At 39.7% G+C, this 72,089-nt stretch overlaps 1 pseudogene; it reads left to right on the top strand.

The window, feature by feature from the left end:
- The first annotated feature begins 36,947 nt into the window (after nucleotides 1–36,947).
- LOC129138926 (RNA-binding motif protein, Y chromosome, family 1 member B-like) lies at nucleotides 36,948–45,211 on the top strand (annotated as a pseudogene).
- Nucleotides 45,212–72,089: the final 26,878 nt, after the last annotated feature.

Here is a 72,089-nt window from a genome sequence, read left to right as displayed (position 1 = left end):
AAAACTTTGTTTCCCAACCACATTCAGACCTGACAGAAGAGATTTTAGGATTTTAAGGGAACAGCTTTTTCCTGACCCAAAAGTGCACAGTAGTGCAAAGGCCAATGTCACATAAGTACCTTTTCCCCATCTGTAAAATAACTTGCAGATACTATTCCCACAGCTGGAATCAGTACAATGTTTTGACTGAGGTATTGGAAACACCTATGAGCTCATTATCATTTGAACATATGAGTAAAATTTAGGCAGAATTTTATTTGAAATGAGTATTTATGCAATTTTTTATTGACTGATTTATTTTGTGGTTATTTCAAATGATAAAAATCAGTTAATTGTGTTGTAAGAAATATTTACAATAACACTTGGTCTTGATTATCTCACATGGTGAATTGAAGATTAAAGCAAAATAATTTATCTTAGGGAATTCTGTGACAGTTTCTCTTTCACTTTGCTTTAATAATGACTTCAAACTGTCGTACATATATAGAGAACTCCTGACTAAAGAGAATTATTTTGACTATTGTGCTATGTTTTTGTAACTTTTTAAGATCTAGAGGAACATACATTTAGTCTCAGTTGGCCAACTAAATGTTATGGAGTCAGCTTCTGTGTTATGTGCTGAGCATTGAAGGATTGGTGGAAACAAGGCTGCTGCTCTCACAGAGTCTGCAGAGAACACCTGATGGAGTGTGTCAGGGAACATGCTGGGAGCATCCCAGGATGCCAAAAGCACACACAGATGGAACACCTGCCTTAGAACAGGGGAGGGTCAGACAAGGAGAGGTGTCAGGAAAAACAAGGAAAGTTTAAAATGCAGGAATAGAAACACACTTGAGAAATCCATGGGGAATGAAAAGAGAATGGCTGAGCAGCAGCAGATCGTCAAAAAGGAAATCAAGAAGGAGCAGCCAAAGAGGTTGATGGAGAACCAGGAGAAAGAAGGTGACACTGATGCCAAGGGAAGGAAAATGTTTCAACAATTCTGGAAAAAATGACATGCTCTGTCTTAACCTTGCGTTTTATGAGTCATATAGCCACATTCCAGGTTCTGAGAAGTCCAGCACTAAAGATGTTTCTTTTAGTTTGCTTAACCCAGAATTTGCCAGAATAATCTGGGCTCAGTGTGAATGTGTGTGCATGTGTGTGCCTGTGTGTTCTACTAATAACTCACTGAGGCTAGTGCTGTATGCAACATAATTTTTAAACACTGGTTTTATCCATCTTTTTGTTCAGCTGCAGCAACACTTACAAAGGTCAACTTTGATCATGTCTGTTTGTTACTAAAGGAAACAAAACAAACTAATGAATAAAGCCCACCTGGCAGTGGCTCCTCACTACCTGTATGACGGAGCCCACCTGGCTTCTCCCTGTGCTGACCTGGCTGTGCTGTCTTCTGCCTGCTGCTTTGCCTCCCCTTTCCTCCTGGAGAAGGTAGAGATGCTCTGAGCTTTGGCCTATCTGGAGCATGTGTCCTTTCCCTCATGTGTCCCATGTTTTCCTGAGTCCACTTTAATCTTGTTTAAGGGTATAGAACTTTTCTTAAAGCTTTTGGTCAGGTCTTACTCTCTATGCTGTCTTCTGCCACTTCTACAATGTACATACTTTACTGATACATTAATTATGCTATACCAGCCCAGGTTTTTACTTCTATATCTTTTTATATCATCATCTTTTTTCTTAGAGCTTAGTTCACTTATTTATTCAGTCTTTCCACAATATAATTGTGTGTCATATAATTTCATATTCATTTTCATTGGTGTTTATATATCTTTTCTGTAAAAATGGAAGCTTTCTAAATAGATCTTCATTAATGTTGAAAGAACAAGGTTTTAAGTCTTGGTCTTAGCCAAAAGGAGTTCCCCACATTACCAGGAGGGAAAGAAACACTTGCATTGTTGCATTAGATATTCTTACAGAGAAAGAACCATGTGTAATGGAAAATTGCTAACTTTGCCTCAGGGAGACCAGGTTGATTCACTGAGAAAGTTTGAATTGGTTTAGAAGGCATAGTTCTGAGTTTTCTAGAATCACAAAAGTTAGAGTAGGGCATAAGAAGTAATGCCCATATCAAAAAATTAGAAATATCTCAAATTAACAACCTAACACCACAACTGAAAGAATTAGAGAAACAAGAAGAACTCAACCACAAAGCTTATAGAAGACAAGAAATAACTAAAATCAGAGCTGAATTGAAAGAAATTGAGACATGAAAAACTGTTCAAGAGATCACTTAATCAAGGTTTTTTGAAAAAATTAATAAGATAGATAGGGCACTAGCTAGACTAATAAAGAAGAAAAGAGAGAAGATTCAAATAAACAAAATTAGAAATGATGCAGGGAATGTTACCACTGACCCCAGGGAAATAAAAATAACAACCAGCAACTACTACGAGCACCTCTATACAAACAAACTAGAAACCCTAGAAGAGATTAATAAATTCCTGGACACATATACTCCTCAAGACTGAACCAGGAAGAAATTCAGTCTCTGAACAGACCAATTATGAGCTCCAAAAATTGAATCTGTAATAAATAGCCTACCAACCCCCCAAAAAATCCCAGGACCTGGTAGATTAACAAATTTTAACAGATGTACAAAGGAGAGCCAGAACCAGTCCTACTGATACTATTTCAAGAAATAGAGGAGGAGGGGGTCTTCCCCAACTTGTTCTATGAGGCCAGAATCATCCTGATACCAAAGTCTGGCAGTGACACAACAAAAAAAGAAAATTTCAGGCCAGTATCCTTCATGAATATCCATTCAATAATCCACAACAAAATACTTGCAAACTGAATCTAGCAACACATCAAAAGGCTAATTCACCATAGTGAAGTAAGCGTCTTCCCTGGAATGGAAGGTTGGTCCACCATGAGCAAATCAATAAAATGTGATTCATAACATAAATAAAACTAAAGATAAGAACCACGTGATTGTCTCAACGGATGCAGAAAAAGCTTTCAGTAAAATTCAATAAAACTTCATGTTAAAAATTCACAATAAATGAGATATCAAAGGAACATACCTCAAAATAATAAAGGCCACCTATGACAAATTCACAGCCAACATTATACTAAATGGGCAAAATGTGGAAGCATCCTCCTTGAAACCCGCACAAGACAACGATGCCCTCTCTCACCACTGCTATTCAACATAGTATTAGAAGTCCTTTCTGGAGCAATCAGACAAGAGAAAGAAATAAAGGGTATTTAAATAGAAAGAGAAGTCCAACTACCTCTGTTTGCAGACAATATAATTCTCCATCTAAACCCTATAGTTGTAACCCAAAACCTCCTTAAGCTGATAAACAACTTCCACAAAGTTTCAGGACACAAAATCAATGTACAAAACTTGCTAGCATTCCTATACACCAAGAAGAGCCAAGCTAAGAACCAAATCAGAGAGGCAATTTTATTCACAAATTCCACGAAAAGAATAAAGTACATACAAATACAGCTAACCAGGGTGGTGAAAAATCTCTACAATGAAAATTACAAAACACTGCTCAAAGAAGTCAGAGAAGACACAAATAAATGAAAAATCATTCCATGTTAATGGAGAGAAAGAATTAATATTTAAACGGTGTACTGCCCAAAGCTATTCCTATTAAACTACCAATGACATGCTTCACAGAAGTAGAAAAAAGCTATTTAAAAATTCATATAGAACCAAGAAAGAACCTAAGTAGCCAAGGCAATCATAAGCAAAAAGAACAAAGCTTGAGGCATCACATTACCTGACTTCAAAATATACTACAGCACTATAGTAACCAAAACATCATGGTAGTAGTACAAAAACAGACACATACACCAGAGGAACAGAATAGAGAGGTTGGAAGTAAGACCACATACCTACAACTATCTAAGCTTTGACAAAGCTGGCAAAAACAAGCAAAGGGGAAAAGATTCCCTATTCAATAAATGGTGCTGGGATAACTGGCTAGCCATATGCAGAAGATTGAAGTTGGACTTCTTCCTTATACCATACACAAAAATCAACTCAAGATGGATTAAATACTTAAATGTAAAACCCAAAACTATAAAAGCCCTGGAAGACAACCTAGACTATACCATCCTGGACATAGAAAGAGGCAAAGATTTCATGATAAAGACACCAAAAACAACAAATACAACTATTGACAAGTGGGATCTAATTAAACTTAAAAGCTTGTGCTCCACAAAAGAAATTATCAATAGAGTGAACAGACAACCTATAGAATGAGGAAAAAATATTTACAAACTATGTATCTGACAAAGATCTAATATTCAAGATAAGGAATTTAAATTTACGAGACAAAAACAAAAAACCCTATTAAAAAGTGGCCAAAGCCCTGACTTCTGAATGGCACTTCTGGACCCAGCCAGGGACTGAGGGATCTCACTGCCCTAAAGGAAACAACACAGGCCTGGCTGGCTTTGCCACCTGATAATTGTAGAGACCAAAGGCCTTGAGTGAACATAGTCAGTTGTCAGAGAGTGCACGCAGCAGGATTTGAGCAAGACCCATGCTGTGCTAGCTTTAGGTCTGATCCAGGGCAGTCATAGTTGTGGTGGCCACGGGTGCTTGTGTCTTTCTTCTCCCAGCTTTAGGTGGCTTAGAACAGAGAGAAATACTCTGTATCTTTGAGAGAAAATAAGGGTAGGGAAAAAGAGTCTCTGGCTAGTAATCCAGAAAATTATCCTGGATCTTGTTGAAGGCTGTCAAGGTGGTGCTTCTCTGATTCTGGAAGAATTACAGCATTATTAGGTATAAGGTGCCCCATAAAGCAGATATGGCTTAGATCACAACACCTAACTCTTTTCAAATATGTGAAAAGCCTTCCCATGAAAGACAGCTACAAATAAACCCTGACATTGAAGACTACAATAAATACTCACCTTTTCTCTCTTTAAATTTTATTTTTTAAACCTCTCATATGGTGCTGCATGCCCAAGATTTTAATGTCCCGACACTGAAGAACATCTACTAGCATCAACACCATCCAGGAAAACATGACCTCACCAAGTGAACTAAATAAGGCACTGGGGACAAATCCTGGAGAAAAAGTGATATGTGACATTTCAGACAGAGAATTCAAAATAGCTGTATTTTAAAAAAAAAACTGAAAGAAATTTAAGATAACAAAGTAAAGAAATTCCAAATTGTATCAGCTAAACTCAAGAAAGAGATTGAAATAGTTACAGCAAATTAAGCAGAAATTCTGAGCTGAAAAATGCAATTGGCATGCTGAAGAATGCATTAGAGCCATGTAATAGCAGAATGGATCAAGCAGAAGAAATAGTGAGCTTGAAGACAGGCTCTTTGAAAATACATAGAAGAGACAAAAGAGAAAGAATAAAAACAACAAGTCATGCCAACAGGATCCAGAATATAGCCTCACAAAGACAGATCTAAGAGTTATTTGTTATAAAGAAGATGTAGAGAAAGAGACAGGGGAGGATCTAGAAAAGAGCCTCACAAAGACAGATGTAAGAGTTATTGGCTTTAAAGAAGATGTAGAGAAAGAGGCAGGGGTAGAAAAATTTATTCAGAGGGATAATAACAGAGAACTTTCCAAACCTAGAGAAAGATAACAATATCCAACTACAAAAATGTTATAGAACATTAAGCAGATTTAACCCAAAAAAGACTACTTCAAAGCATTCAATAGATCTTCCAAAAGTCAAAGATAAAGAAAAGTTCTAAAGGAAGAAAGAGAAAAGAAACAAATGACATACTGGGGAGCTCCAACACGTCTGGCAGCAGACTTTACGGTGGAAACTCTACTGGTCAGGAGAGAGAAGCAATAAATATTTAAAGTACTAAAGGAAAAAAAAAAAAAAACTTTTACCTTAGAATAGAATATACAGTGAAAATATTCTTCAAATAAAAAGAAGAAATACTGACTTTTTCAGACAAACAAAAGATGAAGTATTTTATGAATACCATACCTGTCCTAAAGGAATGCTAAAGGGAGTACTTCAATCAGGAAGAAAAGGATATTAACGAGCAATAAATGATCGCCTAAACGTAAAAAAAAAAAAAAAAAAAAAAAAAAAAATCCTCACTGCTAATAGGATACACAACAAAACAGAATATTATAACACTATAACTGTGTGGTGTGCAAACTACTCTTATTCAAAGTAGGAATACTAAATAATATCCAAAAGTAATAACTACAACATTTCAAGACACAGCACAATAAAATATAAACAGAAACAACAAAAAGTTAAAAAGTTAAGGGATGAGCGCGACCCGTCCTGAGCCGGCAGATGTGGTGGAAGCTCCGGAGCTGGGGAGCTGGAGGAAGAACTGGAGCGTGGGCGGAAGGGAGGCCGCCCCGAGAGCTGGAAGCCTGGGCAGGGGACTGAGGCCTCTGGCGCCCCCCAGCAACAGCACGGCGGCGCCACATTGGTCCTGCGCCAGGTCTGGCCGCCGGTGACGGGGACCGGCGGTGCTCGGGTGTACAGGGAGACAGCTGCCCTGGGGCACAGGCTAGCGGCTCTGGGGTTCCCGGATCTGAGACCCGCTGCCCCGGGGTGGCGGTGACGCCTGGAGTCGTGCGGGCATGGCTGGGACGGGCTCTTGGGGCAGCCAGGCGCCGCTGCTAGCGTCTAGGCCACACCATCCTGAACGCACCCGCTTGCCTCTGATCTGTTGAAGCTAAGCAGGGTCGGGCCTGGTCAGTACTTGGATGGGATTCCGCCTGGTAATAGCAGGTACCTTGGGCTTTTGGCTTCCCGCTCCCTCCCTCTTTCCCCCTTTAGTCTCAGTGCTTCACAACCCCGCCCCCCCCCGCCCCCCCCCCCCCCACCGCCTCTGCTCCCCCTTGACAGCCCACGCTTCCCAGCTGAAGCCCGGGACCTCCTCCTGAAGATCCGCGACTGCAGCACAGCCAGGCAGCAGCATCCCACCTCTTCCGACTCGCAGCAGCCCACCAGGAGCCTGGCTACAACCCGGGCGGGACGGGACCGACCCCGAGGGCGCAGGCGCGGGTTCCCTGAGGTCGCAGGTGTCTTCAGGCTCCCTGGACTCCCAGGAAATTCTATTCATTCATCCAGCGCCGCTGCAATCGTCCAAGCCGGGGGAAGGGGCGGGCAGAGGCAGCGGGTCCCACAGACCCCAGCCAAGACCTCCGCTCCAGAACCCGTGGGCTGCTTTCCCCAGGGGAAGGACATTGTCTTCGCCAGCCACGAGGAAATCCGTCTCTGTGCACCTGGTTTCCCAAGGCCACCGACTTCGTGTAAACTCCAGTCCTGAGGACAGGAGAGAGACCCAGGCCTCACTGCGTGGACATTCTTGGCGCCGCGGCTCCCGCCAGAGGGACGAGCACACTCTACAAATCTCGGGGCCCACTGCACCAAGGAGATAGAAAGAAGCAAACAAAGGAAGGACCCTATGAAACGCTCCCCTGAAGCAACCAACCAATCCAAGGAAAAAAAAAAAGCACGTCTCAGGGCTCCTTTGGTTTTCCCGCGTGGGGGGCCCTGACCCCCTGTTCTAGCCCAGCCCAAGCACCTTCCACCCCACCCCGGCCTGCTCAAAGGTGCCCTGTCTACCTGAGTAGAGACTCCCTCTCCATGACTCTGTCCCTCTCCCTCTACAACTCCCTCACCCTCTCCCTTTCTCTACTTCCCCCTCCACCTGGCGCTCTACTGTTGAGCTCTCTTTCCCTCCCCCTCTCTCTCCTCCCCCCTTCTCTGTCTCTCTCTCTATCGCTGTCTCTCTCACTCTCCCTCTGGTTCTATTTCTCCATTCCTGCCTCCCTTGCTCTCCTTCTGTAGCAGGAGGAGCCGCAGACAAAACCCTTCAGACACCGAGTTGTAGAAGGAAGGCCTTTATTCAGCTGGGAGCATCAGCACTCTCACATCTCCAAAAACCGAGCTCTCTGAGTGAGCAATTCCTGTCCCTCTTAAGAGCTTACAACTCTAAGGTGGTCCGCGTGAGAAGGTCGTGATGGATTGAGGAAGCAGAGGGTATGTGACTGGTGGCTGTATGCACTGGTAATTATATCAGAACAAAACAGGACAGGGATTTTCACAGTGCTTTTCTATACGATGTCTGTAATCTATAGATAACATAACAGAGTAGGTCAGGGGTCGATCTTCAACTACCAGGCCCAGGGTGTGGTGCAGGGCTGTCTGGCTGTGGATTTCATTTCTGCCTTTTAGATTTTACTTCTTCTTTCTTTGGAGGCAGAAATTGGGCATAAGACAATATGAGGGGTGGTCTCCTCCCTTACTTCAAGCTATCTGTGTCTGTGTCTTTGTGTGTCCGTGTGTGTGTGTGCCCAGGTGTGGTGTGTGTGTCCATGTGTGTCTGTGCACGTGCACCCGTGTGTATCTGTGTGTGTTGGGGTGGGTTTGCTCGTGGTGGTGGTGGGGTGTGTCTTGGTGACCGTCAGCCCCTCTTTCTAGGGATCAGGCTGCTGGGGCTCTAGTGCCAACACGGGGAAAAGCAGAGCCTTCCCTCCCCATTGGCCAAGGTCAGGTCCTCGTCAGGACAAGCGACAATGGTGTGGGCGTTGTGGGATAAAGGGCCCGTGGGGCTGGGCTGGCTGTTAGCCCCTGGGCAGCACTGGCAGCTCTGGGTGTGTGGGGCAAGAGGGGGTCTTGCAGGAGGGGAGGAGAGGGATCCAAAACAATTTTTCCGCTGCAAGGAGGAGGACCGGAGGGGATCCCAGGACCATGGGCCCTTGGCCCTGACGCCTCAGAGCACGTGCCATCCTGAGCCAGCCCGATGTGTTGGAAGCTCTGGAGCTCCCCTGGAGCATCTGCAAAAAGGGAGGCCACGTGGTGTGCCTGGAACCTGGGCAGGGGACTGAGGCCTCTGGCTCTCCCATGCAGCAGCAGGGCAGCACCGTGGTGGTCCTGCACGTGGTCTGACCGCAGGCGAGGTAGGTGGCTCTGGAAGGCCGGCAGAAGGCGCAGCACGGCGGCCAGTGGTGCTGGGGCCTTGATGGGGAGAGCAGCCCGGCTGCGAGCGAGCAGCTCTGGGGCCCTGGATCTGAGCCCCTTGGCCCCGAGGGGGCGGTGACGCCTGGAGTGGAGCAGACATGACTGGGCTGGGCTCCTGTGGCAGCCAGGTGCCACTGTGGGTCTTTATGGCCATACCACCCTGAACACATGGGATCTCGACTGATCTTGGAAGCTAAGCAGAGTCGGGCCTGGTTAGTACTTGGATGCGAGACCCCCTGTGAATACTGAGTGTTGTAGGCTTTTGGCTCCCCGCTCCCTCTTTCCCCCTTTTGTCGCCATGCTTCCCAACCACCCCCTGACTCTACTCCCACTTTTCCACGCTCCACAACGCATAGGCTGCTTTCCACGGGGGAAGGACATTGCCTTCGTCAGCCACCAGGAAAACCATCCCTGTGCACTTGGATTTCCACTGCCACTGACTTCGTGTGAAATCCATTCTCAAGGACACAAGAGAGACCCAGGTCTTGTGCGCTGTGAGCATGCTCGGCGTTATGGCTCCCGAAAGATGGACAGGCACACTCTGCAAATCTCAGAGCCTACCGCATCAAGAAGACAGAAAGGAGCAAACAAAGGAAGGACGCTACCAAACACATCCCCAAAGCAACCAACCAATCCAAGAATAAACGTCTCAGGGTTCAGTTGGTCCTCTCTCTTGGACGGCCCCACCCCCCTGTTCTGGCCCAGCCCAAGCACCCTCCACCCTACCCTGGCCTGCTCAAAGGGGCCCTGTATATCTGGGGCAGAGCCTCCCTCTCCAAGGCTCAATCGCTCTTGTTCTCTGGCTCCCTCACCCTCTTTCTCTTCTTCCCCCTCCACCTCTCGCTCTTCTGTCACCTTCTCTCCCTGTCTCTCCACCCTCTCTGTCTCTATCTCTCTCTCTCTCCCTTTGTTTCTATCTCTCCATCCCTCTCTTCAAGCTGACTGTGTCTTTGTGTGTGTGTCCATGTGTGTCCGTGTGTGTGTGCCTGCGCGCATGCACCCCTGTGTATCTGTTTGTGTGTGAGAGGATGTGTTTTCTCCTGGTGGTGGTGGGGTGTTTCTGGGTGTCTGTCAGCCCCTCTTTCCTGGGATCAAGCTGCTGGGGCTCTAATGCCAGTGTGGGGCAAAGTAGGGCCTTCCTGTTCTGTTGGCCATGGGCCAGGTCTTCCTTGGGACAAGCGAAAATGGAGTGGGCATTGTGAGAAAAAGGGCCCGCGGGGCTGGGCCAGCTGTTCGACCCGGGCAGCCCTGGTGGTTCTGGGTGTGTGGGACAAGAGGGGGCCTTGCAGGAGGGGCAGCGAGGGATCCAAAACAATTTTTCCATGGCAAGGCAGAGGGCCAGAGGGGAACCCAGGACCCTGGGCCCTGGGCCCTGACACCTTGAAGCACATCTCGTCCTGAGTGGGCCCCAGGTATTGGAAGCTCGGGAGCTCAAGAGCCAGGGTAAGGCCTGGACTGTCAGTGAGAGTGTGGCCGCCTGGGGAGTCCAGAGCCCTGGCAGGGGATGGAGGCCTCTGGCACCTCTGCGGTCCCACGCATGGTCTAGCCGCCAGTGACAGTGGGACACTGTGGGAGGTCGGCGGAAAGTTCAGTGCGGCACCTAGTGGTGCTTGGGCGTAGAGGGGGAGAGCAGCCCGGCCACAGGCAAGCAGCTCTGGGGTACCTGATTCCAGCCTCAAAGCCCAGAGTTGATGGTGATGCCTGGAATCAGGTGGACATAGCTGGACCGGGCTTTTGGGCCAGCCACGTGCCACTGCCATTGTCTATGGCCATACCACCCAGAAAGTGAAAGAGACCCAAGCCGCGGCCCATGGGCAGGCTCAAAGCCACTGCTTCTGCCACAGGGCCGGTGCACTCTACAACTTTCAGGGCCCAAAGCACCAAGAGGACAGGGAGGAGCCAACAAAGGAATGACGCTACAAAATGCACCCCCAAAGCAACTAACCAATCCAAGTAAAAAGACGTCTCAGGGTTCCATTGGTTTTCCTGCGTGGGCGGCCCTGTCCCCCTGTTCTAGCCCGGCCCAGGCACCCTCCACCCTACCCTCGCCAAAGGGGCCCCTGTCTACCAGAGCAGAGTCTCCCTCTCCAAGTCTCTGTTTCTCTCCCACTCTAGCTCCCTCATCCTCTCCATTTCTCTACTTCCCACTCCAGCTTGCTTGCTCTCTGTCTCTCAATTTCCCCGATTCCTCTCTGTCTCTCTATCACTGTTTCTCACTCTCCTTCCTTTTCTATCTCTCCATCTCTCTGTCCCTTGTTCACCTTCAAGCTGTCTGTGTCTTTGTGTGTCTGTGTGTGTGCTTGTGTTCCCACGCGTTTGACCGTGTGTGTCTGAGTGTTTGGGAGTGGGTTTGCTAGTGACTGTGGTGGGGTGTGTCTGGATGACCATCAGTACCATTGTCCCAGGATCAGGCTGCCAAATCTTAGCCAGTGCGTGGGTGTCACAGTTGCCGTAATAGTCTCATACAGGCAGGTGTGTGGATCTTGTTTATTTTTGTGTAGACAAGGAGAGTGACACTACAGAGAAAAGAAATGTCCCATGCATCACATCTTGATGAAGGATTCCTGTTTCCTGCAAAATGGGGAGTCTCCAATATAGCCTGTTTGAAAACTGGAAAGGAGAACACCAACAAGATGCTGGTCTTCCACGCATTACTGGAAGTTTCTGGGGCATGACAGAGCTCAGGAAACAGTCAACACGGTCACTCTTTCGGGGGTGCAGAGACTTCTCCTCAGCCCACTGTCTGGCACTCCCTAGTGAGATGAACCCAGTACGTCACAGGGAAATGCAGAAATCAACCCTCTTCTGCATCACTCATGCTGGGAGCTGTACACCGGAGCTGTTTCTATTCAGCCATCATCCTGAGAAACTTCTTTGTGATGTGTGCATTCATCTCACGGAGTTGAAACTTTCTTTTGATTGAGCAGTTCTGCAACACTGTTTTTGTAGAATCTGCAAGAGGATATTAGGAGCATTTTGAGGCCTATTGTGGAAAAGGAAATATCTTCACATAAAAACTATATAGAAGCATTCTGAGAAACTTCTTTGTGATGTGTGCATTCAACTCACAGAGTTGAACCTATCTTTTGATTGAGCGGTTATGATACTCTCTTTTTATAGAATATGGAAGTGGGTATTTGGAGCCCTTTGAGGCCTATGGAGGAAAAGGCAATGACTTCACATAAAAACTACACAGAAGGATTCTGAGAAACTTCTTTGTGATGAATAAATTCATCACACAGAGTGGTAACTTTCTTTTGATTGAGCAGTTTTGAAACACTCTTTTTGTAGAATCTTCAAGTGGATATTTGGAGCGCTTTGAGGACTGTTGTGGAAAAGGAAATATTTTCACATAAAAACTACACAGAAGCATTCTGAAAAACTTCTTTGTGATGTGTGTATTTATCTCACAGATTTGAAACTTTCTTTTGATTGAGACTTTTTGAAACACTCATTTTGTACAATCTGCAAGTGGATATTTGGAGCCCTTTGAGGCCTATTGTGGAAAAGGGAATATCTTCACTTAAAAACTACACAGAAGGATTTTGAGAAACCACTTGGTGATGAATAAATTGATCACACAGAGTTGAACCTTTCTGTTGATTGAGCAGTTTTGAAACACTCTTTTTGTAGAATCTACAAGTGGATATTTGGAGCACTTTGAGGCCTATTGTGGAAAAGGAAATATTTTCACATAAAAACTACACAGAAGTATTCTGAGAAACTTCTCTGTGATGTGTGCATTCATCTCACAGTGTTGAAACTTTCATTTGATTGAGCAGTTTGGAAACACTCTTTTTATAGAATCTGCAAGTTGATATTTGGATCCCGTTGCAGCCTATGGTGGAAAGGGAAATATCTTCACATAAAAACTATACAAAATCATTCTGAGCAACTTCTTTGTGATGTGTGCACTCATCTCACAGAGTTGAACCTTGCTGTTGATTGAACCGTTTTGAAACACTCTTTTTGTAGGATCTTCAAGTGGATATTTGGAGCGCTTTCAGGCTTCTTGTGGAAAAGGAAATATCTTCACGTAAAAACTACACAGAAGCATTGTGAGACACTTTTTTGTGATGTGTGCATTCAAGTCACAGAGTTGAACTTATCTTTTGATTGAGGAGTTTTGAAACACCCTTTTTATATAATCTGCAAGTGGATATTTGGAGCACACTGAGGCCTATTGTGGAAAAGGAAATATCTTCACATAAAAACTGCATAGAAGCATTCTGAGAAACTTCTTTGTGATGTGTGCATTCATCTCACAGGGTTGAACCTATCTTATGACTGAGCAGTTTTGAAACACTCTTTTGGTAGAATCTGCAAGTGGTTATATGGAGTGCTTAGAGGCCTACTGTGGAAAAGCAAATATCTTCACATAAAACTACACAGAAGCATTCTGAGAAACTTCTTTGTGATGTGTGTATTTATCTCAGAGATTTGAAACTTTCTTTTGATTGAGACCTTTTGAAACACTCTTTTTGTACAATCTGCAAGTGGATATTTGGAGTCCTTTGAGGCCTATTGTGGAAAAGGAAATATCTTCACATAAAAACTACACAGAAGCATTCTGAGAAACTACTTTGTGATATGTGCATTCATCTCACAGAGTTTAACCTTTCTTTTGATTGAGCAGTTTTGAAACAGTCTTTTTGTAGAATCTGCAAGTAGATTTTTGGAGCGCTTTGGGACCTATTCTGGAAAAGGAAATATCTTCACATAAAAGCTACACAGAAGCATTTGGAGAAACTTCTTTGTGATGTGTGCATTCAACTCACAGAGGTGAACTTATCTTTTCATTGCGATGTTTTGAAACTCTCTTTTTCTGGAATCTAGAAGTGGATATTTAGAGCCCTTTGGGGCCTATGTTGGAAAAGGAAATATCTTCAATAAAAACTCTACAGAAACATTCTGAGAAACTTCTTTGTGATGTGTACATTCATCTCACAGAGTTGAACCTTTCTTTTGACTGAGCATTTTTAAAACACTCATTTTGTGGAATCTGCAAGTGGATATTTGGAATGCTTTGAGGCCTATGGTGGAAAAGGAAATATCTTCACATAAAAACTACACAGATGCGTTCTGAGAAACTTCTTTGCCTTGTGTGCGTTCATCTCACAGAGTTCAACCTGTCTTTCGATAGAGCAATTTGGAAACACTCTTTTTGTAGTATCTGCAAGTGGATATGTGGAGTGCTTTGAGGCCTAAAATGGTAAATGAAATGTCTTCACATAAAAACTACACAGAAGCATTCTGAGCAACTTCTTTGTGATGTGTGCATTCAACTCACAGGGTTCAACCTATGTTTTGATTGAGCAGTTTTGAATGTCCCTTTTTGTAGAATCTACAATTAGATATTTGGAGCCCTTTGTGGCCTATGGTGGAAAAGGAAATATCTTCACATAAAAGCTACACGGAAGCATTCTGAAAACCTTATTTGTGATGTGTGCATTCATCTCACAGTGTTGAAACTTTCTTTTCATTTAGCAGTTTAGAAGCACTCTTTTAGTAGAATCTGCAAGTGGATATTTGGAGCCCTTTGTGGCCTATTGCTGTAAAGGAAATATCTTCTCATAAAAACTACACAAAAGCATTCTGAGAAACTCCTTTTTGATGTGTGCATTCATCTCATGGAGTTGAACCTTTCTTTTCATTGAGGAGTTTTGAAATTCTTTGTGTAGAATCTGAAAGTGACTATTTGGAGGGCTTTGAGGCCTATGGTGGAAAAGGAAATATCTTCACATAAAAAATACACAGAAGCGTTCTCAGAAACTTCTTTGTGATGCTTGCATTCACCTCAAAGGGTTGAACCTATCTTATGACTGAGCAGTTTTGAAGCTCTCTTTTTGTGGAATCTGCAAGTGGATATTTGGAGTCCTTTGCAGCCTATCGTGGAAAAGGGGATATCTTCCCACAAAAACTACCCAGATGCATTCTGAGAAACTTCTTTGTGATGCGTGCATTTATCTCACAGAATTGAACCCTTCTTCTAATCGAGCAGTTTTCAAACACTATTTTTGTAGTGTCTGCAAGTAGATATTTGGAGCACTTTGAGGCCTATTGTGGAAAAGGAGTTATGTTCACATAAAAACTACACAGAAGCCTTCTGAGAAACTTCTTTGTGATGTGGGCATTCAGGTCACAGAGTTGAAACTTTCTTTTGATTGAGCAGTTTGGAAACACTCTTTTTGTAGAATCTGTAAGTGAATATTTTGAGCGCTTCGAGGCCTATTGTGGAAATGGAAATACCTTCACTTGAAAACTGCATAGAAGCATTCTGAGAAACTTCTTGTGATGTGTGCATTCAACTCACAGAGTTGAACTTATCTTTTGGTTGAGCAGTTTTGAAACTCTCTTTTTGTAGAATCTACAATTGGATATTTGGAGTCTTTTGTGTCCTATGGCGGAAAAGGAAATATCTTCATATAAAATCTACACAGAAGCATTCTAAGAAACTTCTTTGTGATGTGTGCATTCATCTCACAGAGTTGAAAATTTCTTTTGTTTGAGCAATTTAGAAGCACTCTTTCAGTAGAATCTGCAAGTGGATATTAGGAGCCCTTTGCAGCCTGTTGTGGAAAAGGAAATATCTTCACATAAAAACTACGCAAAAGCATTCTGAGAAATTCATTTTTGATGTGCGCATTCATCTCACAGATTTGAGCCCTTCTTTTGATTGAGCAGTTTTGAAACTCTCTTTTTGTAGACTCTGCAAGTGGCTATTTGGAGGGCTTTGAGGCCTATGGTGGAAAAGGACAAATCTTCACATAAAAACTACACATAAGTATTCTCAGAAACTTCTTTGTGATGTGTGCATTCAACTCACAGAGTTGAACCTGTCTTCTGATTGAGCAGTTTTCAACCACTCTTTTTGTAGGGCCTGCAATTAGATATTTGGAGTGCTTTTAGGCCTATTGTGGAAAAGGAGTTATCCTCACATAAAAACTACTCAGAAGCATTCTGAGAAACTTCTTTGTGATGTGTGCATTCATCTCACAGGGTTGAATCTTTCTTTTGATTGAGCAGTTTTGAAACACTGTTTTTGTAGAATGTGAAAGTGGATATTTTGAGTGCTTTGAAGCCTATTGTGGAGAAGGAAATATCTTCACATAAAAACTACACAGAACCATTCTGAGAAACTTCTTTGTGATATGTGCATTCATCTCACAGAGTTGAACCTTTCTTTTGGTTGAGCAGTTTGGAGACACTCTTTTTGTACAATCTACAAGTAGATATTTTGAGCACTTCAGGGCTTATTGTGGAAATGGAAATACCTTCATTAACAAACTGCACAGAAGCATTCTGAGAAACTTCTTTGTGATGTGGGCATTCAACTCACAGAATTGAACCCATCTGTTGATTGAGCAGTTTTGAAACTGTCTTTTTGTGGAATCTGCAAGTGGATATTTGGAGACATTTGCATCCTACGGTGGAAAAGGAAATATCGTCACTTAAAAACTACAAAGAAGCATTTTGAGAATCTTCTTTGTGATGTGTGCATTCATCTCACAGTGTCGAACCTTTCTTTTGATCGAGCAGTTTTGAATCTGTGTTTTTCCAAAATCTGCAAGTGGATATTTGGAGAGGTTTGAGGCCTATTGTTGAAAAGGAAATATCTTCACATAAAAACTACGCAGAAGCATTTGCAGAAACTTTTTGTGATGTGTGCATTCATCTCACAGAGTTGAACCTATCTTTTGATGGAGCAATTTTGAACCTCTCTTTTTGTAGAATCGGCAAGTAGATATTTGGAGCGCTCTGAGGATTTTGGTGGAAAAGGAAATACCTTCACATAAAATCTACACGGAATCATTCTGAGAAACTTCTATGTGATATTCCATTCAACTCACAAAGTTGAACCTATCTTTTGATGGAGCAATTTTGAACCTCTCTTTTTGTAGAATTGGCAAGTGGATATGTGGAGCCCTTTGTGGCCTATTTTGGAAAAGGAAATATCTTCACATCAAAACTACACGGAAGCATTCAAAGAAACTTCTTTGTGATGTGTGCATTCATCTCACAGAGTTGAATCTTTCTTTTGATAGAGGAGTTTTGAAACACTATCTTGTAGAATCTGCAAGTGGACCTTTGGAGTGTTTTGAGGGCTATTGTGGAAAAGTAAATATCTTCACATAAAACTACACAGAAACATTATGACAAACTTCTTTGTGATCTGTGCATTCATATCACAGATTTGAACCTTTCCTTTAATTGAGCAGTTTTGAAAAACTCTTTTTGTAGAATCTGCAATTGGATATGTGGAGAGCTTTGAGGCCTATGGTTGAAAAGGAAATATCTGCCCATAAAAATTACATGGAAGCATTATGGGAAACTTCACTGTGATGCATGCATTCATGTCACAGAGATGAAACTTTCTTTTGATTGAGCAGTTTTGAAACAATCTTTTTGTAGAATGTGGAAGTGGATATTTGGAGTTCTTTGGGGCCTATTGTGGAAAATGAAATATCTTCACTCAAAAATTGGACAGAAGCATTCCCAGAAACTTCTTTGTGATGTGTGCATTCAACTCGGAGAGTTGAATCTTTCTTTTGATTGAGCAATTTTGAAACACTCTTTTTGTGGAATCTGCCAGTGGATATTTGGAGAGCTTTTTGGCCGCTAGTGGAAAAGGAAACATCTTCAAATAAAAACTATACAGCAGCATTCTGAGAAACTTCTTTGTAATGTGTGCATTCATCTCAGAGAGGTGAACCTTTCTTTTGATTAAGCAGTTTTGAAAAACTCTTTTTGAAGAATCTGTAAGTGGATATTTGGAGTGATTTGGGGCCGATGTTGGAAAAGGGAGTATCTTCAAATAAAAACTAGACAGAAGCATTCTGAGAAACTTCTTTGGATGAGTGCATTCATTTGACAGAATTGAAACTTTCTTTTCATTCACCAGTTTTCAAACACTCTTTTTGTAGAATCTGCAAGAGGATATTTGGAGTGCTTTGAGGCCAATGGTGGAGAAGGAAGTATCTTCGCATAAGAACCACACAGAAGCATTCTGAGAAACTTTTTTGTGATGTGCGCATTCATCTCACAGAATTCAACATTACTTTTGGTTGAGCAGCTTTGACACACTCTTTTAGTAGAATCTCCAAGAGGATATTTGGAGCGCTTTGAGGCCTAAGGGGAAAAGTAAATATCTTCACATCAAAACTACACAAAAGCATTCTAAGAAACTGCTTCGTGATGTGTCCATTTATCCCACAGAGTTGTACCTTTTTCTTTGGATTGCACAATTTGGAATCCGTGTTTTTGTGGTGTCTGCAAATCGATATTTGGAGGGGTTTGAGGCCCACAGTGGAAAAAGTAATATCTTCATATAAAAACTAGACAGAAACATTTTGAGAAACTACTTTGTGATGTGTGTATTCAACTCACAGAGTTGAACATTTCTTTTAATGGAGCAGTTTTGAAACACTCTTTTTTTTAGAATCTGCAAGTGGATATTTTGATTGATTTGTAGCCTCTGGGGTAAAAGCAAATTTCTTCATATAAAAACTAGATAGTAGGATTCTGTGAAACTTCTTTGTGATGTGTGCATTCATCTCACCGAGTTGAACCTTTCTTTTGATTGAGCAGTTTTGAAACACTCTTTTTGTAGAATCTGCAAGTGGATATGTGAAGCGATTTGAAGTCTATGGTGGAAAAGGAAATATCTTCACATAAAAACTAGACAGAAGCATTCTCAGAAACTTCTTTGTGATGTGTGCATTCAACTCACAGAGTTGAACCTATATGTAGATTGAGCAGTTTAGAATCTCTCTTTCTGGAGAATCTGCATGTGGATATTTGGAGCCCTTCACACATTATGGTAGAAAAGGAAATATGTTCAAATAAAAACTATGCGGAAGCATTCAGAGAAACTTCTTTGGATGAGTGCATTCTTCAAACAGAGTTGAAACTTTCTTTGGATTTTGCAGTTTTGAAACATTCTTTTCATAGAATCTGGAAGTGGATATTTGGAGGGCTTTGATTGCTATCTTGGAGACGGAGATATCTTCACATAAAAACTACACAGAAGCATTCTTAGAAACTTCTTTGAGTGGTATGCATTCAACTCACAGAGTTGAACCTGTCTTTTGATTGAGCCGTTATGAATCTCTCTTTTTGCAGAATCTGCAAGTGGGTATTAGGAGTGCTTTGAGGCCTACTTGGGAAATCAAATATCTTCACATAAAAACTACAGACAGGCATTCTGAGAAACTTCTTTGTGATGTGTGCATTCAACTCACAGAGTCGAACCTATCTTATCATTAAGCAGTTTTAAATCTCTCTTTTTGCAGGATCTGAGAGTGGATATTTGTAGACATTTGAGGCCTATTTTGGAAAAGCAAATATCATCACATAAAAACTACACAAAAGCATTCTGAGAAACTTCTTTGTGATGCGTGCGTTCAACTCACTGAGTTGAACCTATCTTTTGATTGAGAGAAGCATTCTGAGAAACTCCCTTTGACGTGTGCATTCATCTCACAGGGTTGAATCTATCTTATGATTGAGCAGTTTTGAAACACTCTTTTTGTAGAATCTGCCAGTGGATATTTGGAGCGCTTTGAGTCCTACCGTGGAAAAGCAAATATCTTCACCTAAAATTCTGAGAGTAAATTCTGAGAAACTTCTTTGTGATGTGTGCATTCATTTCACAGAGTTGAACATTTCTTTTGATTAAGCCCTATTGAAACACTGTTTTTGTATGATCTGCAAGTGTATCTTTGGAGCTATTTGAGGCCTACAGTGGAAAAGGAAATATCTTCACATAAAAACTACACAGAAGTATTCTGAGAAACTTATTTGTGATGTGCACATTCAACTCACAGAGTTGAACCTATCTTTTGAATGAGCAGTTTAGCATCTCTCTTTTTGTAGAATCTGCAAGTGGGTATTTGGAGCCCTTTGCGCCCTATGGTGGAAAAGTAAATATCTTCAAATAAAAACTACACAGAAGTGTTCAGAGAAACTTCTTTGTGATGAGTGCATTCACCACACAGAGTGGAACCTTTCTTTGGATTGAGCAGTTTTGAAACAGTCTTTTCATAGAATCTGGAAGTGGCTATTTGGAGGGCTTTGAGGACTATTTTGGAGGAAAAGATATCTTCACATAAAAACTACAGTGAAGCATTTGAGAAACTTCTTTGTGAGGTGTGCATTCAACTCACAGAGTTGAAACTATCTTTTGATTGAGCTGTTTTGAATCTCTTTTTGCAGAATCTGCAAGTGGATATTAGGAGTGCTTTGAGGCCTACTGTGGAAAATCAAATAGCTTCACATAAAAACTACACAGAAGCATTCTGAGAGACTTCTTTGTGATGTGTGCATTTATTTCACAGTGTTGAACCTTTCTTTTCATTGAGCAGTTTTGAAACATTCTTTTTGTACAATCTGCTAGTGGATATTTGGAGCAATTTGAGGCCTATCGTGGAAAAGGAAATATCTTCACATAAAAACTACACAGAAGCATTCTCACAGAATTCTTTGCAGTGAGTGAATTCATCACACAAAGTGCAACCTTTCTTTCGATTGAGCAGTTCTGAAACACTCTTTTTGTAGAACTGGAAGTGGATATTTGGAGGGCTTTGGGGCTTATTTTGGAAAAGGAAATATCTTCCCATAAAAACTATACAGAAGCATTTTGAGAAACTTCTTTGTTATGTGTGCATTCAACCCACAGAGTGGAAACTATCTTTTGATTGAGCAGTTTTGAATCTCCATTTTTGCAGAATCTGCAAGTGGATATTTGGAGCACTTTGAGACATACAATGGAAAAGCAAATATCTTCACATAAAAACTACACAGAAGCATTCTGAGAAACTTCTTTGCCACGTGTGCATTCAACTTACACAAGGATGAACCTATCTTTTGATTGACCAGTTTTGAATCTCTCTTTTTGAAGAATCTGTAAGTGGATATTTGGAGAGCTTTTAGGCCTATTGTGGAAAAGGAAATATCTCCACATAAAAACTACATATAGAAATTCCTAGAAACTTCTTTGTGATGTGTGCATTCAACTCACAGAGTTGAACCTATCTTTTGATTGAGCAGTTTTGAATCTCTCTTTTTGTAGTTACTGCCATTGGATATTTGGGGCCCTTTGTAGCCTATGGTGGAAAAAGAAATATATTCAAATAAAAACTACACAGAAGCATTATGAGAAACTTATTTGTGATGTGTGCATTTATCTCACAGGGTTGAACCTATGTTATGATTCAGCAGTTCTCAAACACTCTTCTTGTAGAATCTGCAAGTGGATATTTGGTGCGCTTTGAGGCCTCTTGTGGAAAAGCAAATGTCTTCACATAAAAACTACACAGAAGCATTCAGAGAAATTTCTTTGTAATGGATTCATTTATCACACAGAGTTGAACCTTTCTTTTCAATGAGCTGTTTCGAGATGAATGTACACATCACAAGGAAGTTTCTCAGATTGCTTCTGTCTAGATTCTATATGAAGATATTTCCTTTTCTGCCTTAGGCCGCAAAGCGCTCCAAATGTCCACTTGCAGATTCTACAAAAAGAGTGTTTCCAAGCTGCTCAGTGAAAAGAAAGGTTCAACTCTGGGAGATGAACACACATGTCACAAAGAAGTTTCTCGGAATTATTCTGTCTAGTTTATATTGGAAAATACTACCTTTTCCACCATAGGCCTCAAAGTGCTCCAAGTGTCCACTTGCAGATTCTACAAAAAGAGAGTTTCAAAACTGCTCAATCAAAAGATCAGTCCAGCTCTCTGAGTTGAATGCACACATCACAAAGAAGTTTCTCAGAATTTCTCTGTGTAGTTTTTATGTGGAGACATTTCCTTTTCCACAATAGGCCTAAAAGCTCTGCAAATATCCACTTGTAGATTCTGCAAGAAGAGAGATTCAAAACTGGTCAATCAAAAGATAGGTTCGACCTTGTGAGTTGAATACACACGTGACAAAGAAGTTTCTCAGAATGTTTCTGTGTAGTTTTTAGGTGAAGATATTTGCTTTTCCATGGTAAGCCTCAAAATGCTCCAAATATCCGCTTGCAGATTCTGCAAAAAGAGAGATTTAAAAGTGCCCCATCAAAAGATAGTTTCCACCCTGTGAGTTGAATAGACGCATAACAAAGAAGTGTCTCATAATGCTTCTGTGTAGTTTTTATGTGAAGATAGTTCCTTTTCCAAAATAAGCCTCAAAGCCCTCCAAATATCCACTTCCAGATTCGACAAAAAGAGTATTTCAGAACTGATCAATCAAAAGAAAGGTTCCACTCTGTGTGATGAATTCACTCATAACAAAGAAGTTTGAGAGAATGCTTCTTTGTAGTTTTTATGTGAAGATATTTCCTTTTCCACAATAGGCCTCAAATCGCTCCATGTATCCACTAGCAGATACTACAAAAAGAGTGTTTCAAAGCTGCTCGATCAAAAGAAAGGTTCAACACTGTGAGATGAATGTACACATCACAAAGAAGTTTCTCAGAATGCTTCTGTGTACTTCTTATGTGAAGATATTTTCTTTTCCACCATAGGCTTTAAATCGCTCCAAATTTCCAACTGCACATTCTACAAAAAGAGAGTTTCAAAACTGCTCAATCAAAACAAATGTTTAACTCTGTGAGATGAATGCACACATCACAAAGAAGTTTCTCAGATTGCTGCTGTCTAGAATTTATGAGAAGATATTTCCTTTTCTAACATAGGCCACAAAGCGCTACAAATGTCCACATGCAGATCCTACAAAAAGAGTGTTTCAAAACTGCTGAATCAAAAGAACGGTTCAACTCTGTGAGATGAAAGCCCACATCACAAAGAAGTTTATCAGAATTATTCTGTCTGGTTTATATGTGAACATATTTCTTTTTCCACCATAGGCCTCAAAGCGCTCCAAATGTCCACTTGCAGATTCTACCAAAACAGAGTTTCAAAACGGGTTAATCAAAAGAATGGTTTAACTGTGAGATGAAAGCACTCATCACAAAGAAGTTTCTCAGATTGCTTCTGTCTAGATTTTATGTGAAGATATTTCCTTTTCTACCATCGGCCACAAAGCGCTCCAAAGGTCCACTTGCAGATTCTACAAAAAGAGACTTTCAGAACTGCTCAATCAAAAGAAATGTTTAACTCTGTGAGATGAATGCACATGTCATGAAGAAGTTTATCAGACTGCTTCTGTCTAGATTTTATGTGAAGATATTTCCTTTTCGAACTTAGGCCACAAATGGCTCCAAATATCCTCTTGCAGATTCTACAAAAAGAGTGTTTCCAAATTTCTCAATCAAAAGAAAGGTTCAACTCTGTGAGGTGAACATGCACATCACAAAGAAGTTTCTCAGAATTCTTCTCTCTAGCTTTTATGTGAAGATACTTCCTTTTCCACCATAGGCCTCATAGCGCTCTGAATGTCCACTTGCAGATTCTACAAAAAGAGAGTTTCAAAACTGACCAATCAGAAGAAAGATTTGACTCTGTGAGTTTAATGCACACATCAAAGAAGTTTCTCAGATTGCTTCTGTCTAGATTTTATGTGAAGATTTTTCCTCTCTATCATAGGCCGCAAAGCAATCCAAATCTCCACTTGCAGATTCTACAAATGGTTATTTCCAAACTAGTCATTCAAGAGAAAGGTTCAACTCTGAGAGATGAACTCACACATCGCAGAGAAGTTTCTCAGAATTATTTTGTCTAATGTTTATGGGAAGATATTACCTTTTCCAACTTAGGTCTCTAAGCGGCCAAATGTCCACTGGCAGATTCTACAAAAAGTTTCAAAACTGCTCAATCAAGGAAAAGTTTAACTCTGTGAGATGAATGCACACATCACAAGGAAGTTTCTCAGATTGCTTCTGTCTAGATTTTATATGAAGATACTTCCTTTTCTACCATGGGCCACAAAGCACTCCAAATCTCCACTTGCAGTTTCTACAAAAGGAATGTTTCCAAACTGCTCAATCAAAAGAAAGGTCCAACTCTGTGAGATGAACGTACACATCACAAAGAAGTTTCTCAGAATTCTTCTGACTAGTTTTTATGTGAAGACATTTCCTTTTCCACCATAGGCCTCAAAGTGATACCAATGTCCACTTTCAGATTCTACAAAAAGAGAGTTTCAAAACTGCTCAATCAAAAGAAAGTTTTAACTCTGTGAGATGAATGCACACATCACAAAGAAGTTTCTCAGATTGCTTATGTCTAGATATTATGTGAAGACATTTCCTTTTCTGCCATAGGCTGCAAAGCTCTCCAAATGTCCACTTGCAGATTCTACAAAAAGAGGGTTTCCAAAATGCTGAACCAAAAGAAATGTTCAACTCTGTGAGATGAACGCACACATCACAGAGAAGGTTCTCATAATTCTTCTGTGTAGTTTTTATGTGAAGATATTTCCTTTTCTATCATAGGCCTGAAAGCACTCCAAATGTCCACTTGCAGCTTCTACAAAAAGAGTGTTTCAAAGTGCTCAATCAAAAGAAAAGTTTAACTCTGTGATATGAATGTATACATCACAAAGAAGTTTCTCAGATTGCTTCTGTCTAGATTTTATGTGAATATAGTTCCTTTTCTACCATAGACCGCAAAGCGCTCCAAATCTCCACTTGCAGATTCTACAAAAAGAGTATTTCCAAACTTCTCAATCAAAAGATATTTTCAACTCTGTGAGATGTACCCACACATCGCAGAGAATTTACTCAGAATTCTTCTGTCTAGGTTTTGTGTGAAGATGTGTCCTTTTCTGCCACAGGCCTCAAAGTGTTCCAAATGTCCACTTGCAGATACTACAAAAAGAGAGTTTCAAAACTGCTCAATCAAAAGAAATGTTTAACTCAGTGAGATGAATGCACTCATTATAAAGAAGTTTCTCAGATTTCTTCTGTCTGGATTTTATTTGAAGATGTATCATTTTCCACCATAGGCCACACAGCGCTCGAAAAGTCCACTTGCAGATTCTACAAAAAGAGTATGTCAATACTCGTCCATCAAAAGAAAGGTTCAACTCTGGGAGATGAACGCACACCTCACAGAGAAGTTTCTCAAAATGCTTCTATCTATTTTTATGTGAAGATATTTCCTTTTCCACCACAGGCATCAAAGCGCTCCAAATGTCCACTTGCAGATACTACAACAAGAGAGTTTCCAAACTGCTCAATCAAAAGAAAAGGTTAACTCTGTGAGATGAATGCACCCTTCACAAAGAAGTTTCCCAGATTGCTATTGTCTAGATTTTATGTGAAGATATTACCTTTTCTACCATAGGCCACAAAGCGCTCTAAATGTCCACTTGCAGATTCTACAGATAGTTTCTAAACTGCTCTGTCAAAGGAAAGGTTTATCTCTGTGAGATAAATACATCACAAAGAAGCTTCTCAGATTACTTCTGTCTAGATAGCACGTGAAGATATTTCCTTCTGTACCATAAGCTGCAAAGCTCTCCAAACTTCCACTTGCAGATTCTACAAAAAGAATGTTTCCAAACTGCTCAATCAAAAGAAAAATTCAACTTTGTGAGATGAACGCACACATTTCAAAGGAGTTTCTCAGAATTCTTCAGTCTAGATTTGCTAAGAAGATATTTCCTTTTCCAAGATAGGCCTCAAAGCACTCCAAATGTCTACTTGCAGATTCTACAGAAAGAGAGTTTCAAAACTGCTCAACCAAAACAAATGTTTAACTCTGTGAGATGAATGCACACATCACAAAGAAGTTTCTCAGATTGCTTCTTTCTAGATATTATGTGAAGATATTTCCTTTTCTACCATAGGCTGCAAAGAGCTCCAAATGTCCACTTGCAGATTCTACAAAAACTATTTTTCCAAACTGCTCAATCAAAAGAAAGATTCAACTATGTGAGATGAACGCTCACATTACAAAGTATTTCTCAGAATTCTTCTGTCTAGTTTTTATGTGAAGATATTTCCTTTTCCACCATAAGCCTCAAAGCGCTCCAAATTTCCACTTGCAGATTCTACGAAAAGATAGTTTTGAAACTGCTCAATCAAAAGAACCATTTAACTCTGTAGGATGAATGCACACATCAGAAAGAAGTTTCTCAGATTGCTTCTGTCTAGATTTTATGTGAAGGTATTTCCTTTTCTACCATAGGCCTCAAAGTGCTCCAAATGTCCACTTGCAGATTCTACATAAACAGTGTTTCCAAACTGTTCAATCAAAAGAAAGGCTCAACTCTGTGAGATGAACACACACATCACAAAGAAGTTTGTCAGAATTCTTCTGTGTAATTTTTATGTGAGGATATTACCTTTTCCACCATAGCGCTCCAAATGTCCACTTGCAGATTCTACAAAAAGAGTTTCAAAACTGCTCTACAAAAAGGAAGCTTTAACTCTGTGTGATGAATGCATACAACACAAAGAAGTTTCTCAGATTGCTTCTGTCTGGATTTTATGTGAAGATATTTCCTTTTCTAACAGGCCGCAAAGTGCTCCAAATGTCCACTTGCAGATTCTATAAAGAGAGAGTTTCAAAACTGCTCAATCAAAGGAAAGGTTTAACTCTGTCATGTGAATGCACACATCACAAAGAAGTTTCTCAGATTGCTTCTGTCTAGATTTTATGTAAAGATATTTACTTTTCAACAATATGCTGCAAAGCAATCTAAATGTCCACTTGCAGATTCTACAAAAAGAGAGTTTCCAAACTGCTCAATCAAAAGAAAGGTTCAAATCCATGAGATGAATGCACACATCACAAAGAAGTTTCCCAGAATTCTTCTGTCTAGTATTTATGTGAAGATATTTCCTTTTCCACCATAGGCCTCAAAGCACTCCAAATGCCCACTTGCAGATTCTACAAAAAGAAAGTTTCAGAACTGCTCAATCAAAAGAAAGGTTTAACTCTGTGAGATAAATGCACACATCAGAAACAAGTTTCTCAGATTGTTTCTGTCTAGATTTTGTGTGAAGATATTTCCTTTTCTACCATAGGCTGCAAAGCACTTGAAATGACCAATTGCCAGATCCTACAAAAAGAGTGTTTCCAAACAGCTCAATCAAAAGAAAGGTTCAACTCCATGAGATGAATGCAAACATCACAAAGGAATTTCTCAGAATTATTCTGTCTAGTTTATATGTGAAGATATTTCCTTTACCACCATAGGCCTCAAAGCGCTCCAAACGTCCAATTGTAGAATCTACAAAAAGAGAATTTCAAAACTGCTCAATCAAAAGAAAGGTTTATCTCTAGGAGATGAATGCATACATCTCAAAGAAGTTTCTCAGATTGCTTTTGTCAAGATTTTATGTGAAGATATTTCCTTTTCTACTGCAGGGCACAAAGCTCTCCAAATGTCCACTTGCAGATTCTACGAAAAGAGAGTCTCAAAAATGCTCAATCAAAAGAAACATTTAATGCTGTGGGATGAATGCACACATCACAAAGAAGTTTCTCAGATTGCTTCTGTTGAGATTTTATGTGAAGGTGTTTCCTTTTCTACCATCAGCCACAAAGCGCTCAAAATATTAACTTGCAGATTCTACAAAAAGAGGTTTTCCAAACTGCTCAGTCAAAGGAAGGTTCAACTCTGTGAGATGAACTCACACATCATGAAGAAGTTTCTCATAATTCTTCTGTCTAATTTTTATGTGAAGATATATCATTTTCTACCATAGTCCTCAACGCGCTCGAAATGTCCACTTGCAGATTCTAAAAAAAAAAATATTTCAATACTGGTCCATCAAAAGAAAGGTTGAACTCTGGGAGATGAATGCACACATCACAAAGAAGTTTCTCAGATGTCTTTAGTCTAGTTTATATGTGAAGATATTTCCTTTTCCAACACAGGGCTCAAAGCGCTCCAAATGTCCACATGCAGATTCTGCAAAAAGAGAGTTTAAAAAACTACTCAATCAAAAGAAAAGTATAACTCTGTGAGATGAATGTACACATCACCAAGAAGTTTCTCAGATATCTTCTGTCTAGATTTCATGTGAAGATATTTCCTTTTTTACCATAGGCCGCAAAGCACTCAAAATGTCCACTTGCAGATTTCACAAAAAGAGTGTTTCCAAACTGCACAATCACAAGAAAGGTTCAACTCTGGGAGATGTATGCACACATCCAGATAAGTTTCTCAGAATGTTTCTGTCTAGTTTTTATATAAAGGTATTCCCTTTTCTACCATAGGCCACAAAGTGCTCCAAATGTCCACTTGCACGTTCTACAAAAAGAGTGTTTCCAAACTCCTCAATCAAAAGAAAGTTTCAATTCTGGGAGATGAATGCACACATCACAATGAAGTTTCTCAGATTTCGTCTGTCTAGATTTTATGTTAAGATATTTCCTTTTCTATGATAGGCCACAAAAAGCTTCAAATGTCCACCTGCAGATTCTACAAAAAGAGTGTTTCCAAACTGCTCAATCAAAAGAAATGCTCAACTCTGTGAGATGAACACACACATCGCAAAGTGGTTTCTCAGAATACTTCTGTCTAGTTTTTATGTGAAGGATTTCCTTTTCCACCATAGGCCTCAAAGAGCTCCAAATGTCCACTTGCAGATTAAACAAAAAGAGTATTTCAAAACTAGTACATCAAAAGAAATTTTCAACTCTGTGAGATGAATGCACACATCACAAAGAAGTTTCTCTGATTGCTTCTGTCTGTATTTTATGTGAAGATATCTCCTTTTTTACCACAGGCTGCAGAGTGCTCCAAATCCCAATTTGCAGATTCTACAAAAAAAAGTGTTTCCTAACTGCTCAATCAAAAGAAAGGTTCAACTATTTGAGATGCACGCACACATCACAAGTAAGTTTTGCAGAATTCTTCTGTCAAGTTTTAATCTGAAGATATTTCTTCTTCCACCATAAGCCTCAAAGCGCTTCAAATATCCACTTGCAGATTCTACAAAAAGAGCCTTTCAAAACTACACAATCAAAGGAAAGTTTTAACTCTGTGAGATGAATGCACACATCAAAAAGAAATTTTTCATATTGCTTTGGTCTAGATTTCATGTGAAGTTATTTCCTTTCCACTCTAGGGGTCAAAGCCTTCCAAAAGTCCACTCGCAAATTCTGCAAAAAGAGAATGTCAAAAGTGCCCAATCCAAAGAAAGGGTTAACTCTGGGAGATGAATTCACACATCCCACAGAAGTTTCTCAGATTGCTTCTGTCTAGATTTTATGTGAAGATATTTCCTTTCTACCATAGGCCGCATAACGCTCCAAATGTCCACTTGCAGATTCTACAAAAAGACTGTTTCCAAACTGCTCAACCAAAAGAAAAGTTCAGCTGTTTGAGATGAATGCACACGTCACAAAAAAGTTCCTCAGAATTCTTCTGTCTTTTTTGTGTGTGTGAAGATATTTTCTTTTCCACCATAAGCCTCAAGGCACTCGAAATGTCCACTTGCAGATTCTACAAAACGCATATTTCAAAACTGGTCCTTCAAAAGAAAGGTTCAACTCTGTGAGATGAATGCACACATCACAAAGAAGTTTATCAGAATGCTTCTGTCTAGATTTTATGTGAAGATATTTCCTTCTCTACCATAGGCTGCAAAGCACTCCAAATGCCCACTTGCAGATTCTATGAAAAGAGTGTTTCCAAACTGCTCACACAAAAGAAACGTTAAACTCTGTGAGATGAATGCACACATCTCAAAGATGTTTCCCAGAATTATTCTGTCTAGTATTTATCCGAAGATATTTCCTTTTCCACCATAGGCTTCAATTCGCTCCAATTGTCCACTTACGGATTCTTCAAAAAGAGAGTTTCAAAACTACTCAATCAAAACAAAGGTTTAAATTTGTGAGATCACTGCACACATCACAAAGAAGTTTATCAGAATGCTTCTGTCTAGATTTTATGTGAAGATATTTCCTTTTCTAACATAGACCGCAAAGCGCTCCAAATGTCCACTTGCAGATTCTCCAAAAAGCGTGTTTCCAAACTGCTCAATCAAAAGAAAGGTTCATCTCTCTGGGATGAACGCACACATCACAAATAAATTTCTCAGAAAGCTTCCATCTAGTTTTTACATGCAGATATTTCCTTTTCCACCATAGGCATCAAAGCTCCGCGAATGTCCACTTGCAGATTCTGAAAAAGAGAGCTCAAAAACTGCTGAGCCAAAAGAAAAGTTCAACTCTGTGAGAAGAATGCACACATCACAAAGAAGTTTCTCAGATTACTTCTGTCTAGATTTTATGTGAAGATGTTTCCTTTTATATCATAGACTGTATAGCGCTCTAAATATTCACTTGCACATTCTACACAAAGAGTGTTTCCAAACTGCTCAATCAAAAGAAAGCTTCAATTCTGTGAAATGAACCCACTCATCACTAAGAAGTTTCTCAGAATTCTTCTGTCTAGTTTTTATGTGAAGATATTTCCTTTTCCACCGTAGGCCTCAAGATGCTCAAAATGTCCACTTGCAGATTCTACAAAAAGTGTATTTCAAAACTCTTCCTTCAAAAGAAAAGTTCAACTTTGGGAGATGAATGTACACATCACAAAGAAGTTTCTCAGATTGCTTCTGTGTAGGTTTTATGTTAAGATATTTCCTTTTCTACCATAGGCCACCAAGCGCTCCAAATATCCACTTGCAGATTCTACAAAAAGAGTGTTTCCAAACTGCTCAATCAAAAGAATGACTGAACTCTGTGAGATGAATGCACACATCACAAAGAAGTTTCTCAGAATTCTTCTGTCTAGTTTTTATGTGAAGATATTTCCTTTTCCACCATAGGCCTGAAAGAGCTCCAAATATCCACTTGCAGATTCAACAAAAAGAGTATTTCAAAACTGGTCCATCAAAAGAAAGTTTCAAATCTGTGAGATGAATGCACACATCACAAAGAAGTTTCTCAGGTTGCTTCTATCTAGAATTTATGTGAAGATATTTCCTTTTCTACCATAGTCTGCAAAGTGCTCCAAATCTCCATTTGCAGATTATACAAGAAGAGTGTTTCCAAACTGCTCAATCAAAAGAAAAGTTCAACTCTGTGAGATGAACACACGCATCACAAATAAGTTTCTCAGAATTCTTCTGTCTGGTTTTAATCTGAAGATATTTCCTCTTCCACCACAGGCCTCAAAGTGCTCCAAGTGTCCACTTTCAGATTCTACAAAAAGAGAGTTTTAAAACTGCACCATCAAAGGAAAGGTTTAACTCTCTGAGATGAATGCAGACAACAAAAAGAAGTTTCTCAGATTGCTTCTGTCTAGATTTCATGTGAAGATATTTCCTTTTCTACCATAGGCTGCAAAGCGCTCCAAATGTCCACTTGCAGATTCTACAAAAAGAGTTTTTCCAAACTGCTCAATCAAAAGAAAAAGTTAACTCTGTGAGATGAACGCACACATGACAAAGAAGATTCTCAGAATTCTTCTGTCTAGTTTCTACGTGAAGGTATTTCCTTTTCCACCTTAGGCCTCAAAGCTCTCCAAATGTCCACTTGCAGATTCTAGAAAAAGAGAGGTTCAAAACTGCTCAATCAAAAGAAAGTTTCAACTCTGTAAAATGAACCCACTCTTCACTAAGAAGTTTCTCAGAATTCTTATATCTAGTTTTTATGTGAAGATATTTCCTTTTCCACCATAGGCATCAAAGCACTCCAAATGTCCACTTGCAGATTCTACAAAAAGAGAGTTTCAAAACTGCTCAATCAAAAGAAAGGTTTAACTCTGTGAGATGAATGCACACATCACAAAGAAGTTTCTCAGATTGCTTCCATGTAGATTTTATGTTAAGACATTTCCTTTTCTACCACAGGCCACCAAGCGCTCCAAATATCCACTTGCAGATTCTACAAAAAGAGTGCTTCCAAACTCCTCAATCAAAGAAAAGACTGAACTCTGTGAGATGAATGCATGCATCACAAAGAAGGTTCTCAGAATTCTTCTGTCTAGTTTTTATGTGAAGATATTTCCTTTTCCACCTTAGGCATTTAAGAGCTCCAAATGTCCACTTGCAGATTCAACAAAAAGAGTATTTCAAAACTGGCCCATCAAAAGAAAGTTTCATCTCTGTCAGGTGAATGCATACATCACAAAGAAGTTTCTCAGATTGCTTCTATCTAGATTTTATGTGAAGATATCTCCTTTTCTACCATAGGTCACAAAGCGCTCCAAATCTCCATTTGCAGATTATACAAAAAGAGTGTTTCCAAACTGCTCTATCAAAAGAAAGGTTCAACTCTGTGAGATGAACGCATGCATCACAAATCAGTTTCTCAGAATTCTTCTGTCTGGTTTTAATCTGAAGATATATCCTCTTTCACCATAGGCCTCAAAGTGCTCCAAATGTCCACTTTCAGATTCTACCTGGCATGGGTGTGCAGAGTCCCGTTCCTCCAGGGACTTTCCCAGGGAAAAATGCCCTTCAACTTTGTGCTGTGTGTGAAGGGTCCTTGGCGCCGCGATTCTCTCTTGTGAGTGCTGTGCTTGGCTCCCCATCCCTATCAACTGCTCCCAGGGCTCTGACAGCAATCTGCCCTCCTATCTGCAGGAACCTGGCCTCAGCTCCCACCCTGTCCCCCATCCCCTGCCTCCTGGCTGACCACATGTGCCTCCCTCCTGGCTCCTCCCCCCACCCATCCCGCACAAACCCCCAAGCCTGATGCCCAACGCCTGCTGCCAGCCATCCCAAATGGGCTGCTGCAAGGATATGGCTCTGGCCCAGAAGCCGGAGATGCCCTGTGGCCTGAGGCATTCATGGAGCCCAGCTCCAAGTGAAGACCTCCAGTGAGCTCATTGACGGCCTGGGCGTGCTGCCTCCAGGGGCAGGCTGTGACCACTGGTCCTCCTTCTGCCACTTCACATCGGTCTCCTCCTCAACCACCACCTCCACCTCAGCCATTAGGTCTTCCACCATAAGCACCTTCTCGTTTTCCAAGGCCGCCTCCTTGATCTGTACCCCGGCCGTCCTCTCCAGCAGAGCCTCCAGCCTGAACATGGTGCCCTCCTGGGTGCTCTGACAGACCCCGGCCTGCGCAGCCCAGCGCATCCCCAGCACCCCTAGGCTCTGGGGGCTGCTCCACAGGAGGGCTGCTCCAGAAGAGGCCTGCTCCCTGAAAGTCCCGTGGGCCTCACCCTGCTGAGAACCTAGTACCACACCTACATGGACCCAGGTTTCCTGAAGGGCCCCGCTGGGCCCGCAGATAGCCACTCTCGCCATGGGGCTCAGGTCCCCACCAGGGTCAACTGCGCACAGGAGTTCAGGATCCAGAGGCCCAGGTCCTGGGCTTTCAGAGCCCCGCCAGCAGGCACTGCAGACATTGCTGCACGTGCGGGAGCCTCTGGGTCGGCAAGGCAGTGCACAAGAGCAGGCACGCAGGCTGTCGGTAGCCAACCCTGGTGGCTGGCCTCCAGTGTGCCCGGGACATAGGACGCAAAGCCTTTTAGAATGCTCCTGGGAGTAAAGCATTCTCAAGGAGGAAGCATAGTACTCGGAGCCTGTATTTGCCTAGACCTGCAAGAGTTCTTGCCAGGGTTCCGACCTCTGGAGCAGACGAATTCCACCTCAGCACAACCAGGCGACTTTCCTCCCAAGAGCTGGCCCTGACCCACTTACCCCAGGCCACCCCCGCCACCCTCGCCTCAGCAGCTAGAGAGAGTTCTCCTCTGGATCTGCAATATTCTGTACCACCTACCTGGCCAGCCTAATGCAGTGAGATGTTTTCATGTGTTCCCTGTGGGTCAATAGCTTGCCATACTCAGGATACAAGTTAGGGCACTGGGCTTCCATGCCCACAATGCCAAAGGCCATGCAGCCCACTTGTGCCTGCACCTAGCGCTACCTGGCACAAGCTGCGAGGGCTTCTCAGAGGAGGCTTACCCCGGGGGGCTGGTGATGCCGGTCAGCCTGGGGAGGTGCCACCCAGGGAGACGCCCACCACCGTCGCACTGATTGGTCTTGCCTTGCCGGGAAGTGGGCAGTAGTGGCGCGGCTCCCAGCGCCCTTTGCGTGCAGTTCGTTAGGGGGCTCCTGGAAGCCCGGGGCATGCGCCCTGAGGGCCTACCCGCCCACAGGCTCCAGTAAGCACAGCAGCAGGGTGCCTGTGGTGTGGGTCCGGTGGCACAGGCTGTGGTCTGTGAGAGTCCCAAAGAGAGCACCATTTTCAGGATAGAGTCTCTGCAGGAGGAGGCATCCGGGGCTCAGAGCAAGGCGGCGGCCTTCGGGGAGGAGGTGGTGCTAGTGCTGGATGACATAATGGTGGAGGTGGAGGTGGACGTGGAGGTGGACGTGGAGGTGGAGGTGGAGGTGGAGGTGGAGGTGGAGGTGGAGGCCCAGGAGGAGGCCCTCGTGGAGCGGTAGGAGGAGGCCCAGCGGGCACAGCCTGGCCCTGGGCCCATGACCCCAGAGTCTGCACTGGAGGAGCTGCTGGCCATTCAGGTGGAGCTGGAGCCAGTTAATGCCTGAGCCAGGAAGGCCTTTTCTCAGCAGTGGGAAAAGCTGGAGAGGAGGCGCAAGCCGCACCTGTACTGCACAGGCGCCATCATCCAGAACATCCCTGGCTTCTGGGCCAATGTTGCAACCTTTTCAGTATTTCTTCTGTCTTTCTAGTTGAGAGGTGCTCTTGGGGAAGTGTAAGTAACTGATGGGCAGCTCGGCGTCGATGTGATTATTTGGGGAACAACAGTGAGTTGCCGTGGACAAATGTGGCTGTAGTAAACTGGAGCAGGCGTGGGTATTATTTTCCTGCATGTGGCAGAGAAACCCTTCGTGATGCCAAGCAGCAGACGTTTGGGGCATCTTTTTGGAGAGCAGAAGCGAGTTCTCACCAGAATAGGTTTTTCTGTGAATCAAGCTATTGTTAAGGGAGTGTGATTGCTGCCCCTTGCCAGTCTGATCTGGGAATGGGCGTCTTTGGTTATAAGCATATTCTGCCACTCCTCAGACACCAGCGACTCTTCGCAAGTCACCCCTCCGCGTGTCAGTGCAGTCAGCCTCAGAATTATACGCACTCCATGAACCCAAGAGGCCTTAATTCAGGGGGAGGTAGAGGAGAAAGGGAGGTTATACATGGAAGCAGATCTTAGAAATTCCTTACCCAAGCCTCTGGGTGCTCTAGGCCTTCTTCCCTCTTGCTTCTAACTTTTCCTTCCATTGCATCTAAAGGCTCTTTGACCTAAAGCAGATGGCAAACCACCCCCTGATATCAGCCTTGATCAGTGACCAAGATGAAGACATGCTGAGCTACGTGATCAACTTGGAGGTGAGGCTGGGAAGACTGAGGCTAGAGGGTTTAGTGGGGGAGGGTAAGGGAAATAATTCATTCCTGTAAGCAACAGTGGGCACCTTACCCAAAAAGATGTTTAAGCTTTCTCCACCTTGTCCTGACAGGTGAAAGAAGTGAAACATCCCATTCATCTCTGCAAGATCATGTTGTTATTTTGGAGTAACCCCTACTTACAGAATAAAATGGTGACCAAGGAATATCTTGGGAATGTCACAGGTGACAGGTGGCTCCCAGGATGGGTAGTGGAAGGAAGATGATGGGTGATCCCATCACAAATTGCCAATGTGATCCAGCCCTCTTCACACAAAATCCTCTCTCTGTAGAATACAGGGCTTCTCATTCCACTCCAATTCAGTAGTATCCAGATTATGAAGTTGAGGCTTATTGACCCAGACACCACAATAGCAGCCTTAACTTCTTCAACTGGTTTTCTGACCACAACTTCACAGGACCTTATAGGATTGCTGAGGTGCATCCTCACCGGGAAACATCATCAGGAATAACCTGGTGTGTTCCCAGCTGCTTAGGTCACCAGTCTGAGCCCTGATGAGGCCTTTCCCGATTGATTCCCCTGACAGATCCTATGTAAGGACCTGTGGCACAATCCCCTGCAATACTACAAGAGGATGAAGCCACCTGAAGAAGGAACAGAGATTTCAGGTAAGCCATTCAGTTGGAACTGGAGCTGTTTGATGCCCACTATGAGGGGGTTGACACCCCTCACTATTCAGGGAGCCTGGACTCTCATTTCAGAAATGTAGAAATTGAGGCTTATTTCATAAATGTGGAAATTCCTTGAGAGGAAGACAGAGAGGGACAGAATCCAGGACATTCAGGGCATTGAGCTGAAAAAGGCACTTTAGAGACTACACTGCATAGCAGGTTATAACTGTGGAGTCTTAAGCCCAGAGAAGTATAGTGCATGTCCAGATTCACTGAGAGGTAAAGCTGAATCATTAACTTCAATTTGTGGCACTTGATTCCATGGCTGTCAGCCCCACTGGCAGTCATCCTATCAACCCCTTAATATTTAACTCCCTGAATGTGCCTCTTTGTCATCCTTGCCACAAACCACACAAGACTGTTTAGATTGATGGATTTTCTTAAGCTATTGCCTGATGATTCGGTGTGCTTTTTGTGAACAATGCATCTTGTTAGCTGACTCCCATCACAGAGTATACTGGGAATGGAGCAGGTATTGCAGAGAACAGTTTGTAACACATGGTAGGACGAAGTTTAAGAGATCAAAAATGGGAAAGGGGTAGTCTTTACTCAGCAGGACCTAAAATTAAAACATTTTAAATATGGCTCAGAGGAAATGCATTTTGACATGCGTTTGTGTTTCTCTAGGGGACTTCTGGATTTTGAGATGAATATGATGGAGCATCAGGCTTTACCTAAAACAGCAGAACCCCTACAAAGTTACTACAGTATGCAGGATGTCAGTACTCAGTATGGTCTTATGCACACGAACTAAAGGAAAAACAGATCCAGGCACAAAAAAACGCAGACAGGAAGAGGGGGTAAACTTGGATTGTATGGAATGAAAAATAAACACTATTAAGGATGTGTGACTCTGTGTGTTTCTGTGTGTGTGTGTGTGTGTGTGTGTGTGTGTGTATCTGTGTGTGTGGGTATGTTCATCCCGGATTCATGTGTCATAATGAATTGATCAATCCATATGTTTTAGTCTTTTCATGGAAATGACCAGTCTGTGTTGGAGCTAGGCCTCTAAAGTTGTAGAGTGAATGGGTGTAGAATGTTTGGGGATTCTTCCTACAATACAGAGTTGGGGAGCTACATTAAAGAAAAGACAGTTTACCTGGAGGCTTACTTCACCCTATGGAAGCAGAGGTAGTTCATCGAAAGGGGTTAGTGGCCACTAAGATATCCAGGACCCAGTTTGCTGGGATAAGGTAACTCCAAAATCCTTCATTTTGGGTATCATCAAACACATTAAGATAGCACAGGATGATGGAAATCTTAAAGTTCACTTCCATGTTGAAATCACATGTTCTGCTTTTAAAGGTGAATGCATAATCCTTTTCTGGAACAATCAGCCTCTCAGGACCAGGGGTACCATCAATGTGGGAAGAAATGGGCATGTAAGGTATCTGGAGGGACTATTGGAAAGGTTACAGAGGCATGTGGGAAGGCATTCAGGGTACGCCTTATTTTTTTTTTTTTTCTGGCATAGGTGACTATGGGAAAACACAAACATGCAAAAGTGAGGGGAAGGTTGGTGGATTTGTGTAATAGAAGATTGCCAGAGGATCCATGCATGGACTTTGTGTCAGTTGATGGTCCAGGATACAGACACTGTTGTTGATGTTTACATCTTTATTTGGGTTAAGCTTTTCTCCAAGATTCTTGTTAGATGAAGAGCCAATATTGTATGTAGCTAACACCATTACAAGGCACTTTGTGCTCATGCAAACTCTAGTGAGGCTCTATACTCCCCAGTGATGGGCACTGCAGATTGTTCCTGGAGCCCAGGGCCCTTTTATTTTCTGTGGCCTTTTCAGCATGCTTTGCATAAGCTTAATAATGTAAAGAGAATGTAATTGCAGAGCATGTCTTACAAGCCTCACACAGGAGAACAAAACATAACAGCATTCATTCTCGAGTGGGTGGCTGCTTCCCAGGAACATCTGTGTCTATGCACAGGACAAGGGATGGCCTCTGTCATGGATGGAGGAGGAGGATTTCAGAGTTGGGTGCAGAACTTTCTTCCCCATTCCCAGATAAAACAGATACAACATGAGCATCCCTGTCAAAGACACACTAATAGAGTGCTAACATTCCTGTCCCGTATGAACTGTGGTCAGCCCAGCTTCTGTAAGAAGAGCTATATTGTTTCAGGAAAGAGGGTTTGACAGTCAGAAGTCCATGAATCTATTGTGCTGCCTTCAGTATGCATTCCACACCTTCTGCTCGGTATCAGCAGATGAGCTTTGAAAATCTATAGCTCAGTTTTGCCCCTGCTCTCATGCAGACAGCTGAGGCTCTGGAGCAGGAGTTTTGACCTCTTCTGACTACTGTCCCCATGACCCACAAACACATGAGAAACAGGTTTTCTCAACAAATTATTCCTGAAAAGAGTGGGAACTCTTTGGCCCCCTCAAGCTGCCCTCTATTTTACTGTGTGCTGGTCGAAGGGCACTATGGTCCATTACAGTAACCCTATAGTGGGAGTGGGGCAGTAGATTGGTGTGCGCACTCAGGGCAACTCAGATTGGGAAATGTCTGGGGACTTGCTTATAGTCAGGTAGTCTGAAAAGGTCTTGCACCAAATTTAATGCATAGGAAAATGTTGAGGAAATGGTCTTGCAATGATTTTTCTAGGAGGTAAATAGATAAGGAAAAGACTGTAAGTAGATGCCAGGGCTAGTTTTTGAGCTAGCCTGTTTTAAAGTTGTGGTAGGGGAAGAGCTTTTCCCAAGGCAGGCAGCAAACTAGAAACTGTCTACAATGATGGGCTTGCCATGAGCTGGTGGCTGAGCCATATTGGCCACCCAACCGAGTGAACGCTGCTGACTGGGCTTCTTCCTCATATCCTACATGCAGTTCAGTCTAGTGATTTGACATGTGCTCCATTGTTTAGGCATTATCAGAGATCGTGCTGAATTATACAGTCAGTCTAATGCTGCTTCCACTGAATATCCGTTCACATGGGCCACAGATGCTAAGGTCTCTGACAAATTTGCATTCTGCCTCAGTAACTCTGAAACACCTCTGTTATTTCTAGCATCAGGGTCTTGGAGTTTTTTCATGTTTAAACTGCCAAGTGTTTGTATATCTGTATGGGTTTGGATCTTTCCTCTGACTCCACCTATGTCTCTGTCTGTCAGACATGTTTCCACACTGCCTGTATTAATTTGTACACACCTATCTCTACAACCATGACAGACTTTCTATCTGTGTCTTTGGACATCTATCACTCTCTCTCCCTTCCTTTGTTCTTTTCCTTCCCTTACACCCCTCCTTTATTCCTTCCCTTTCTTACCCACTCCCCTCTCTCCATCTGTATCAACTATCTTCCTATCCTCTTCTGAATTTGCTTTGTAATTCTGAATCTGTGGGCAGTGGCATCAGATTATTGTTTTCATGTCTGGATGAAATTCCTCTTATAAAGAATCTCAGCTGAAGGAGATGACTTCTTTTTTGAGCCATAATGAACCATTTATTTCAGGCCTATCTAGGAATGACAGTGTTAAAAAAAAAAAAAAAGAATAACTGGGCATTACAGTAAAGCCAAAATTCAGATGGATCCCAGTCGTCCCACTCAGTATATCCGAAAGGTGGAAAAGTGAAAAAGTGGGTTATGCCTATGGTCTCTAAAGTGGAAAGAGAACTTTCAAGGCATTGTGTAAAATCATTTTCCAGGAGGCAGCTGTAGTTCATAGTTACATGTGGTGTAAACACAAGCGCAATGGTGAAACAGAGAAAATGTACTTCTCCCTACATTTTTATTTTGTATTATCCTTTTAACAAACATCGTGTATACAGAATTTCTTCATGAAGTCATAAATTATTTTTTAATGAACTTATATGTGAGTTCTTCATTGTGCCAAACAATGTCAAAGAATCATGAATGACTATGAACTGCTATAGATAAGTGATGTGAAATAAGATGAGAACATATAGAAAGGGCAGATCATAGACTGAGAACCTCACCAAGAGGTTCAGGTGAGCTGAATCTATGTCAGGGATTCAGAAAAAGACACTTGTTATTAAGGGCTTTGAGGCCAAAGGAAGTACTCTTTGTACATTCCTGTCTTTTAACTCATTTGAGGAGTTAGGTGTATTACTATTTACAGTGTTCTCTCTGCCCGTTCTTATTGTTCTCCCCAACTGGGGCTGTTATTTGAAAGCTGGTTTCTTTCATTGGGTCACATAGGCTCTAATGATGTTTTGTTTATTTTTATTATCTTCACACTACATAGTTTTAATTTACCTAATTTGACTCTTTTTTGTTGTTTTGTTTTCTGAGAATGGGTCTTACTCTGGATCCTAGGTTAGAGAACAAAACCATGATCTCAGCCCACTGCAGCCTGGACACCCCACACTCATGTGATCCTCTCAACTCAGACTCTCACATAGCTGACACTAGAGATGCATGCCACCCCTCCCAGCTACATATTAATTAATTAATTAGTTACTTTTTAGACTGGGCCCATGTTGCCCCAGGCTGGTCTAGAACTCTTGAGTGCAGGCAGTCCTCCCACCTCACCCTCTTAAAGTGCTGGGATTACATGTGTGACCCGGGGCCCCAAAATGGCTTTGAGATTTTTTCTTTTTTCTTCTGCCTCCTCATGTCTTCTTTTGAAATATGCAGTGAAGGTTTCAATTCATGGACTATAGTCTCCAGGCCTGTAATTTCTATATTTCAATTGATTATCTACATTGGGATATATATATATATTATATATATGTATACATATATTATATATATACATATATTATATATGTATACATATATATTTTATATATGTATATATGTATACATATATTTTATATATATAATATATATACATATATTATATATACGTATATATTATATATATAATATATATAATATATAATATAATATAATATAATATATATAATATATATATAATATATATAATATATAATATATAATATAATATAATATAATATATAAAGAAGTGCCCATATATATACATATGTGTGTGTGTATATATATGTATATATATAATATATATGTATATATAATATATACGTATATATAATATATATGTATATATATTATATATATAATGTATATATTATATATACATATATATTATATATATACATATATATACACACACACATATGTATATATATGGGCACTTCTTTATAAGAAAATACTTCACAGACATTTATTCTCTTAAGGCATTTTAAAAATTGTATTTTTTTATTTTTACTATTTTTTATTATTACACTTTATGTTCTAGGGTACATGTGCACAACGTGCAGGTTTGTCACATATGCATACATGTGCCATGTTGGTGTGCTGCACCTATTAACTCATCATTTACATTAGGTATATCTCCTAAGGCAATCCCTCTCCCCTCCCCCCACCCCACAACAGGTCCCAGTGTGTGATGTTCCCCACCCTGTGTCCAAGTGTTCTCATTGTTCAATTCCCACCTATGAGTGAGAACATGTGGTGTTTGGTTTTCTATCCTTGCAATAGTTTGCTCAGGATGATGGTTTCTAGCTTCATCCATGTCCCTACAAAGGACATGAACTTATCCTTTTTTATGGCTGCATAGTATTCTGTTGTGTATATGTGCCACATTTTCTTAATCCAGTCTATCACTGATGGACATTTGGGTTGATTCCAAGTCTGTGCTATTGTGAATAGTGCTGCAATAAACGTACGTGTGCTTGTGTCTTTATAGCAGCATGATTTATAATCCTTTGGGTATATGCCTAGTAATGGGATGGCTGGGTCAAATGGTATTTCTAGTTCTAGATCCTTGAGGAGTTGCCACACTGTCTTCCACAATATTTGAACTAGTTTAAAGTCCCACCAGCAGTGCAAAAGCATCCTGTTTCTCCATATCCTCTCCAGCACGTGTTCTTTCCTGATTTTTTAATGATCACCATTCCAACTGGTGTGAGATGGTGTCTCATTGTGGTTTTGATTTGCATTTCTCTGATGGCCAGTGATGATGAGCACTTTTTCATGTGCCTGTTGGCTGCATAAATGTCTTCTTTTGAGAAGTGTCTGTTCATATCCTTTGTCCACTTTTTGATGGGGTTGTTTGATTTTTTCTTGTAAATTTGTTTAAGTTCTTTGTAGACTTTGGATATTACCCCTTTGTCAGATGGGTATATTGTAAAAATTTTCTCCCATTCTGTAGTTTTCCTATTCTCTCTGATGGTGGTTTCTTTTGCTGTACAGAAGCTCTTTAGTTTAATTAGATACCATTTTATTTCTTAAATTTTTTTATGAAATGATACATATTTATAACTCAAAAGTTGATGTTCAAAAACTCATATACATTAGGCATTAGATATATGCAGCTAATAGCACAGATATGACCTCACATATTTGTCATTTTTGTGGTGATAAAACTTGACATACATTGTCTTAGGATTCTTTAGAGAAAGAATATGTTAATCACTAGTTATAGTCAGCATGCTGTAGAAAAGGTTTTTAAGCATTCCTCCTTTCTAACTAGAAATATGTGTTCTTGATCCAACATCTCCTCAGTGCACCCTCTCCATTAAACACCACCCCAACCATTGGAGTCACTACCTCTGTGAGGTCCATTTTTTAGATTTTTTATAGGAATGAGGTCATGTGCTATTTGCCTTTCTGATACCTGGCTTGTGTCACTTAACAAAGTGGCATGTACACATTCAGCAGATTCAGATGTATTGTCACAACTGGCAGGATTTCCTTCTTTGTTATTGCAGCGGATTTTTCCATTTTACATATATGCCCCATTTTTTTTGTCCACTCTTCAACTGAGTTTCTATTTTGAAATAGCAACAATGTTGTAATCTCCCCTTTAATAGAATTGCTTATTGCAATAAAAGAAATCTTGGTCATCATTAGAATATCTTCTCTAGTACATTTTAATTTGTCAACATTTAAAATAAAGCCAACCACTTAGAGATAAAGGAGAACTTTTATGTAAAAATTTAGCATGGAGTTGTTCAAAGGTGGCAGTGTTTGTGTGTGAGATGAAGTAAACAAGGGAAAATTTACCTTCTTCAGCTGAGAAAGGACAATGTACATAAACTTTAAAATCAGTGAAGAATTTTATGGTTTTACCTTTGTCCATGTGCCATTAGTAGTAATCAGTAATTCATATGAAAAGGAAAATAATAACTAAGGAAAAAGGAAAATAATAACTAAGTAGTTATTAACCATTACAAATGAACTTTTACCTATGAATTAATGTTTGGCTTCAGCTTCCTTAGAAGAACTGGCCTTGCAGGAGCCATGAGATTATCCAAAGCCATAAGAAATATTCACAGTATCATGACTGTCTAGCAATTTAAGGAATGAGGAATGGGGACATAGAAGAAATAATTTTAAAAAGTTGCTTGAGAGAAGAGAAAATAGTGTTTCAGAAAATAGTGTTCTTTTCATAATGTTCCATCATTTTTAATATTAAAGGTCCCATATCATATGGAAGAGAGAATTATGGAGGTCCTCCACGCAGAAAGCCAATCTCTTCCTGGCAAATAACCATATGTCACCAAGAGATGACGGTTATGCAACTAAGGATAGGTAAAGGAAAATTTTTAAAAAACAGTTGATTGTTTTTGTGGTGATGAAATTCACATAACAAAATTAAACATTATAAGGTAAACAGTTAAGTGGCATTTAATACATTCTGTGTCACACACCAACTACCTCCATCGAGTTCCAAAACATTTTCATCACTCCAAGATAAACCTCCAACTACCAGTTAAGCAGTGCCTTCCATTTTTTCCCTTTCCTCAGCTGCTAGCAAACACCAATCTGTGTTCTAATTCTGAACCCCTGGTTGGGGGCATTTAATGTTAATGGGCTCAAACACTACACACTTTTCACATCTGTGATGTCCTGAAGGTTCATTTACATCACAGCACTTTACTCCTTCCATAAGCTGTTAACCCATTATTTTATTTGTGTTGTTTCCATGGCAGTATTTCTATGCACTAATATTTGTTTGAGTATGCGTATTCAATTCTGGGTGTATGTGAGCGGAATTGCTTGGTCCTGTGATAATTATGTTTGTTTTCTTGAGGAACCACCACATTTCTCCATAGTAGCTGCATCATTTTCCGTTCCAACTAGCATTGTATCAGGGTTTCAATTTATTTACATCCTCTCAAACACTTGTTATTTCCTGCTTTTTAAAATTTATTGCCATTCCAGTGTGTGTGTGAAGTATGGTATCTCATTTGGGATTTGAAATGCGTTTTCTGTATGACTGATTATGAGTATCTGTTCCATGTGCTTTTCAGGTGTCTATTTTATAAGGAGAAATATCTATTTAGATGTTTGGCCTTTTAATTTTGTTTAAGTTGTAAGTTAGTTATGTTTTGGATACTAGAAGTTGAAAATTTAAAATTTGTTTAGCTTAAACTTATGCACACAGAAATCATCCAAGTTCCCCAGAAACCAGGGATTATGCTCCATGACCTAGAGACTATGCATACCATGATTATGGTCATTCTATTCAGGTTGAACATTCCTCTAGAGAATATAGGTACCATAAGGTTTTCCAGATTTGTCAAATAGATTTCTTAAATTGTTTATTCTGGCATTAAGAAAACTTTTTTTTTCCAATTTAGTGATCAGGATGGCTATGGTGAGGCCCGTGGTAGAGATCATTCTGAACATCCAAGTGGAAGTTCTTACAGAGATACAATTCAGAGATATGATGAGGGTCCAGGATGGATTCATAAATTATAGAATTATATTTATTAGATCAGATCATTATTTTAATGAACTTCTAAGGAAAAATATAAAGGACAAATATAACATGTTTAAATATTGAATATTGTTAAGAGTATAAAGCATATTAAATGATATGAAGGTGAGAACTTCACTTTGTGTTCAGAAAATGTGACTCAACGTTTACTTTCGGATTAAATTTGTTAAGCTTCAAAATACTACTCTTACACTTCTTTTAAATAAACCTTCTGACTATTGCAGGCATAATTAATATCCTGCAACAAAGGCAGAGGAAAACAGATATTTCCAAATAGTACTTTAACTAATTCATGTTTTAGTGGTAGCAGTAAAAATGTTTGGATGTAGTCCAACATTATTTTATCAACCCTGCAGGGACCTCTCATGGTGCACCACCTGCACAAGGGCCTCGGATGTCTTATGGTGGAAGAAGCCGCCATTATTATAACAATACACAAGATAGATATAGCAGAAGTCGGAGAGTTACTCAAGACACTGCGGTGATTTTTATTCCTGTTTTCATGAGCACGTTGGCAGAAAAGATCAAAGGAATCTAATTTCTCTGGATAGAGTGCACCCTGCTCCTCGTGAAGCATATGGTAGCTCAAGTTATGTGGCATCTACAGGAGATGGTAAGAGAAGCTGATCTGAAAAAGGAGACTGAAGTAAATATTAAAGCAAGTATTCAAAATAATAGTTATTGCATACCAAACCTTCTTTGCAAATCGAAAATTGAAATGTTATTTATTCATTGTTACCTGCATACCACTCAAAGCAACATGTTGGTTTTGTGGAGAGACATAGATACTTACTCCATAATTTTTCTGAGATATTCAGAGGAAAAGGAATTTTTTTCAAAGTAATTTCATACTTGTTAATGCTATTTGAAAACTCTTTGTTTAGATGTAATATCTGCATTAAAATTTTCACAAAGAAATTTTACATGTAATGCAAAATGCCTGATGTTACTGCTTAGCTACACATGCTTAAAAGCAAATTCAATAGGAGAGAAAATTGTGTTGTTTTTGAACATTTTCCTTTGTTTCTTTGAACATAAGTAGATACAAGATCAAGCATATGTTATGTCTCCCTTGCAAGCTGCATAAGTTTTCTAATTAGGCTGTGTTTCTCTTTAAAAAATTACAAGCTTAAAATGTTTGAGAAATCTTCAGAAACACTACACAACTGTCTGCCTCACCATATAACATTTATCTTTTAGAGGAATATTACAGGTCAAAGGAAATAATTAGATGTGGTTGATACTAAAGTTTAAGACATCTGGAACATTCTACATGAAGGATTCTGTGACTGAAGGGGGATATTGGGAATGAAAACTTTTCTTTTTTAACCTAAATCAAAACTGAACCAATTAAGTTTCTCAAGTGCATAGCATAATGAAATTAAATGTTCCTACTTTAAATAGTGGAACATATGTGTTTTGTCTTGAGAGTTACGCATGTTAATTTTTTCTTGAAAGATTTGACAATGGATACTATAAGTAACGGTTTAGCAATAAGTTCTTACAAACAGGAATAATCTAGTATAGTTGGGATTTTATCAATTTTTTTTTGAGATGCAGCGTAGCTTTGTTGCCCAAGCTGGGGTGCAGTGGCTCGATTTTGGCTTACTGCAAACTCCGCCATCTGGGTCCAAGCTATTCTCCTGCCTCAGCGTCCTGAGTAACTGGTATTAGATACGTGTGCACCATAGCTGGCTAATTTTTTGTATTTTTAGTACAGACAGCATTTCACCATGTTTGCCAGGCTGTTCTTGAAATCCTGACCCACCTCCTCAGACTCCCAATGTGCTAGGATTATAGGCATGAGCTACAACTATCAGCCGATCAGATTTATTTGAAGATGTGAATGTGAACGTTTTAGACCTCATACTTTTGGAAAGTGAAGTATATAAAACATAAAACAACAGCCTAAAGTTTCAGACAGGGGATTGCTTAAAGGTTTAATAAATCATCAAATGATAAAAAAATAAAATATTTGTACCCAAATAACTAAACCAATTAATTTTTCTGATTATCCAACCTAAAGAAATGAAATATATGAAGTTCTAGAAGTTTTACAGTCCATCATTCTTACAATTAACAGACTAATCTGCAAGGACAAAGTATTTTCTTGGCAAAATTTTAATAAGATCATCAATTTTTATAGGGTAAGGGTGCAAATAATTTTAAAGGGAGAAGTTACCAACTTTGATTTTCAAGTGAGTTATTCATGTTATGAAGTTGTGTTTTCATTCATCTACAATGTAGCATTGTGAGGATGAAGTAAAAAGATAAACTCCCTAGTCTTTTGTATGTTACTGTCCAGGTGTGATGGCTTAGTTCTTCAATTCCAGCACATTGGGAGGCCAAGGCTTGCAGATCACTTTAGGTCAGGAGTTCAAGACCAGCCTGGCCAACACCAAGAAACCTATCTCTACCAAAAATACAAAAATTAGCCAGCCATGTTGGCCCACACCTGTAGTATGTTACAGCTAATTGGGAGGCTCAGACAGGAGAATTATTTGAACCTGGGAGCCTGAGACTGCAGTGAGCCCATATGCAGTCTAGCCTGAGTGACAGAGTGAGACTCCAACTCAAAAATAATTATATAAATCAACAAATATGTAGATAATCTGGTATCCTTCAGTTTAAGCACTTATCATTTCTTTATTATTTTTAGAGACAGGGTTTCACTATGTTGTCCAACCTGGACTGCAGTGTCACCATCGTAGCTCGCTGCAGCCTTGAACTCCTGTGTTGAAATGTGTGAGCCTTCCATTTCAACCTCCTAAGTAGCTGGAATTACAGGCACACATCACTGAGCCCAGCTTTTGTGTTTGTGTGTGTGTGTGTGTGTGTGTGTGTGTGGTAGGGACAATGCTTCGGATGTATTGTTCAGGCTGGTCTGAAACTTCCAGGCTTAAGTGATCCTCCTTCCTTGGCCTCCCAAAATGTTGTGATTATAGTTGTGAGCCTCTGAGAGTGGCATATCATTTGTTGGTATGAGTGACATTCCGTCTCCACTCTTTTAATTCTTTTGAAATATACAATAAGTCATTGTTAAATGTAGTCATCCTATGCTGCTGAACACTAGACTTATTCCTTCTAAGCAGCCATAATTTAACCCACCCCCAACCCCTCTTTGATCCCTTCCTTACCAATACACATTACTTGTATCAAAATATCGCATGATATTGCCGAAAGTATCTACAACTGTTGCGTACAAATTTTTTTAAATAAGTAAAAGAATAATAAAAAAAGGGTATATCCACAAGGTGACAAAACAGGAGGCTCTAATTTGTTCCTCCACACAAAAATGCAACAAATAAAAAGCCACAACAACATCAATTTCCTGTGAGATAAACGCAGAAACCAGTTAAGATACACAAGTAGGATTATGAAAATACTCACTTAAAAGAGGTAAAAAAAATTGAATAATAATTTTTTTCTAGAGTTTATGTCTGATACAGTGCCCTAGAATGAATAGGGAACTGTTATTTCACAGCTCCTCTCAGAGGACTGAAGTATTAAACCACATATATAGTACTCCACCTGTTACATCTGCTTCTCCATGAAATGATTCCTAGCTTGCCATTCTCTGGATTCTAACACAGACTGGTATTTATAACTCTCATAGGACCTCCAAGATGAAAGAGGGATTTAAATAGACATTCAAGAACTTCTGAAACTGTTTCCTCCTGGCTTACTGGATCTCACACAGTCAAGAAAGCTCAGCTCCCACTTTGTACCTCTAAGAACTTAGTTTGTACATCTAACTTCTTGACTTTTTTTTTTCTTTTTTGTTTTGATATGGTGTCTTGCTCTGTTGCCCAGGCTGAAGTGTAATGGCACAATCTTGGCTCACTGCAATCTCCCCGCCTCCCAGATTTAAGCAATTCTCCTGCTTCAGCCTCCTGAGTAGCTGAGATTACAGGCATCCACCACCATCCTCGGCTAATTTTTGTATTTTTAGTAGAGATGGGATTTCAAGATGTTGGCCAGGCTGGTCTTTAACTCTGGACCTCAGGTGATCCACCCATCTCAGCCTCTGAAAGTGCTTGGGAGTACAGGAGTGAGCCACTGTGCCCAGCCTTTTCTTCAGCTTTAATATCATCTAATTTTGAAAACATTAGCAATTAAATTGTTATTTTCTTTTTTCTTTTCTTTTTTTTTTTTTTTGAGAAGGAGTCTCACTCTTTTTGCCCAGGCTGGAATGCAATGGTGCCTTCTCGGTTCAACACAACCTTCACATCCTGGATTCAAGCAATTCTCCTGCCTCATCCTCCTAAGTAGCTGGGATTACAGGCATGCACCACCACACCCAGCTAACTTTGTATTTTTCATACAGATGGTGTTTCTCCATGTTGGTCAGGCTGGTCTCAAACTGCCGACCTCAGGTGATCTGCCTGCCTCTGCCTCACAAAGTGTTGGGATTACAGGCATTAGCCACCATGTCCAGCCAAAATAATATTTTCAGTGTGCATTTCTGTGATCCTTGGAGGAGGTTGGGCAGCTTTGTCTATTTTTGTGACCTTTTTCTTCCCCCTGTGGATTGCTGTATTCTGCCATCTTCAGTATTTTGCTCTTTAGTTAATTTGGTTAGTCATCATCACAATGTTACATTGAAAACTGCTAATAGTTGTGTGATAATGGCAAGCTTCTTCCCCCAGACAAATTTTAGGGTCAATGATACTAGACTGGCTTGACCACCAAAGTGTGCTTTGAGAACTGTAATGGAATTACAGGAACTCATGTCTGGAAAGAACAGAATTCTAGCTGTCATTTAGTCCTACCCAACCACCTGATGTGTAAACCTTGTCTTCAAAATCTTAGCCAAATATTCAACTTCAACTGTCTGCCTCCCGAGACAGTCCACTCCATCTGTAGATAATTCTGTTGATTATAACAGCCTTGCTTGTATTAAACCAGATCTTGTCTCCCTGTATTTTCTACCCTCTGTCTCTCCAGCCTTAGAGAACAAATCTACCTCCTCTTCCACATAACAGCCTTTCTGATACGTAGTAACAGTTTATATAATAATTGAAGTCATCTTTTCTTCATGTTAAACATGCTGGTTCCCATAAGTTATCCTTATATGATGAGATTCTGAGTGTCTTTTCAGTCACTTTGTGATCACAGTCTGTTGAATGCTTACTAGTTTATCCCTTTTTAAAAAATGTATCACTGAGTTCAGTGTCTTAGGGTGTTCTGAATAATAATAATAACTAATAATAATGGTAGCTAGCCTTTATTGAGTATCAAGTACTTTTCCAAGTACTTTACTTGTATTAATTAATTTAATCCTTACAACATGACAAGAGTGTGGAATTTGAATCCCCATTTGGACAATGAGGAAATTGAGGCATATGGAAATTAAGTAATTTACCTGTAACTGCACTCAGTGGAGTGGAACTAGAATTTCTCCTATTACAGTTATCATATTTCAGTGTATATGTGCCTAAGATTATATGATTTTTAACTCCTAATTGATTTATATTAACTATCTACTCAAACTCCCAAGTCTTATTTGAATGTATTACTGGTAAGCCACTACTTCCCATCTTGTACAGTTGAGTTCTGAAGCCAAGTCTAGGACCTGAAAAACTGCACTTAACCTCACTGAGTCTATTATAGTTTGTAGCCCACAGTGCTTTTCAGACATCTTGCTTATCCAGTTTTTCTTCCCTGATATAGTTAGCTGGCTCTCTTCTCTTCTGGTAGTGATTGACTTCACATTTGACACTGTCATCTACAAACTATATACTACATGTTTTCATCTTAGCTGGATGTGGATGAGTTGCTTAATTTATTTTACTTTTCTTTTGTGTTTGCATTCAGAAAGTAGCTTCCCAGAATAAACAGCAGTGGGTGTTTTCCCACAGTTGTACAGAGGTTATCTACTCCATTGTCCCTTCCTCACGGAAGGATCAAAAACATTTACCAATATGTTATACACTTCAGGTAACAGTTGTTTGTGTTCCTTTCAATATTTTTTTCATCAGATATATGCTTGAAAATGATACTGTGCACAGGACTTCTCAACTTAGTTTCTGCCTTTCTAGTTAAGAAAAATGTATGTTTTAGTTTATTAACTATAAAATAAAATGCTCCTTTTTCTCTTCCTAGGCTTAAATAGAATAATTAGTTAAAAAATCAAGAAACTATCTTATACACATTTCCACTATATTTTTCTACTTTGAATCAAAAAGTAAATTGAGTGGTATAGTGAAAAGACAAAAGGATGGGGATTGGTGAGTTCATGGGCAGGAGACTTGGTTTCCACTGTTAGTTTTCTCATTATCTGCCAGTATGAATTGCCAGAAGTTTTTTCTCTTCTCTAGGCTGTAAAATCTGTAAAATGAGGGGACTGGAATAAAATGAGGTAAGACAATTCATTACTTCAAAATTACCTTGAGTTCAATGTAAATGTAATATAACTTGTTATCTTCCAAAATATTAAAATGGCTTTGCGTGAGTGCTTTGTAAACAACTCCCCAAGCTTTATTTAAAAATTATTTCTGGATATTTGTTTAGAAGAAACATTGCCAATTAAAACTTAGAGGACAAAACATTCTGAGTATTACTTACTGCTGGATCTTATAAAAATACCAATGACATTTGGATTTTTTTTTTTTTTTTTTTTTTTTTTGAGGTGGAATCTCCCCCTGTTGCCTAGGCTGGAGTGCAATGGTGTGATCTCAGCTCACTGAAACCTCCGCCTCCCGGGTTTAAGCAATTCTCCTGCCTCAGCCTCTCATGAAGCTGGGATTATAGGCACATGCCACCACACCTGGCTAATTTTTTGTATCTTTAGTACAGACTAGGTTTCACCATGTTGGGCAGGCTGGTCTGGAACTCTCGACCTCGTGATCCACCCGCTTCAGTCTCCCAAAGTGTTGGGATTACAAGAATGAGCCACCACACCCAACCTTTAGATTTTTTTTATAGTGTAAGTTCTTCTGTGGATGGCTATAGGCAAATCCGAGAGGCATTTTCACATTTTTGGCATTTAAAGGGGAGTCAGAGGCCCGCAACCCTGTGCTTCTACCCTGTAATCTATCTACTGAAGGAGGAGCCCCCAGGAATGCTGGGAGCCTCTCAAAATTCATTCACACACCTGCACAATCACCCACCAATTTATTAAAAAACAAGTTTCCTGTGAAAATTCTCGATTGCTTTCTGCGTGTGAAAGAAAAAAATCACAATAAAAAACATCTTGGAAATATCTTTAAACTTATTTGCAAATATATTTTTGGTGATTTTTAAAAGCTACACTGAATTACCCAAAAGACTATAAATCATGCTGCTATAAAGACACATGCACACGTATGTTTACAGCGGCACTATTCACAATAGCAAAGACTTGGAACCAACACAAATGTCCAACAATGATAGACTGGATTAAGAAAATGTGGCACATATACACCATGGAATACTATGCAGCCATAAAAAATGATGAGTTCATGTCCTTTGTAGGGACATGGATGAAATTGGAAATCATCATTCTCAGTAAACTATCACAAGGACAAAAAACCAAACACCGCATGTTCTCATGCACAGGTGGGAATTGAACAATGAGATCACATGGACACAGAAAGGGGAACATCACACTCTGGGGAATGTTGTGGGGTTGGGGAAGAGGGGAGGGATAACATTAGGAGATATACCTAATGCTAAATGACGAGTTAATGGGTGCAGCACACCAGGATGGCACATGTATACATACGTAACTAACCTGCACATTATGCACATGTACCCTAAAACTTAAAGTATAATAATAATAAAATAAAATAATAAAAAATAAAAGATACGCTGAATTTTCCTTTTTTAAAGGCAATGCAGATTTAAAAATGATTTTGTAATAGTTTACTGGTGTAAACAAAGATATCAGTGAAGATAACATTTATTTATATGCATTTTTAAATGCTATTTTCCTGCTTGTTTTCACCTTGTGTTTTATTCTTTATTTATAGTTTCAAAATGTTTTACTGAAGGGAAAATTTAATATTTTTGTTTTTTTTTCTTTTCATTAAGTCTATGGGTACATTTATCATTTAAAAGATACTTTCAAAATAAAATTAGAGAAATTTAAAATAGATATATGTATATATATTTATTGCCAATTTTCCTCAATAATTTGCTTGTAAACAAATACAACTGGCTGGGCGCAGTGGTTCATGTCTGTAATCCCAGCACTTTTGGAGGACAAAGGGGGCAGATTGCTTAAGCTCAGGCATTCAAGACCAGCCTGGGCAACATGGCGAAAGCCCACCTCTACCAAAAATACAAAAAATTAGCTGGACATGAGGGTGTGCACCTGTATGTAGTCCCAGCTACTCAGGAGGCTGAGGTGGGAGGATTGCTTGAGCCTGGAAGGTGGAGGTGGCAGTGAGCCTAGATCATGCCACTGCACTCCAGCCTGGGTGACAGTGAGACCCTATCTCAAAAAAAAATACAATCGGTGCCAGCAAGATACATCCTTGCAGAAGTGAATGAAATGATACAACTTAAAATACTTAACAAAATTAATTTCATTAGTTAACATAAGTTTTTTCTGGAGTCTCACACTGTTGCCTGGGCTGGACTACAATGGTGCCGTCTCGACTCACTGCAACCTCTGCCTCCTGGATTGAAGAAATTCTCCTGCATCAGCCTCATGAGTAGTGTTCGCCAACACACCCAGCTAATTTTTTGTACTTTTTAGTAGAGATGGGGTTTCACTATGTTGGCCAGGCTGGTCTCGAACTGCTGACCTCATGATCTTCCCACCTCAGCCTCCCAAAGTGCTGAGATTACAGGTGTGAGCCACCAGGCCGGCCTAACGTAAGTATCTTAACTCTATTTTCCTCAGAATATTAGTTACTTTATTAAGAACTGGAGAAAAAGAAACTACTGCTAAAATTGAAAACAAACTTAGTAGAAATGTATATATATATGTTATATATATACACAAACACATTATATATATACATTATATATGAATAGATTAATGGGAAGTTAAATAAACAGATTTCTCCTATTCAACTACCCAGTATATTGGGAACTCAGAAGAAAACTGATGAGGAAAGGGTAGAACCTAGGCTTATCAAAGAGTAAATTAAGGCACTAATACCAGTAATTATATACAACAATTGTGATATGCATGAAACATATCTAATTACATCACTTTCCCACTCACAATCTCTTCTTAAGACAAATATGCACATTCTCTTCTAGTCATAAGATACTAGATTAATCTGTAATCTTCAAAGGCTTCTTTGGTGTTTCCTTATCTATGACTTCCAAGCTTCCAAGTTTCCGCTTTTCTCTAGTTGGCTGCAATAGCTCTGTGCTCAGATTCACTTGGCAGTCCTTGCCTGAAGACCTTTTTGCCTTAAGAGCCAGCATTTTATTTATTTTCACTTTTAGTGTAAGTCCACAATTACTCATATGATCATTCAACAATTCTTTCATCAGAGATTCCTATTTGTGAAGTACTCTTCCAGGCATTGGGTGATTCAGTAGTGCATAAAACTAACCAAATGTTTCTGCCTTCATATAGCTTCCAACTCAAGAGCAAACAAATATTTAATTTCAAGTAGTGCTGTGAATAAAAGAAAAGGGAGTAGAGAGTTGGCAGAAGGAATAGGGGTGAACAATGCTTCTACAGAGAGATGACATTTAAATGACATAAAGAATTAGGTAGGTAAATACTTGGAAGAAGAGTGTTCTGGGCAGAGGAGATAGCCAAGTTCAACATCCTTGTTGTATGAAGCAGCTTGAAATGTTCAAGGAAATCCATAGAAGACCAGTGTTCTGCTCTTCTGGCAGGTGAGGACACAGCATTCTTCTCCTCTGGAAGATGCAGTTACAGGGTGCCATCTTGGAAATAGAGAGCAGCACTCACCAGACACCTAATCTGCTTGTGCATTGATATTGAACTTCATGGCCTCCTGAACTGTAAATTACTAAGTCTAAGGTACTTCATGGCCTCACAAATTAAGACAAATTGGTATTGACAAGTGAATGTGCTGCTCTAACATATACCTAAAAATGTGAATGTGGCTTTAGAACTGGGTAGAGGTTGGAAGAATTTTAAAGTGCAGGCTAGTAAAAGCTTAGATTGCCATGAATAGAATGTTAAGGGCAATTCTGGTGACAGCTTAGAAGCGGAGAGCCATAGAGAAAGCCTCAGTTTTAGAGATTACCTATGTGGTCATGAACAGAATGTTCATAGAAATATGGACAGTAATGGCCATTCTGATGAGGTCTCGATGGAAATGAAGACTATCTTACTGGAAAATAGAGGAAATGCCATCCTTGTTACTAAGTGGCAAAGTATTTGCCGGACTCGTCTCCATGTTCTGTTTTGTGAAAGGCAGAATTTAGGCTGGGAGCGGTGGCTCATGCCTGTAATCCCAGCACTTTGGGAGGCCGAGGCAGGTGGATCATGAGGTCAGGAGATCGAGACCATCCTGGCTAACACGATGAAATTCCGTCTCTACTAAAAATACAAAAAAAAAAATAGCCAGGCGCGGTGGCGGGTGCCTGTAGTCCCAGCTATGCAGGAGGCTGAGGCAGGAGAATGGCCTGAACCCCGGGGGACAGAGCCTGCAGTGAGTGGAGATCGCGCCACTGCACTCCAGCCTGGGTGAAAGACTGAGACTTCATCTCAAAAAAAAAAAAAAAAAAAAAAAAAGAAAGAAAGAAAGAAAGAAAAAGAAAGGCCAGATTTACAATGATGAACTAGAATATTTGGTGAAATAAATATCTAAACAAATTGTTCAGGGTGCTGGATGGCATGGCTTAGCTGCTTATAGTAAAATGCAATAAAAGAGAAACACATTAAAGATTTATAATTCTAAGGGAATTAAAAAGGGGAGAAGACCCTGAAGATTTGGAAAATTGTTAACCTCGCCTAGTAAAGAATAAAAACCTATGTTTAGGAGACAAAACCAAGTGTGTGGCCAAGTGACCATTAGATGAGGAGATTAGTATAGATAGGAAGAAGCCAGATTCCTTTTATCAAAACAATGGAGGAATGATCCTGATGGCAAAACAGAGATCTTCCAGGCTACCTCTCTCACCACAGGCACAAAGAACTAGGTCTTTGAGGGCAGAATAGTTTCAAGGGAGGGTCCCGGGATGCCTGAAGATCCTCAGTGTTTGCTGCCTAAGCCCACCTCAAGTCTCTGCTTCCCCCATTCCAATGTAGTGCTCCACAGCATTCTCAGCTGTGGCTCAAGTGGGCTTAGTTGCAGCAAGGGCAAGTTCTCTGGAAGATACAGGCTATAATCCTTGACAGCATTCATGTGGTACTAACTTTGCAGTCACGCAGAGCAAATGAGCTGTGGAGGCATGGATACCTCCTAATTTTCAATGAATGCCTCAGAGAAACTTGGGGTCCAGTCAGAGAAATACTGCAGGATCAGGGCCACTGCGGAATGCCTGCATTAGTCTGTTTTCATATTGCTATAAAGAACTGCCTGAGACTGGGTAATATATAAAGGAAATAGGTTTAATTGACTCACAGTTCAACATGGATGGGGAAATCTTAACAATCATGGAGGAAGGCAAAGAGGAAGCCAGGCACCTACTCACAAGGCAGCAGAAAGAAGAAGTGCTGAGTAACGGGGTAAGAGCCCTGTGTTAGTCCATCCTCACACTGCTAATAAAGACATACCTGAGACTGGATAATTTATAAAGGAAAGAGGTTTAATTGGCTCACAGTTCTATGGGGCTGGAGAGGAATCAGGAAACTTACAATCATGATGGAAGGGGAAGCAACAAGTCCTTTCTCACATGGCATCAGAAAGGAGAAGTCCTGAGCAAAGGGGGAAAAGCCCCTTATAAACCATCTGGTGAGAACTCATTCACTATCATGACAACAATATGGAGGTAACCACTCCCATGATTACATTACTTCCCACTTGTTCCCTCCTATGACACATGAAGATAATGGGAACTACAATTGAAGATGAGATTTGGGTGGAGACACAAACAAACCACATCAAGCCCCTTATAAAACTATCAGATCTCATGATAACTCACTCATTATCAAATGCCCCCATGATTCGATTACTTCCACCTGGTCCCACCCTTGACATGTGGGTATTATGGGGATTACAATCCAAGATGAGATTTCGGTGGGGACACCAGGAAGCCTAACCATATCATTCCCTCCACTAGGGCAATGCGCAGTTGAGCCATGGGGTCAGGGTTACCAAAGGGGTTCTCGACACGGGAAATGTCCAGTGGAGCTAAGGGGTCATGGATACTGCAGATAGCCACCACTAGAGCAGTGTTTACTGAGATTATTGGATGAAGGTCACCTCCAAGACCCCAGGCCTGCACAGCCGCTACTGCAATGCCAGCCTGGGAGAGCTCCAGGCAAATTAAATCAAACCCTAAGAGCTGTGGCATGGCTGTACCCCAAAAATCAATGTGAGAAAGTTTTTTGCAGCCTTGGGGACTCAACCTTCACTCAAGTGTGTCTGGAATGTGGGACATGGAGTCAAATAATATTATTCTCAGGCCTTAAGATATAATGTTATTCGTCCCGTTTTGTTTTGAAACCAAAAGCAAACTATCACCCCTTTCCTCTTACCTAGTTGTATCTTTTGGATTGGGAATACCTATCCCATGACCGTCTTCCAATGGTATTTTGGACTCTGAATGGTAATTTGACTCTAGATGAATCATACTTTGCGTATCCCCCATATCTGATTTAGATAATATTTGCATGTTCTAGATCAGACTTTGCATATAGACTTTAAAAGTTATGCTGGAATGTGTTAACACTTTTGGGATAGAATTAATGTATTTTTGTATGTGAAGAGAACATGAATTTTGGCCCACCACTGGTAGAGTGCTATGGTTTGAATGTGTCCCTTCCAAAATTCACATGTTGAAATTCACCCCCATGGTGATGATATTAAAAGGTGAAGCCTTTTGGGAAGTGATTAAGTCATGAGGGACAGATCATTATAAAAGGGGAGGAAGGAACTAACTTAAGCCCTTTGGGCTTTTCTTCCACATGAGAATACAGCATTTCTCCCCCTTGGAGATGCAGCAACAAGGTAATAGCTTAGACAAAGTGTGTAACCCTCACTAGACATCAAACTTTCTGGTATCTTGATCTTGGACTTCCTGGCCTCTGGAGTTATAAAAGGTTAATTTACTTTCTTTATAAACTACCCAGTCTAAGTTATTTTGTATAGCATCACAAATAGACTAATATAAGTTATTGACATTCTTCTTTTATATTTTGTACTTTTTCTGTTGTATTTAAAAAAATCTATGCCAAATCCAGATTCATAAATATGTTGTTCCACATTATCTTCTAGAAATTTTATAGTTTTAGATGTTACATCTAAATCTAAGTTCCATCTTGACTAAATTTTAATATATAGTGTAAGGTGTGGATTGAAGTTAATTATAATTATTATTTACATATGGATATCTAATTTTTCTAACACAATTTGTAGAAATGACTATCCTTTTCCACCAAATTTTATGTAGATCTTTGTCAAAAATCAACAGACCATTTTTGTCTAGGTCAATTTCTGGACTCAGTATTCCATTTCATAGATATATGTGTCTGTCTTGATAACCATTTGTAAAATCAAGTCTACAAATCATCTGATGTTAGTATTTCAATGGTGTTTTTACTTTTAAAGTTTTAATGGATATTCCAGTTCCTTTGTATTTCCACATACATTTTATAATTGGCTTCTCTTTTTTCTTAAGCCTGCTAGGTTTCTGATTGAGATTACATTGATTCTATTAATAACGTAGTGGAAGATTTGAAATTATAACAATATTCAGCCATCAAACCCTCAATAAGCCCCTATTGAACCCAAAAGGGCCTATTATCCCTTTCCATTATTCATATTCTATATCAATATATGATATTTCTCCTATCATATTATGCATAATAATATGCTTCGATGTATTTAGGTTTTCTTTAATTTGTCTTTACAATACTGTGTTGTTTCTGCTGTATAGTTCTTGCATAGATTTTGTCAAATTTATTATTATGTATTTTATATTTTTGTTTGTTAGTGGCATTGTTTTAAAATTTTAATTTCTAATTTTTAGTGTAGTTTATAGATTTATCATTTTATAGTGACCTTAGATCCCATGACCTTGAAAAATCCACTTATTAGTTCTAGATGATTTTTGTAGATTATAACATTATTTTTAAATTTAGATGATATTGTCTATTAATAAGCAGTGTTATTTATTTCATTCTGGAAAGATTTTTTTTAATTATACTTTAAGTTTTAGGGTACATGTGCACAATGTGCAGGTTAGTTATGTATGTATACATGTGCCATGCTGGTGCGCTGCACCCACTAACTCATCATCTAGCATTAGTTATATCTCCCAATGCTATCCCTCCCCTCTGCCCCCACCCCACAACAGTCCCCAGAGTGTGATGTTCCCCTTCCTGTGTCCAGGTGTTCTCATTGTTCAATTCCCACCTATGAGTGAGAATATGCGGTGTTTGGTTTTTTGTTCTTGCAATAGTTTACTGAGAATGATGATTTCCAATTTCATCCATGTCCCTACAAAGGACATGAACTCATCATTTTTTATGGCTGCATAGTATTCCATGGTGTATATGTGGCACATTTTCTTAATCCAGTCTACCATCGTAGGACATTTGTGTTGGTTCCAAGTCTTTGCTATTGTGAATGATGCCGCTATAAACATACGTGTGCATGTGTCTTTATAACAGCATGATTTATAATCCTTTGGGTATATACCCAGTAATGGGATGGCTGGGTCAAATGGTATTTCTAGATCTAGATCCCTGAGGAATTGCCACACTGACTTCCACAATGTTTGAACTAGTTTACAGTCCCACCAACAGTCTAAAAGTGTTCCTATTTCTCCACATCCTCTCCAGCAACTGTTGTTTCCTGACTTTTTAATGATCCCCATTCTAACTGGTATGAAATGGTATTTCACTGTGGTTTTGATTTGCATTTCTCTGATGGCCAGTGATGGTGAGCATTTTTTCATGTGTTTTTTTGGCTGCATAAATGTCCTCTTTTGAGAAGTGTCTGTTCATGTCCTTTGCCCACTTCTTGATGGGGTTGTTTGTTTTTTTATTGTAAATTTGTTTGAGTTCACTGTAGATTCTGGATATTAGCCCTTTGTCAGATAAGTAAGTTGCGAAAATTTTCTCCCATTTTGTAGGTTGCCTGTTCACTCTGATGGTAGTTTCTTTTGCTGTGCAGAAGCTCTTTAGTTTAATTAGATCCCGTTTGTCAATTTTGGCTTTTGTTGTCTTTGCTTTTAGTGTTTTAGACATGAAGTCCTTGCCCATGCCTGAATGGTAATGCCTAGGTTTTCTTCTAGCGTTTTTATGGTTTTAGATCTAATGTTTAAGTCTTTAATCCATCTTGAATTGATTCTTGTATAAGGTGTAAGGAAGGGCTCCAGTTTCAGCTTTCTACATATGGCTAGCCAGTTTTCCCAGCACCATTTATTAAACAGGGAATCCTTTCCCCATTGCTTGTTTTTCTCAGGTTTGTCAAAGATCAGATAGTTGTAGATATGCAGTGTGATTTCTGAGGGCTCTGTTCTGTTCCATTGATCTATATCTCTGTTTTGGTACCAGTACCATGCTGTTTTGGTTACTGTAGTGTAGCCTTGTAGTATAGTTTGAAGTCAGGTAGTGTGATGCCTCCAGCTTTGTTCTTTTGGCTCAGGATTGACTTGGTGATGTGGTCTCTTTTTTAGTTCCATATGAACTTTAAAGTAGTTTTTTTTCCAATTCTGTGAAGAAAGTCATTGGTAGCTTGATGGGGATGGCACTGAATCTATAAATTACCTTGGGCAGTATGGCCATTTTCACGATATTGATTCTTCCTACCCATGAGCATGGAATGTACTTCCATTTGTTTGTATCCTCTTTTAAATCCTTGAGCAGTGGTTTGTAGTTCTCCTTGAAGAGGTCCTTGGCATCCCTTGTTAGTTGGATTCCTAGGTATTTTATTCTCTTTGAAGAAATTGTGAATGGGAGTTCACTCATGATTTGGCTCTCTGTTTGTCTGTTGTTGGTGTATAAGAATGCTTGTGATTTTTGTACATCGATTTTGTATCCTGAGACTTTGCTGAAGTTGCTTATCAGCTTAAGGAGATTTTGGGCTGAGACAATTGGGTTTTCTAGATATACAATCATGTCGTCTGCAAACAGGGACAATTTGACTTCCTCTTTTCCTAATTGAATACCCTTTATTTCCTTCTCCTGCCTAATTGCCCTGGCCAGAACTTCCAACACGATGTTGAATAGCAGTGGTGAGAAAGGTCATCCCTGTCTTGTGCCAGTTTTCAAAAGGAATGCTTCCAGTTTTTGCCCATTCAGTATGATATTGGCTGTGGGTTTGTCATAGATAGCTCTTATTATTTTGAGATACGTCCCATCAATACCTAATTTATTGGGAGTTTTTAGCATGAAGGGTTGTTTAATTTTGTCAAAGGCCTTTTCTGCATCTATTGAGATAATCATGTGGATTTTGTGTTTGGTTCTGTTTATATGCTGGATTACATTTATTGATTTGTGTATATTGAACCAGCCTTGGATCCCAGGGATGAAGCCCACTTGATCATGGTGGATAAGCTTTTCGATGTGCTGCTGGATTCCGTTTGCCAGTATTTTATTGAGGATTTTTGCCTCAATGTTCATCAAGGATATTGGTCTGCAGTGCTCTTTTTTGATTGTGTCTCTGCCTGGCTTTGGTATCAGGATGATGCTGGCCTCATAAAATGAGTTAGGGAGGACTTCCTCTTTTTCTATTGATTGGAATAGCTTCAGAAGGAATGGTACCAGTTCCTCCTTGTACCTCTGGGAGAATTCGGCTGTGAATCCATCTGGTCCTGGACTCTTTTGGTGGTAAGCTATTGATTACTGCCACAATTTCAGCTCCTGTTATTGGTCAATTCAGAGATTCAACTTCTTCCTGGTTTAGTCTTGGGAGAGTGTATGTGTCAAGGAATTTATCCATTTCTTCTAGATTTTCTAGTTTATTTGCGTAGAGGTGTTTGTAGTATTCTCTGATGGTAGTTTGTATTTCTGTGGGATCGGTGGTGATATCCCCTTTATCTTTTTTTTATTGTGTATATTTGATTCTCCTCTCTTTTTTTCTTTATAGTCTTGCTAGCAGTCTATCAATTTTGTTGATCCTTTCAAAAAACCAGCTCCTGGATTTGTTAATTTTTTGAAGGGTTTTTTGTGTCTGTATTTCCTTCAGTTTTGCTCTGATTTTAGTTATTTCTTGCCTTCTACTAGCTTTTGAATGTGTTTGCTCTTGCTTCTCTAGTTCTTTTAATTGTGATGTTAGGGTGTCAATTTTGGATCTTTCCTGCTTTCTTTTGTGGTCATTTAGTGGTATAAATTTCCCTCTACACACTGCTTTGAATGTGTCCCAGAGATTCTGGTATGTTGTGTCTTTGTTCCCATTGGTTTCAAAGAACATCTTTATTTCTGCCTTCATTTCGTTATGTACCCAGTAGTCATTCAGGAGCAGGTTGTTCAGTTTCCATGTAGTTGAGCAGTTTTGAGGGAGATTCTTAATCCTGATTTCACTGTGGTCTGAGAGACAGTTTGTTACAATTTCTGTTCTTTTACATTTGCTGAGGAGAGCTTTATTTCCAAGTATGTGGTCAATTTTGGAATAGGTGTGGTGTGGTGCTGAAAAAACTGTATATTCTGTTGATTTGGGGTGGAGAGTTCTGTAGATGTCTATTAGGTCCGCTTGGTGCAGAGCTGAGTTCAATTCCTGGGTATCCTTGTTGACTTTCTGGCTCATTGATCTGTCTAATGTTGACAGTGGGGTGTTAAAGTCTCCCATTATTAATGTGTGGGAGTCTAAGTCTCTTTGTAGGTCACTCAGGACTTGCTTTATGAATCTGGGTGCTCCTGTATTGGGTGCATATACATTTAGGATAGTTAGCTCTTCTTGTTGAATTGATCCCTTTACCATTAAGTAATGGCTCTCTTTGTCTCTTTTGATCTTGTTGGTTTAAAGTCTGTTTTATCAGAGACTAGGATTGCAACCCCTGCCTTTTTTTGTTTTCCATTTGCTTGGTAGATCTTCCTCCATCCTTTTATTTTGAGCCTATGTGTGTCTCTGCAGGTGAGATGGGTTTCCTGAATACAGCACACTGATGGGTCTTGACTCTTTATCCAGTTGGCCAGTCTGTGTCTTTTAATTGGAGCATTTAGTCCATTTACATTTAAAGTTAATATTGTTATGTGTGAATTTGATCCTGTCATTATGATGTCAGCTGGTTATTTTGTTTGTTAGTTGATGCAGTTTCTTCCTAGTTTCAATGGTCTTTATATTTTGGCATGATTTTGCAGTGGCTGGTACCAGTTGTTCCTTTCCATGTTTAGCGCTTCCTTCAGGACCTCTTTTAGGGCAGGCCTGGTGATGACAAAATCTCTCAGCATTTGCTTGTCTGTAAAGTGTTTTATTTCTCCTTCACTTAGGAAGCTTAGTTTGGCTGGATATGAAATTCTGGGTTGAAAATTCTTTTCTTTAAGAATGTTGAATATTGGCCCCCATTCTCTTCTGGCTTGTAGAGTTTCTGCCAAGAGATCTGCTGTTAGTCTGATGGGCTTCCCTTTGAGGATAACCCAACCTTTCTCTCTGGCTGCACTTAACATTTTTTCCTTCATTTCAACTTTGGTGAATCTGACAATTATATCTTGGTGTTGCTCTTCTCGAGGAGTATCTTTGTGGCATTCTCTGTATTTCCTGAATCTGAATGTTGGCCTGCCTTGCTAGATTGGGGAAGTTCTCCTGGATAATATCCTGCAGAGTGTTTTCCAACTTGGTTCAAAGTGTTTTCCAACTTGGTTCCATTCTCCCCGTCACTTTCAGGTACACCAATCAGATGTAGATTTGGTCATTTCATATAGTCCTGTATTTCTTGGAGCCTTTCTCATTTCTTTTTATTCTTTTTTCTCTAAACTTCCTTTCTCTCTTCATTTCATTCATTTCATCTTCCATCGCTGGTACCCTTTCTTCCAGTTGATCGCATCGGCTCCTGCATTCTTCACGTAGTTCTCAAGCCTTGGTTTTCAGCTCCATCAGCTCCTTTAAGCACTTCTCTGTGTTGGTTATTCTAGTTATACATTCTTCTAAATTTTTTTCAAAGTTTTCAACTTCTTTGCCTTTGGTTTGAATGTCCTCCTGTAGCTGGGAGTAATTTGATCATCTGAAGGCTTCTTCTCTCAGCTCATCAAAGTCATTCTCCGTCCAGCTTTGTTCCGTTGCTGGTGAGGAACTGCCTTCCTTTGGAGGAGGAGGGGCGCTCTGCTTTTTAGAGTTTCCAGTTTTTCTGCTCTGTTTTTTCCCTATCTTTGTGGTTTTATCTACTTTTGGTCTTTGATGATGGTGATGTACAGATGGGTTTTTGTTGTGGATGTCCTTTCTGTTTGTTAGTTTTCCATCTAACAGACAGGACCCTCAGCTGCAGGTCTGTTGGAGTACCCGGCCCTGTGAGGTGTCATGCCCTTGCTGAGGGGTGCCTCCCAGTTAGACTGCTCGGGAGTCAGGGGTCAGGGACCCACTTGAGGAGGCAGTCTGCCTGTTCTCAGATCTCCAGCTGCATGCTGGGAGAACCACTGCTCTCTTCAAAGCTGTCAGACAGGGACATTTAAGTCTGCAGAGGTTACTGCTTTCTTTTTGTTTTTCTGTTCCCTGCCCCCAGAGGTGGAGCCTACAGAGACAGGCAGACCTCCTTGAGCTGTGGTGGGCTCCACCCTGTTGGAAGTTCCTGGCTGCTTTGTTTACCTAAGCAAACCTGGGCAGTGGAGGGCACCCCTCCCCCAGCCCAGCTGCCGCCTTGCAGTTTGATCTCAGACTGCTGTGCTAGCAATCAGTGAGACTCCGTGGGCATAAGACCCTCCAAGCCAGGTGGCGGATATAATCTCCTCATGCGCCGTTTTTTAAGCCCGTCGGAAAAGCGCAGTATTTGGGTGGGAGTGACCCGATTTTCCAGGTGCCATCTGTCACCACTTTCTTTGACTAGGAAAGAGGGAACTCCCTGACCCCTTGCGCTTCCCGAGTGAGGCTGTGCCTCACCCTGCTTCGGCTCGCGGACAGTGCATGCACCCACGGGCCTGTGCCCACTGTCTGGCACTCCCTAGTGAGATGAATCTGGTACCTCAGATGGAAATGCAGAAAACACCCGTCTTCTGCGTCGCTCATGCTGGGAGCTGTATACCGGAGCTGTTCCTATTCGGCCATCTTGGCTCCTCCCCCCAGAAAGATTTTACATCTTTTTCTTCAATTATTACATTGTCTAGAAACACTAATACAACATTGAAGAGAAGTAGTCAGCACTAATATCTTCGCGGGAAAACCATTCAACGTTTTATCATTAAGTATGGTGCTGTAGGTTTATTACAGATGCCTTTTATCAGATGGGAGTATTACCTTTCTATTGCTAATTTGCTGAAAGTTTAATTTTATCAAGAATGGATGTTGGATTTTGTCAAGTGCTTTTTCTGTGTCTATTATCTTGTTTTCTTTTATAGGCTGTTAATTGTTAATGATGCTGAGTGATACTGATTATTTTTCTAACGTTAATTCAACATTACATAAAACTCACTTGATTATGGATATGTTATCCATTCTGCATACTGTTTTAGTAAAAAAATGGTTAGAAAATTTTGAATTTGTTCATGGGGGACATTAGTTTGTGATTTTCTTGTAATTTGTTTGTCTATCTTTGGCATCAAGGTAATGTTGGGCTTGTATAATGAGTTAGATAGCATTCTCTCCTTTTAATTTTCTAGAAGATTTTGTGTAGAGTTGGTATTATTTCTGCTTTTGATGTTCATTAGAATTCTTATGCAAAGTAATCTGGGCCAGACATTTTCTTTGTGTGAAAGTTTTGTTTAAAAATTTCATTTCTGTTTTTAGATATAGTGTTGGGTTTATCTATTTATTTTTGTGTTAGCATTGGTAGCTTGTCTTTTCAAGGTATTTGTCATTCAGTTGTTGCTTTTATTTGCATAAAGTTGTTTTTGACATTTACTTATTATCCACTTAATAGATGTAGAACTTTAGTGATGGCACCTCTATCATTCCTAATGTGTATATTTTTTCCACATTGATATGGCTATAGGTTTATCAGTTATATTAATCATTTCAATGAACTACCTTTTCATTACATTGATTTTCCTTAGTATATTTTTGTTTTCTATTTCATTTCTACTTTAATTTTATTTTCGTCATTCTGTTTATTTTGGGTTTCATTTGCTCTTTTGTCTTATTTTCTCAATATAGAAATGTAGATGCTCTCATTGTTATGAGGGCAATCTTTTTTGGTCTCTCTCTGATGTCCAGGCTGCAGTTCAGTGGCACCACCTTGGCTCAGTGCAACCTCCGCCTCCTAGGTTCAAGTGATTCTGTTGTCCCAGCCTCCTAGGTAACTGGGATTACAGGCATGCACAACTATGCCCTGCTAATTTTTGTATTTTTGGTAGAGACAGGTTTACCATGTTGGCCAGGCCCGTCTTGAACTGCTGACCTCAGGTGATTCACCTGCCTGGCCCTCCCAAAGTGATAGGATTATAGGCATGAGCCACCACGCCCAGCTGAGACCAATCTTGTATGACATAGAAATTTTAGTGCTATAAATTTACCTTCCAATATTTTTAAATCTGAGTCCCACAAATTTTGGTAGGTTGTCTTTTCATTCTCATTTAATTCAAATTATTTTCTAATTGTATCTTATTCTTTCCTTGATCCATCTCCTCTCCGGAACTATGCTATTCAGTGTTAAAATACTTGGGAATTTCCTAGACTTTTTTTTTTCTGATATTAATTCCTAGTTTAAATCCATTGTGGTCAGCGAATGTACTTTGTATGGCTTCAATCATTTTACATTTATTCAGACTTGTTTAATGATCCTGCATCTGGCTTATCTTGGTATATGTTCTGTGTGCACTCGAAAACACTGTGTATTCTACTGTTGTTGTGTCACGTGTTCTACCAAAGTCAGTTAAGTCAAGTTATTTGATATTGTTTTTCAAGTCTGTATATTTTACTGATTTTTTCCAAATCTTTTATCATTTATTAAAAGAGGAATATTGACATATTTGACTATAATTGTGAATTTGCCTATTTCTCCTTTAAGTTTTATTAATTTTTGCAATGTTGATTTTGAAGCACAGTTATATTGGATGCCTAAATATCCAATTTTTAAATTCTTACATTTCCTTGGTAAATTCTCCCTTTATCAGTTTACAATGTCCCTCATTTTGCGTGTGATATTCTTGCCTCTGAAATCTACCCTATCATATTATATAGGTATTCTAGCTCTGTTTTCAAACAATGTTTCCTCTTTGCATTTAATGTGGAAATTACTCTCCTAATGTTTTCAATGTTAATGGTAGCTTTAGTTTGCTAAAGTGGCCATAGTAAAACACCACAAACTAGGGGGCTTATACATCATATATTTTCTCACAGTTCTGGGGACTGGAAGTTTAATATCAAGGTGTTGACAAGGTTGGTTTCTTCTGAGGGCTCTCAGAATCTACAACCTCTCTTGCCTAGCTAGATTCAGTGACTTTTCTGCCTTTGTTTTCACGTGACATTCTACCTGGGTATGTGCCTCTACCTCCAGATTTCCCGGTTATTAAAATGCCAGTAGTATTGTAGTATTGGATTAAGTCTTTTCCTAATTACTTCATCTTAGCTCACATCTGCAAGAATCTCATATTAAAATAATATCACATTCTGTGGCACTGCGGTTTGAAACTTCAACATACTAATATGGGGGAACAAAATTCAATTGTAGTGTTGGTCTTTTCTTCTGCAGTGTTAAATCTGCTATATATCCACTCATTTTATTTTTGATTTCAGATGTGTAATTCACATCCACGGAAGTTTGATTTTGGTATGTCTTTCATATGTTTACTTAACATGTTCAACCTTTCCTCTTCCTTTTTTTTTTTTTTTTTTTTTCCTGTCACCCAGGCTGGAGTGCAGTGGCGCAATCTCCGCTCACTGCTCCCTCCGCCTCCCAGGTTCAAGCGATTCTCCTGCCTCAGCCTTCCACGTAGCTGAGACTACAGGTGCGTCACATCAAGGCCCTCTAATTCTTTGAATTTTTAGTAGAGACACAGTTTCACCGCGTTAGCCAGGATGGTCTCAATCTCCTGACTTTGTGATCCACATGTCTTGGCCTCCCAAAGTGCTGGGATTACAGGCGTGAGACACCGCACCCGGCCCACCTTTCCTCTTATGTATTGAACATATATAATAGAGTTAGAATATTTGTAGCTATTTTAATATTATTGTCTACTTATTCTATACGTGCCATTTTCTGGCCTCTTCCTGTTGAATGGCTTTTCTCTTATTTTCCTGGCTTCATGCATGCTTAGTAATTTTTTATTTGATGTCAGAAAATGTGGATTTTACATTTTGATGGTGTTTTTCTTCTTCTAATATTATTTTCACACTTAAATCTGAGATGCTTTAAGTTTACTTGGAAGAAAAATACAAAACAAAACATTGATTCTTTCAAGGCTTGTTTTTGAACTTTGTTGGAACCAGACTAGGTATTCATCTCGGGCTTTTTTTTTTTCCACTACTGTGGCGATACCCTCTGAGGAACCTACCTAATGTCATGCGAAGTACAGGGTTTTTCACTCTGACTTATGGGAACATGAACTGTTTGAGCACTAAGAATTTTTTTCTCTACTGTTTTTAGATAGTTATTTCTCCAGCCTCGGTTAGTTTCCTCACATTCATGCACTGATTCGTGCTCAACTAGAGCTGAGGAGGACCTTCAACAAATCTCTGCAGTTGTCATATTTTTTGTGCATGTCTTTTTTCTCTTGTATTCTTCCCTGAAAATTCTAGCTGTATTTCCCTTTCTGGACTCCTAGCTCTGTCATCTCAACTTAGGGAGGCTACTGGATTGCATTTGGGTTCTCCCTTTGTATGATACAGCCCCAAATCTCCTTTCAGGCAGTAAGCCCGGACAATCATAAGGCTTTATTTTGCTTTCACCCTCTAAGGAATTATTCTCTTTCACTACCTAATTTCTAACACTTAAAAACATTGATATATGTATGTATACAGTCCAGTGTTTTCAGTTGTTTCTACCAGGAAGATAACTGCATTACAAGTTACCCCATCTAAGCTAAATGTTTCCTAAGAGAATATATTATTATTTAACTTTTTGTAATGAAAATAATACATTCCTATAAAAATTTCAAGCAGTACAGATGTATATACAGAAAAACTTACATTTCTACCATTCTCCCCACCCTCTTTCTCGCAAAATTCAACTGAATTCCTGGTCTTCAAAGGAAACAGATCAGCTCACAATTGGTATGCTCACTTACAGATAATTTTATATTCATTTAAATATATATACACACATACTTTATATATATATATTCATACACATATATGCAAATATTACAAATATATAAATATATATTTTTAGACAGGGTCTTGCTCTGTTGCCCAGGCTGGAGTACATTGGCACACTCTCAGCTCACTGCAGCCTCAACCTCGCAGCCTCAAGCAATTCTCCCACCTCAGCCTCCTGAGTAGTTGGGACTACAGGCATATGTCACCATACCTGGCTCTTTTTTGTTTTTGTTTTTGTTTTTGTAGAAAAGAGGTCTCACTATGTTGCCTAGGCTGGTCTCAAATTCCTGGACTCAGGCAATCCTTCTGGCTCAGCCACCCAAAGTGTTGGGATTATAGGCATGAGCTGCTGCAACTGGCCTATGTAAATATTTTGATATAAGTGACATATAAAGCACTTTCTGTAGATTAATTTTCTTGTCTAAATCTGTATCTTTGTTTTTCTTCTATATTTGCCATACATATCTATATAAATATTTTAATTGCTGGCATATAACTTCATAGTATGGATACATCATTTTTAAATTTAGGTACTTCTCTATTTGATGTTCAATGTTATTGACCGATTTTTTCTGTTTAACAAATGCTACAATGAACATTTTTGAATCATGTTTTTGGGCACATGTAGGATTTCTAAAAGAAAAATACTTAAAAATTTAATGCGCATTTTAAAGTTTGCTAGAGATTGCCAAAATATCCTATAAAGTACTTGTACTTTGTTCACATTTAACAATGTTAGGATTTCCTATTCCCTCATCATTTTTTTGTGTCAATTAAATGGAAGAAAATTGCTTCTTTGTTTTAATTTATATTTACTTCATGAATAGTAAAGTTGAATATCTTTACTTATCTATTTATAGTTATTAATCTGTGAATTGTTGCTGTATTTTTCTATTGGGTTCTTTGATGTTTTATTTATAGAAAGAATTGTATAGTCATTTGTTTGTTATACATATTGCAAGTATTTTCTCATAGTCTCTTCTTTATATTTTACGTTTGCATAAGAAATAATTTGCCATATGGAAGTAGTGTTTGAAAACATGCCTTTTGAGAAAGGGCATATCTTGTTCTGTTTTTTCCCACTTTTGGAAAACTCCTCCTCATCCACCAGCTGCAGGGCAAATCACTCAACTAAAATGTTTAACTGGTTTTGAGAAAGAGAAAAACAGCTTCTGACATTCACAAGATATGCCCAGTTGCTAACAGCTGGCTTGGCACTCACAGCTAGGCCTTGGTATTACTATTTCAGGAACACCAGCATTAAATGAGGCTACTCTGTGACCACGATAGATGAATGCAAAAAAAAGACCACTCTGCAGTCATGTCTGAACACAGAACAGGAACATTGTGCAAGTCAGAAAACTCACCAGTTGTCTCACTATTCTGACCAATATAAGTTACTGCTTTTTTTCTTTTACCAATTACAACTTTACCCTTGCTTTAGACTGCCCTCACAATAGATAAGATGTATTAAGATACTTAATCATCACATTACCCTTACTTCCTGAGAGTATTCAATCCAGAGAAAAATTCTGCTTCCTCAATATTTCCCCCAAATCACCTAATACAAATCCAAACACTATAACGAGTCCTTTTATTATCTTCCTACTGAGATGCCCGCATAATTTATATAACAGTTCCCTATGGTGTGCATTCTCTCTTACTGTAATGAGTAATAAACACAATTTGTTCAACTATAGTGTGTTCCTGATAGTCTTTAGCTACAGAGCTTTCAAATAATCATATAAAAACATTGTGGTATAAAGTCCAACTGCTTTTTATTTTTATTTCATTTTTAAACATTTATTTATTTTAATTGATGAGTAAAATTATATATATTCATTTTGTACATCGTATTGTTCTGAAACACACATATATTGTAGGATGGCTAAATCTAGCTAATTGACATATATATACATTACCTCACATGTTTATCTTTTTTTGTGGTAAGAATATTTAAAATCTATTTTATTAGCAATGTACAAGAATATAATGTTTTTATTAACCACAGTCAACATGCTATCTGTAAAATAGATCTCTTGAACTTATCCTTCCTAACTGAAATTTTGTATCCTTTGACCAATATCTTCCTCACCCTTATATTTTATTAAAATTAGTTATTTCCAGTTCGATGAAATCCATTACTGTTTTAAAGCCCTGTTCTCTGTGGGTCACATAATAGTTTAAATTTTGAGAGATACTATGTATATTAGGCTAAATCGCATTAAGGAGTCAGTATAGGATCCTTGTAAGGGCATTGAATTTGATATGAGAACTGGATTTACAACATTCTAGAAGGAAGATTTTGGGGAAATGTGTTAATCACTCTGAGATTTCCCTTCCTTATTTGTAAATGAGGATAATAACTCTTAACAGTACTGTTTTAAGGATTCAATAATGGAGCTTTTTGTAAACTGAGACATGTTCTGTAAATAGGAAAGACTTTCAAAATAGTGATGGTAGAGCTTGGAGGGAATTGATTGAATGCACATATCCTTTTGTCGCCCCTTTTTTTTAATTCATGAGAAACAGAAAGAAAAGAGAAGGACAATTAGTTTACTTTAGACCAAGATTGGACTCCAGTTTTTTTAGACCAAGATTGGACTCCAGTTTTTTTGACTCCTAGTCTAGCACCCTCTATACTGCATGGAACCTCTTTTCTATTTTATTTATTTTTGCTTCTATGTAATAAAAAAAATCTAGTAAATGATTTTTGATACACTATACTATCTTCCGGGATTAACTCCTCAGAATCCTCCAAACAATTTGCAAAGTTAATGACTCCTGAGTATTTGTAAGCTTATGGTTAAGCCAAGTTAAGCCACAAAAGTATATAAAAAATAATTTCCAGACTTTCCATATCCAAATGATTCTTGAAGAGTTACCTCCCACCCTTGTTTATGGTATGTTGACCACCTTCTTTCTATCCAAGATTCAAGGTCTTATTTCATCATGATTTCACCTGTTGTGATTGGAGTCTGTGCATTTTGTTTGTTCTGCCCAGCAGTATATGTTTAAAATAATAATAATGATAATAATAATAATAATAATAATATTGGAGCCTGAGAAAAGTATTCTCTTCACTGATTGTAAATTGCTATCTGTTTGCCTCTCAGCTCCTTGTTCTGGTTACTTATTCTTTCTAACATGCTTGACTGCCC

Source organism: Pan troglodytes, chromosome Y (assembly GCF_028858775.2).
Source record: "Pan troglodytes isolate AG18354 chromosome Y, NHGRI_mPanTro3-v2.0_pri, whole genome shotgun sequence".
Classification (NCBI taxonomy): Eukaryota; Metazoa; Chordata; class Mammalia; order Primates; family Hominidae; genus Pan; species Pan troglodytes.
This window is presented reverse-complemented; position numbering and strand designations above follow the sequence as displayed.